General features: G+C 44.1%; 2 protein-coding genes across 3 annotated transcripts in view; both read left to right on the forward strand.

Moving 5' to 3' along the window:
• The first annotated feature begins 3,325 nt into the window (after positions 1 to 3,325).
• nup42 (nucleoporin 42) lies at positions 3,326 to 36,121 on the forward strand. 2 transcript variants are annotated; one of them, XM_080787332.1, is made up of 7 exons: positions 3,326 to 3,445; positions 30,645 to 30,930; positions 31,781 to 31,869; positions 32,694 to 32,773; positions 33,447 to 33,533; positions 33,717 to 33,819; positions 34,560 to 36,121. In XM_080787332.1, exons 1-7 carry the CDS (start codon positions 3,367 to 3,369, stop codon positions 35,102 to 35,104), a joined length of 1,269 nt encoding a protein of 422 aa, XP_080643458.1. In that variant the 5' UTR covers positions 3,326 to 3,366; the 3' UTR covers positions 35,105 to 36,121. The 2 variants fall into 2 exon arrangements, with proteins under 2 accessions (XP_080643458.1, XP_080643457.1); XM_080787331.1 differs by lacking the exon at positions 3,326 to 3,445 and adding an exon at positions 29,501 to 29,774.
• A 3,942-nt stretch (positions 36,122 to 40,063) lies between these two features.
• Positions 40,064 to 72,089, forward strand: part of rims3 (regulating synaptic membrane exocytosis 3) — a 49,149-nt gene continuing 17,123 nt past the window's right edge. The window contains exons 1-2 of the mRNA XM_080787333.1: positions 40,064 to 40,104; positions 60,102 to 60,403. Of these exons, the coding sequence (XP_080643459.1) occupies positions 60,142 to 60,403 (262 nt within the window). The 5' untranslated portion in view covers positions 40,064 to 40,104; positions 60,102 to 60,141. The remainder of the gene's footprint in view (positions 40,105 to 60,101; positions 60,404 to 72,089) is intronic.

Consider the following 72,089-nt stretch of genomic DNA (forward strand, 5'->3'; position numbering starts at 1 on the left):
AACAAACAAGAATAGAAGATATTTAATAAAGAATCAGGCAGGTCACCATTGGAGATTCAAGGTCAGGACTCGTTGGATGGGTGGGCTTGGTGGCTACTGTTTGTTGGCACTACAGGGGCCTCCCAGAGCCAGGCGGGTGCCCATATAAGGATCTTCAACTTGAACAGGGTCAGAATAAACAAGAAGCTTCACACGGCTGCAACAGGGCTGGAGGGCTCGTGGGTTGCAGATTCGTCACTCCAAGCCGAATAGAGCGTCGCAGTCCTGTCCCCTTTCAGAACGGCGAGTGGCCCAGGAAATGATTCTCCATTCATTTTCTCCATAGGCTTTTCAAAAAGTATTTATTTAAAGACGGTTACGCCGCAGACAAAGCCAATTCGGATCGTGACAAATCATGACAATGAACACAATGTTTTGGGCCGATCAAATAATTTATAAGAAGAAAAACAAAACAAATAGTGTCTCCTGCCTTTATTTTCTTCTTTCTAATGATCATTTCCTGGGCCACTCGCCATTCTGAAAGGGGGCAGGACTGCGACCCTCTATAGAGTGATCTTGAATAGTTGGAACTCATATTTATGGTCAGTTCATACAGTGACGGATGCAGACAGCTAGAGTGAGTTGAACCCAAGTGCAAAGTAACAACAAACAAGAATAGATGTTAGAAAGTATTAAATAAAGAATCAGGCAATCTTACACTGAGGATGCAGGTCGGAATCAGGCAATCAAGAATGACATAACAGTCAAAACAGGAATATACAAAAACCTCCAAAGCAGGACATCCATGACAACCGGGTTGAGTCCAGTTTTATAGGGAGCAGGTTGATTGGAGAAGTGCTGCTCGGCTGATGAGGGAGTTGAAGACAGGTGTGTAAATGGAACTGAGTGTGCTGGAATGGGATATGGGAGTGGCCAGGGTGGAGTCACAGACTGAGGGAGAGACAGACTGTGACACATGCTGAGAGAGAGCTGGCCGTCTGTATCAGTCTCTCACTTGTACACACAAGACTCCATTCACTCCACGCATGAAAAGTCTTGGAAATGAGTCCCACGCAAAGGGGGGCATCTGGTCATCCTGGTATGTACTGTGTGTGTGTGTGTGTGTGTGTGTGTGTGTGTGTGTGTGTGTGTGTGTGTGTGTGTGTGTGTGTGTGTGTGTGTGTGTGTGTGTGTGTGTGGTGTGTGGTGGTCAATAACTTTATGTGCCTGTCTGTGCCAATGTCATTATTTAATTTAGACTTTTTGTGTCATGAACTGTCGTGTTTTATACCTTTATACCTGTGTCCTGTTAGCCTCCCAGCCAATCCCTATGTTGATTGTCACCTGTGTATGGTTATCCCTGTCTACTTAAACCCTCAATTCCTTTTACTCTGCCAGATTATAAAGGTTGTTATGATGTGCTGTACCAGTCCATTTTGAGTCCTACATCTGAGTGCCACTGTGACATTTTGTTTTCAGTTTTAGGTTTAGTTTAGTTTTATTTCTTTGAAACAAGCTTTAGTTTCAGTGTTTTATTGGGTTATTTCTCAGGGGTGATATTAAAAATGGCCAGGAAAAGTATTGTGTAATAAAAACTTATCCTAAAATCATACCAAAAGATAGTTTTCATATTCACCTAAGATGTTAGGCTGTTACTGCTTTTGTAGCAAATGTATTGGCAAAGACAGCTAAGGACATTTTCTCAGAGTTTGTTTTTGTAAAGCCATAAATACCCCCCAGAATGCAGCTGGTAATTAATTGATTGAATCAATTCTTGTTAATATTAGATATTCATAATCTTGCTGTGTGCACATGTGTGAAGTGCTGTCATAATGTCGATGTGCAGGACTTTGACTGACAAAGAAAGGTCTCACTCATCCTTTCAACAGAGTGACCTCGTCAGCAGGGTCATAGAGAAACGGTGTCAATGATGTTACAATGAGCCTCCAAGGTCATTTGGGCCTTGCAGTGTGTATGTGTCAACATCAACAGTGTAGTCTGAGATAGAGAGATTGGATTTATGCCAAATTCACACCAACAGCAATGGTGGTTTCCTCAAAGTGTTCCACGTCACCTTCGCATATATATGCCTAGTAGCAGACTCACCGCAAACCTCAGCTAAATTATAAAAAGGTTTAAGTTTCCCCAATTTTTTCTCTCTGCTTTTAGCTGGATCCGGCGGCTCCTCGCCATACTAGAGAATGCATACTGTAGAATGACTCTGGCGGATGGTGTGAATAGTTTCAGTCTTGTTAAATATAGTCTATAGAGTCGTTCCCAAACGGTTTCATGTCAATGACCCCCAAATTGACACTAATTAGCCTGCGGACCCCCATTTGAGAATATATGCCAGGGACCCCCATAAGAGAATAATTTTCATGGCTCTTGCAGTTATTCTCAACCCATTTAATTTCAAGGACCCTCAGTTTGACCTGCATTAGTCTACGGACGCCCATTGAATGGCATTTCTATCAACCCCCAATTTATATTTATATTGTAATTTAACTCTGAGAGTGTACAAATGGAACCAAATGGACCTTACCATTTGGTTCCATTTGTACACTCTCAGAGTTACAGACCCGTAAGGGTCCATTTAGTTCCAAATTAACCACTAGTATATCTAGAATCTTGAAGGATCCAGAAAGTGGCTGCACTGCAAACTGATAGCCAAGTGCCACTGCCGCAGACGCAGAGAGACAGAGTACAACAAGAAACCAACATCTCTGCTTTTCATTTTATTTTTCTGTGTGCATCACATCAATGCCAAACAGGTGTGAGTCTAATTAGTTTAACTCAGGCCAGTGTGACTGCTTCAGTCAATTATAGCCATCACCCATTCCTCAAGGTGTGTTTTCACTTGAAAATAACACAGTCAATAATCATACAGACATGCAATCAGTGTTAAATAATACTGCCTAATATTCTTACTGTGCTATAAGTCTTGATGCCACTATAGAGGGTGTGCGCATAAAGTGAGTGACAAATCGAGTGGCAAATTGAGGTACATCGTTTAATGCAATCAGATTGGATTTGTCTGTTCATTGCATGTACAGTATGGGCTGTCAAGGCCAGAAAGTCGTTTTTTGCCACTCAGTAGGCGCTGCTGAGCGTTCGCGCATCATTTCCTGAAGTTCCTGGTATGATGATGTTGTCACACGCATACCTTCTATTTTTGTACTCGAGTAAAATTGTGAAAGCAGGACTTTTACTTACTTTTAAGTAAAGAATGTAGTAGTCATTTCAACATTACACCGGCAGTATTCCTTTTAGCGCTCTTGCTTCTAAACCCATACTACCATATGGCATACTGTAACTCTATGCTGACGCCTGTCTCTCTACAGTCTACACAGACTCAGAGTGGTGTAAGGAGGAACGCCTGCATGGTGGATGTGGCGGCCCCTGCACTGCACGCTGAGACACAGATTCTTCCACACCTCTCCTTGTTCTGCCTCAAGGCTTCTCACAGGTACGATTTCTTACCCCCGGATAGGGAGCCGAAAATGAGAATCTACAAATGAGGAGTCAGGGAGTCGTGTCAGAGCCTGACCCTGGCTTCTCACCTCCCATTCTGCTGGACCTGTGAACACTGGAGATAGGCTGTGGCTCTTGTCCCAGTCATTGAGCTCTGGTCTCATTTCGATCTCCTTTCTTTCTTCCTTGTTCCATAGTTTTCTTTCCAAAGAGATGGCTTCTTTATTGCCACTTTTATGTATGCTCCTATCTCTCTCTCTCTCTCTCTCTCTCTCTCTCTCTCTCTCTCTCTCTCATGATCATCCTTTAATGGAGTAATGTCAGTAATGTTGCGTCATGAGCAATCTTTTATATGTCAGGCAGCTGTTTCATCCACAATGTAATTTCCAGATCAGAGCATAAATGTGTTAGAATCAGTGTGTGCCAGTGTGACAGCCATCCACAGTGATGGCTACTAGCCATGGTGGCTATTATGGTGTGCGTGCGTGCGCGTGTGCGTGCGCGCACGCCAACTTTGTTTAATTTGGTTTAGAAGTTTATAGTTCAGCAAGTTCACACAAGTTTGTCAAAGTGTATCATTAGCATGAGTAAATTGGTGTGTACAATTTTAAACTTTTGGAACATGAACCAGTGTTTGTGCAGACTTTATTTTTCTTGCATTTTGACTTTGACTTGCCCTGCAACTGCCATTTAGTGGGTGTGCGTGCTTGTTCGCTTGTTTGTTAGTTAGCTACCTTTAATACAATTGGATTGGTTCTTTGGGGACAATGAATGAATGAACCTCTTGGCTCCTTTGTCCATGTCTCACTCTAATCTTCCATCATTTCACAGGAAACTTTTCCCCTTTTCTAAAAGCACAGAGAATACAGCCATTTAGTTTTTTTTGCTCACAGGGAGAGTTCAGGGAAATGTGAACGTGCCCTGCAGGGGTCCAGAGTGACAGGTCTGGGACATAGCAGCCGATTACCACACATGTAATGTCTGTCTGGTTAGGGGGTCGGGACTTGCAAAGCATCGCTGGAGGCCATCCATCTGCAGGCAGATGCACGGTTTTTGAGAGGCGTGATCCTGACTCCTGGTCTGAATGCATTTGGTACTGGTTTGAGAACGCCAGGCGGAATAGGATGCAGCCTTTGCTTGTACCCATGGACGACGTGCAGAGAGTTTAGAGAGGCAGGGGCTGAAATCTCGTAAGAGGGCACTTTTGAACAGAAATAGCAGATCTACAAGCTCACAAGCTTGTAGATCTGCTATTTTTGGGGCGCAGGCCAGCACTCTTCATCTACTGGAGATGCAGTGTACGACATGGATTTCGAAACAAATTTGTTCAACGCAAAATGGTGCGTTCCAAGTTCAGGAGACTTTGGAAAAAAGCTATTATCCTGAATGCTGCCTTCCGGTATGGCATGGAAAGGAGTGGCATTTGCATTTCTTTCACCATGTAGTAAATGCTGCATTCGTGGTCTGGAAAGGGCAGTTGTTTTACAGACGGGTAAAAGGGCAGGGGCTGAAGCCCCCCTTTGATGTCTTTGTGTGCACGTCCCTGATTGTACCATGAGTGAGGAGATAAGAGGCAGGCAGTTTTATACTAGCATAAAGTAACAACTAGCACGAATAAACACAGAGCTAACATAGCTCAAATGAATGTGATCAAATATCACTTTTTAGTTTTAGCTTTTTACATTCACAATTGTATACAAAGTGAAAGTACAGTCATCGGTTGAAATCATCACGTCAATAACTGTCACGGTGAAACTGCATTGTGACAAAACATTAAAGTTTTGTGGGGCGGGACTTTGAGTATACAGTAGGTTACGTTGTACAGTATACTACTAAACTAAACTTTGAGAAATAACTAAAATGAAATAAAATTGGAGGAAACCTATAGCAGGAATAAATAATGTTTTTAACACAAAATGCTGCTTCCCTGCTGGTGCAGGACATTAGCGAGGCTGGAGGTGTTGGTGACATGTGAGCACCCTGCAGATAGTGTGCTGCTTTCTATAACCACTTAAACCCTGTGCTGGAAAAAGTGCTCACATTTTGTACTTAGTAAAAGTATTAATACTGCAATATAGAAATACTAGTGTTCGAGTCCCGTTCATGCAATCCCTTTCTCTCTCTCCCTCTTTCCGGTCAATCTTCAATTGATACTATCAATAAAGGCAGAAAAGCCAAAAAAAACAGTAATCTTTTTTTTTTTAAAGTACAATATTTGGCAGATGTAGTGGAGTAGAAGTAAGTTGGGAGTGGCTTATTGTCGGTATCAGCTGGTATACACGCGGGAGTCTGTCCCCGTTACAATGCGCCGCCTAGACCCCTGGGAGATGGAGTCTGTCCCCGTTACAATGCGCCGCCTAGACCCCTGGGAGATGGAGTCTGTCCCCGTTACAATGCGCCGCCTAGACCCCTGGGAGATGGAGTCTGTCCCCATTACAATGCGCCGGCTAGACCCCTGGGAGATGGAGTCTGTCCCCGTTACAACGCCTACCATCAGCTCCCAGTACTTTCCACACGACTTGCCGCACCCAAGCCATGCCACTCATACGCTGGGTTGGTGGTGCCTGGGATCGGACCCATGAACTACCGACTGAGCTACCCAGACACAAATTCACTAGTGACTTCTGTTTTCACTCTATATTGATTATATTAGCTGACAATAGTCTACTCTAGTCTAATCTACAAGCTCACAACACACTGATGTTTCCCGAGAATACGGACGCTATGGGATTTAAGTGGTTAAAAACAAATTGGGGTAGTGTCGCCTGGGGCTGAACACAGCACCTTTGACTATGGCAGGGCGCCACTATGGCCATTCACTTCTGCTACATTAAACACCCCAACTGTGGCCTGCCTCTGTATTCACGCTGATGAGGGTGAAGGGATTATGACAGCAGGCTGAGGATTTGAAAGAGGATAAGGTGCAGAAATATATTACTGCCATGGCCACGTTTTTTTTTAAATGGTGGTGCCTTTACTGCGTCTCTCCCCATTTCCTGTCAGCCTATACTATCCCTCTATCAAAAATATAAAATAATGGTGAAAGCCACAAAAACATATATATATATTTTTTAATGGACTAATATAATAGCATAGGAAGTGAAGTTTAACCAATTAAACCCTATCGTCCATGTGGTGAAAGCCAAACTTGTGTTTGTACGACGGTGTCGTGTGCCGAAAATAGCGGTGCATGTTGTGTGCTTGTAGATTGGCTATTTTTGGCCCGCATTAAACAGGCAGAGTCATACGAGGTGACAAAGCTGCAGATAACTGCCAGAAAGAAAGCACTTGAAAAAAAGTGAATTGTAAAGTTTGGAAGGCAGAGAGGAGTGTGTCTTCCAATCTGCACAGGGAGCTCTCCTCCTCGTGGAAGAGTGATAAAAAACATATGTGTCATCGACACCTCCGTCAGAGTGAAACTGACTGCATCTTCTCCATTAATTAAAGCCTAACCGAAATTAACACCACTGTGGTTGATTTATCTTTCAAATCTCCAAATGTAACCCCCCACCCCCCCCCCCCCCCCCCCGCTCTTCAAACTCCTTTACTTTACTTTTGTCTTTATTATTCCACTTTCCATGGAGGTTGAATCTGCAATGTCTGACATACATATGTACAGTATGTATGTATGCATGCGCAGTGCGTACGTTTCAATGGCACAAGCACCTTGTATATATAAATGTCCTCATTTGAACTCATACTGTACAGTGCAAGCTTTATGTGATAATGGAGATGACCGTCATAGTCAGGTGGCTTAGCAAAATGACTGTTGCGAAAATGTTAGCAAAATTTGGCTCTATGTTTTAAAAAAAAATGGCAATAAGCCACTGGACTATCAGACACCTGTATGGTTTTAATAACAGACTGCATGTTGAATCTGGGCTATGTGTGCCGTGGGCCATCTCAAATGTCCAGAAAGTCCGGAGGAAGGTATCTCGGGCCATCCATCACACTATAGACCACAAATACAACAGCAAAGGAGCATGTATAAATATGTTCTTCTGTTTATAATCTAAACTCTGACACGTTTAAATAGTGTTACAAATAAGTGTTCAGAACCTAAACCCTTGGATTTAGCAGTTGAAGTCACTTGCATAGATGCGGGTGCAGTTACTGACGGGAGTGACGTCACGGACAGCTCCGATGGTGGGGGCTCGTATACGTTGACGACTGATGTTTCCTGGAATTTAGTAACCAGCCATTCCATGTTATAGAGCCTGGTTGGGATTGGCTACTGGCTGAGCAGCTTATTTCAGTCCAGATGAAAGTTGCCACACTGTGTTGCTTGCTGTGGATGGACCCAGTCCCAGCGAGATGGAACCAAGGGATCTTGAGGATCTTGTCGGATGTGCAGTGTGTCTCCTGCAGAAGCAGAGCCGCTGCAGGCCGTTAGAATTGGCCAGGTGATGTAGGACTTCGAGTTTGGTCGGTGGTTATAGCCCCTTGACATTGAGTTGAAGCGCTGACAGGCCTCGGTTTTCGACAGTCGGACTGACGTTCCTAAGCCTGCCGGCTCGACGTGTGGTTGGCAACATTAGTTTCACAAGTTGGTCTTAATTGCGCCATCTCTTGCTACTCGCATGGAAGGCCACGAGAAGGCTCTCATCTTCTTCCCGTCTTCCATCTAGACATAATTCTCTGCAAATGTCATCACAGTTGTTACACTTCAGCACAGAAGATGATCTCGCACTGATAAACACCTCAGTCTATTTCAGCCCCAGCTAGGCAGGACTGTGACATGACACACACGCACGCGCACACACACACACACACACACACACACACACACACACACACACACTGTTCTCCACATATATTTGACACAATTATGAATTATTTATTTAACACATATTATGCAACTTTTAGAAAGGCACTTTCTATTAATTCAATCAATGTTCAGGGATTAGCTGTTTTAACAAGGGTTTAAAAATGTTATGTTCTGTGACAGAAGAACCTTACTGTGGGTAGTTAAGTATAATTAAACCTCTAGTATCACATGCAGAACTAGTCTAAACACGTAAGTAGTGTACATTAATTAGTTATTAAATTGCAGCTGGCAGAGTGTAACATGTCCAACATGAATTGGTAATGTGGTGATGATTCTGAATGTATACCGTAATATAAATGTGAAGCTTAACCTTACCAAAATCATCCCTATTTTGAGCATGTCATCATTGGTGATTGTTTTTTTTTAATATTAAAATAATACCTGATGTACAAGCTCACAGTGCGCTTCACATTGAAAGGGGGCTTTTAAGTGGTTAATGATGAGTTTCGCTCAAATGGAGGAGCCACCGGCAGATTATCCTGTATCAGCCTTCAATTCATTGCCTTGAATGGACATTTAGCCGCCTCACTAGGTCCTTCGAGCTGTCCATTATGTTCAAAGCAAACGGCCATCTTCTCACATAAACACACACGATCGCAACCACAGAGACCTCATCATCACATATAAAAAAAATACCCAAAAAAACTAAAATAAAACGGGAATAGCCGACAGGAAAGTGAAGGGAACTGAAATCTCTTTCAGTGGACCATAAAGAAGCCATTGTGGAAGGGCCTGGCAGTAATTACGCCACTCTGACCCTGATTGAAGGAAGCTGTTCAACAGTTTGGCCCTGTCCTGGCCCTTCGCTGCTGATCTCATTTGCCTGCCTTAATTAGCCTGCTCGCAGAAGCCATGGTGCTGGTGGCTGTGTTAACGCAGCAGCCTGGCCGGGTGGCGGCGGGTTAGTTAGGATGACTCTGTTCGGGTGTGTGTGGTGAAGCCATGGGGCCTCTTAAACCTCATCAACGTCAAACCTTTCCTCCCACTTTCCCTTTCACATCCAGCCTCCATCCATCAGTCAAAGACAGCTGGGACTACACAGAGGGCACGGCGGCCCCTCCATTATTCACCATGTTCAACCAGGGCTGCACAATAGAGCTCCCTCCCCTTCTCGCCTTCTGTCATAATTGGGGTTCCCAAACCTGGCATATAGGTACAATTTCTGATTGTAGAGGTGTGGAGAAGTTTCAATTTGTTAATAAATAACATTTATACGTGTTGTAGAGAGATGAAGTATAATAAGTTCTAAAATCGGGTGCACACGCAGCAATATGTTGTTTTTATTTCATGGCTTATTAACTAATTAATGAATGTTAACACCGCCAAGCTGACGTTTCGACCTTTAGCCTTTCTCCAGGTAGCTAAGCTGGTGAAATATGAAAGTCAGTTAAAATATGTTTTGACAAGACAGCTATTGTATCTTGATGGGGGTGGGGGGGAACCCACACGTAAGATAAGGTCAGCATTTCCCCCGACTGGTTTAATTCAATAGTTTTCATACTCTGTTTCTATTCTACATATTTATTCCTATTGATCTTGAGAATGGTGTTTTCTCTGCAGGTTTTTAGCTGCAGCAACAGAGAATTAGCACCAGGTTGACGTAGAAATGCCTGTGAAAAACAATGCATGTGGAAACCCCCACTTCTGTGACACCTACATGTGTACATACACATCAGTCACTATCCACCATAAATGCATATGCCATTGACTCAGCTGCCGCAGAACCTCTCTTGTCTTGCTCTCCTGCTACGGTCTTGGCGAGTACGCTACAGAACGTGCAACTATGAGAAAGTGATTTCTCGCATATCTTATTGTGATGTCTTTGTCGGCCCCTTTGCTGGTTTAAGCTATGGAGGGGGGGAGTTATTAAGCATTTAATGTGAAGGCAGTTGAGTGAGTAGGGAAGTGACATGCAGCAAATGGTCCGGCCGACCCGGGAACCAGGAACTTTTTGCACCCATGTGGTTTGCACCCTAACCACTTGGCTTTGCCGTTCTTAACACTGTTTTGCATTAGTGAAAGCTCACATTTGTCAGCTAATAAACTAATAATCAACCCATCTGTTACATCGCTTTTCATCCCTGAAACCTTATAAAGACGCATAGAAAACAATCTACTCCACACGGCCTGACATGTGCTGTGTGGGTGAACGCTGATGAAGGTGAGCCATGTGTGTCGGCGAGGTCAGGAGGCAGCAGTGGGTCATTTCCATAAGGTGCTGATGGAGCGAGTGATAGGAGAGGTGCTGTGTGAGCGGGACAGAGGCAAGAGGGGCAGATGGACCCGTCTTGCGCTGACCGCGTATTCCTACACCATGCTGGGGTCCCCAGAAGGGGGGCCGAGCAGGCTCCCAGAAAGGAGAGGAACCCCACTGGGCCCTTGGCACGGAGCCGTGGCCAGCCTTGGCCTGCACCCATCACAGTGCTCCCCCCCCCCCCCCCCCCCTCCCCCGCTACAACACCCCGATGCTGACCAAGCCCCCCTCAGGGCTCAGGCCAGCCTCCTGGACTAACACAATGCTCCGAAGAACAAGCTGGTCTGTGGGACGGCCGTGCCAAGTGATGGCGCCAGGACTGGATCGATGCTTGGATGAAGAGTATAGTATAAGAGCTGTACCGATGCCGTTCCTGCAAGACTCATTTGCGAGTGTTTCCCGTGGCCCGCGTTGAGTTTCTCTGTGCATAAAATGTGCAACACGAATCAAGTTTGACTCAAACGTGTGCAGACTTTTGTGGTTTCTTCCCTCAAGAGAATGAGCAGAGAGAACACATGTGTTTTCATGTCAAAAACATAATCTGTTTGGGCAGATGTAACTTTTTTGTTTCACTGCAGGTCCAGTCGTTTTCAGATATGTGGCAAACACACGCAGCTTGAGCTGTGAATTTCCTTTGCAAGGTGACATTTCCTGGATATGTGCAAATAAGCCTCTCACAGAAACATTGCTGAGTGATCTGCACGAGCAGTGACTGACTATACAGCCTGATTTGCTATTCATCGTACGGCGGCATCGCACAACACAAACAATAGATCTGCAAGCTCACAACGCATTGCTCACAACGCATTGCATGCACCGCTTGTAATGGACAAGGAGGAGGAGCAAACCCAACCTGTAATGGCTGATCTCACACCTTTGTCCCCCGTACAGGAAGGTCCCCAGTGAACACTGCTCGAACGGTGACCTGGGGCGACCTTTTCTACAGTAGTGGTGATGAGAACACCACAGGCGTGTGTGTGTGTGTGTGTGTGTGTGTGTGTGTGTGTGTGTGTGTGTGTGTGTGTGTGTGTGTGTGTGTGTGTGTGTGTGTGTGTGTGTGTGTGTGTGTGTGTGTGTGTGTGTGTGTGTGTGTGTGTGTGTGAGGCGTGTGAGGCGTGTGATGCTGTGAGCCGGGTGGTGTAACACACAGAATGGGGAACGTAACTCCTTACATAAACCGCTGATGATCAGACTCAATTTGCGGCCATATTAGATTCCACATCGGTGTCACAAACTGCAGTTCCCCTGAATATGAAAAGAAGAATTTTGAAATACATTAAATCATGCAGATCTCGGGATCCATGTGGGAATGGCGTGGCTCCATATGTAAAAAGTAGTTGTAGATCGGCTATTTGTATTACTTTTGTGCGGCACTCTTGTTTGACGAAAAGGCCATTTACAAAAACAAGTGTTTGCCCAGTAACATGTCTTCCGTCTCTCCAGTTCATTAGTTCACGTCAGGATAACAGTAAAAAAAAATATTTGTGGCGTTCTCTCGCCTTATTCAATAAAAGTGGTACTCCAAACTTGAAAATGCATCCATCGCCTGTTTGCTAAAGGGCTGGAGAGAGATTTAATTTTTTCACTTATCACATATCATCCCGTTTAATATTATGATAATGATTAGCATAAACCCAATCTTCTATATAACTTATTCTGCTTCTCACCTAAAACCTCCACCTGTGGCTCATGGGTGCAATGATAATGATCTAACATTAGGATGAGTTAATTGACACTTATTGTAGGGTTTACACTTCAATGTGTGGTTAGGAACATCGGTTCAATGCCGCCTGCATGAGGCTCATGTTGAATCCACACAGGGAGGTGGGGGGGGGGGGGTGTGTGTGTGTGTGTGTGTGTGTGTGTGTGTGTGTGTGTGTGTGTGTGTGTGTGTGTGTGTGTGTGTGTGTGTGTGTGTGTGTGTGTGTGTGTGTGTGTGTGTGTGTGTGTGTGTGTGTGTGTGTGTGTGTGCAGCCATAATGGGCCTAAATGCTCAGGTTTAAGTTGAGCCTGTATGCCATCTTTTCACCATCTCTGTCTTCATACCAATTCTTCATACCAATTAAACCTTGTTAAAGCCTCCGTGATGAGAAAGCCGAGGTGTAAAGAACGTTGCATAGCTGATCAAATCAAGGTCATCCCCAGCCGCTTTTAATGAGCGCCCGTTTGATGTGGGCCCATGTAATTGCCCTTTTTGTTATAAGGTTGTGTTTGTGTTCATTAAACACATCTTTCCCGGGGTGTCCTGGAAAATACCAAAGCAGCATCAATGTTTAGTACTGAAAGATACTGCATGTGTGGGGTATTGTGGCCTTATTTCTATCCCTGGCATAGCCAAATTATTAATTGGACTATTTAACAATCTGGAAAACATAAAAAAAAAAAAAAAAAGATTGAGTGTATAGAGCTACACCAGCTGTTGCTTTTAAAACATGTTTGTAAATTAACAGGACATATACTTAAAGTAGAGTTATAGTTGCTTTTGTTGATTCTATGGCTCTGTCTCTCTCTCTCTCATTCTCTCCCTCTTTGTGTTGTGGGCCACATACATGCGCACCTGGGGCACACAATGTACAGTATCTGGAAATATTTGAGGGGTGACTTTCCTTGGCCCACTGGCAAAAGTGTGTGTGTGTGTGTGTGTGTGTGTGTGTGTGTGTGTGTGTGTGTGTGTGTGATGCAAAATACTTCATCATGAATCATTCATATCTGGTTTCTATACAGTAGATGTAATTTTGTGGTTGTTTATATATCGATACGTGCAAAATAAAACACCACTGTGGCCTACAGCCAACTCCAAACGACGACAATGAGTGTGTGGTTAAGGGACGGCGACAGACTGCCAGACAGACAGCCGGATAGAGAGGAAAGGTGAAGTAGATATGGAAGGGTCTCCAGAGATATTCAGACGCCGTCTTCCTGTGATGAGCTGCCCGTAATCCATGAGGATGAGTCGGTCTCATTTCAAAGTAAGATGAATTCCACTCGACTGGGGTGGGTGTTTGTGTGTGTGTGTGTGTGTGTGTGGGGGGGGGGGGTGGGGTTGATTTATCTCTTGAATATGAGAGGGTGTTCTATTCCCCCCCCCCCCCCCCCCCCCCCCAATCTCAGTTCAGATGAAATTGTCTTTGGTGCATTAGATATTCTTTCTCCCGCCCAGCGGACCGTGCACTGGGTAATGTTTTGTCGGATCGCGAGGAGAGTCATACAGGGTTGGTTGGTTACGTGCACCTGCACCGCACGTGGGGGTGGGGATGCGTGGATAAGCCCCCACACGGTGTCACAGGGGTCTTGGTCTGCGGACACTCCAAACACTGTGACCCTATCCAACAACACCAAGCAGCCATCAGTGAAAGAATGGCATAGCTGATCAAGGACTTGTATTTTACCCCTGTCGGCCTGGCCTACCTATTTTGGACATGTCATTATAGGTGAATAATTTCAAAAGTAAACAAAAGCAAAATAAATCTGAAATATCCGATCTACAACTGGGGTTGTCATGGAAAATGTAATGGAAAATGTCACCAGGAGGCCAGGACATTAATTCCTTAACAGCATGATTTATTGAATAAGAATGCATAAAATGTATGGAATCTTATCTTCAATATACACTGTTGACAGATTTGCTCTTTCATGGTTTGCTATTTAAGGGCAAAATGTTTTTTACATTCTCCACCCTCCAAGTGCCATCTGTTGAAACTTGTGCATCCTTAAAACCTTATTATGGTTAAACCTTCTATCTAACAGTATTGTAATTGAGTCCACCTAAAGCGGGTCCGAGTCATAAGTGATTCTGACTTTCAAATGTACATATTTGTAAAAGTCTTGATTGTATTGTGCTTTTTGCTTTGGCAGTGTAAACGTATGTTTTCTCATGCCAATAAAGCCCTTTGAATTGGACTTGAATTGAAGTGACAGACAGCTCTATTATAATGTTAATATGAATGAGCTCCTCGTAATAATTGGGTATAATACAATTATTTCCTTGCATTGTAGTGACTCGAGTGGACTCGGTGGGGGAAGAGTCTCGAGTCCCTTGGTCCGAGACATGAGACGGAGTCAAGACCGATTCAAATTAAGGCGCGAGACCGAGACAAGACTGAGTAAATGTCGAGACCGGACTCGAGTACTACAACACTACTATCTATCTACAGTAAGTAGAAGTAGAAGGTGTGTTTCTGTGATTGCAAGTGTGAGTTCACCTTGAGTTGACCATGTTGATGTGGGAACTTTCGGTTCCTAAATACACTGGCCCACTTTCACATCATTGATAAGTGTATTGAGAGAGTGAGTAGAAGTAAGAAATAAGAGAACGACATTTTTAAATGTTACAGTTGGCCTGGAAAAGGCAAGGATGCACTTTCATAATTAGTCATTCTTTCAACATGTGTATAATGAGTACAAAGAGGGAGAGAGGTGTTCAGATGGTTGCGTCTGCAGTCTCATAGTGTTAATTAGCACAAGCTGTAATTACATTCTGTACACATGTAGGAGAGCAGGGTAACAGCTGCTACAGCGGTAGAGATGGCATAGAACATTTTATCACATATACTCAGCCTCTATTAACCCTGGTTGAGGTGCTGATAAAAGGCCTGTGAGGATAATAGCTTTTTTTCAGAGCTGACCAATCAGTGAGACAGGGCCGATCAGCACAACTGAACGCCGGCCGAAAATATAGCCGATCTACAAGCTCACAATGCATTGCGATCTTATGACAAAGTCCTGTATGGCATGACTGGGAGCAACCTTTCTGTTGAGGAACTCGCTGTGTCAAACATGAATGAAACTCGGCTACTGAAAAGTGTTGCTCAAGGACACTTGGCAGGAGGTGCTGGAGATGGAACTGGAAACCTTCAGATTAAGACTGCCACACTTCCTGGGCCACCGCCTCCCACTGACTGTACTCGGACTCTCTTGGTGCGTATGTTCACGGCTGTTATCTTGACTTGCTTGTGTTTGCGTTTCTCCTCGAGTGTTCCATTCCAAGGAGATTCATCCAATTGTCTTCAACAACAAGGGAACATGAGGCTGGGATGAGAGTTGGGTTCCTTTGAAAGGAACGGGAGACCAACTGACATGTGGCGTTTCTTGAGGTGACTGCCCAACCTTCCGGACGGCGGATGCTGATTACCATTTGTTAATGAGCGCCCCGGCTTCTTGTCTCCCCTCCATATTTCGCCCTCTCCGTCTCCGTCTCCGCTCTCTCTCTCTCTCTCTCTCTCTCTCTCTCTCTCTCTCTCTCTCTCTCTCTCTCTCTCTCTCTCTCTCTCTCTCTCTCTCTCTCTCTAGACTGTTCTTTCACCTCTCCAGCTTAGTACAGGCCTGTGGTGGCTGGTGAACCATCGGTGTGCTGATAATGGGGAGATGTACACAGCAGTAATTAAAGCAGTAGGGGGCCTGCCGGCCTGGTACCAACCCCTGATGTACAACCCCCTCCCTCTCCCTTAAAACCCACTCTTCCTTCCCCTTTTTTTCCCAATCCCATCCAGTGAACAGATCATTGTGTGGGGCCAGTTTGGCCCCAGGCAGTTTTGTCACGTTGTAATGATGCCTTTGAGAGAGGCAAGTCCTGAGTCCTATAGCAGCTCTTGGACCAGTTGGGGCCAATCAGTATCTTCACACCAACCTTACTCTCTCTATTAATCAGCTTCGCATTAAACCACATGCACGCACGCACGCACGCACGCACGCACACACGCACGCACGCACGCACAAGACTACAGATGTAGACCTACGCAATGTTGAAAAGATATACGGTCATGGTCATGGCCACACACGAAAGCATGCATGCCCGCACACACACAAAGTACAAGCACCACATTTCCAACTGGATGGGGACCGTGAGAGCCATGGTCGTCCCCCCTGCTGTGATTCTGTCCCTTGTTTTCGGTGGCCCTCTTTTCTACTCTGTTCTCATCCACCCAAACACGAGCACTTAATCCTCCCGTTTGCTCCAGCTGCCTCGTTCTCTGTTATCCAGAATTGTAAACCCACACTCTGAGCTGTATAGAGTTTTGGCTTAGAACTCGAGTCCTGTGTCTCGAGCGGAGCAGAGAGGACGAATGGTGTGCGTAAACACGCGTGTGATGATCATACTTTGCTACTGGAGCTCGAGCAGGAACTGGGGAATGTCAGGGAGCAGCCATCTGCCGTTAGAAATTAATGGGAGTAGCATATGTCATAAAAGAACAGAAATCCATCTGAGATCCTTAACCACTTAAGCCCCATATTTATTTTACTAAAATTATTTCAAAACATTCATTAAAAAAAAGAGAGAAAAAAACACTGCCCAAAGTAAGACACTGGTTCATTAAAAGAGTGAGAAATGAAAGTCAGGACAGCAGCAGCTTATGCCATGTGATAAGTCATCTTCTTACAGCTCCTGATGGGCTGTTTCATAATCAGCTGTGACATATATTGTCATTGTCCCATATCTTGTCAATTATGAAAGTCCTGTCTATAACCAGAACCAATTCCTGTATCTCCTACAAACTGGCAATAAATTGCTTCTGAGTCTGACTTGTTCTCAGTCAGAGGAAATAGCACTCAAGGAAAGATCTGGTGTATTGATTAAATGTCTTTATCGGACCGGACCGGCATTGTGTGTGGAGCCACTCTGTGGCCCTTGAACCCTGGCTCTGTGCTCAGCGGGTTACGGTAGCAAAAACCCGTTGGGATTGTCTCTCACTTCTGTTGATAGCTTTTATTTAAGGTGTGGACTCTCAGGACAACAGAGAACCCTCGGAGGGTTCTGCCGTAGTAAAGCTACACAGTACACAGCCAAATCCTCAGTGTTAACTCTCGGTTAAATTAACGCTGCTGAGGATTTTACTGTGCTGGTGTGGTATTATTTAAATATGCTATGCCTTTTTTTTTTCTTTTCTTTTTTCTTTTTAACAGACTGCCCCAGAAAATGATTTCCCCAACTGGTTCACTGAAATACATTGATTGTGCACAGATCTGAGTGTGCGGAGCTTCCCTATATTTTTCCCAACTGGTTCACTGAAACAAAGAATAATTCTGTACTTGCATTTGGTAGCCTAATGAGCTATAGCAGCCTCTATTCTTAGCCCTATTTGCAGAAGTCTAATAGGTAAAGGGTTTACAGGAAATGGCAGGTGTACTGTACCTATAGCAACTACACCTCAGCGGGTATAGCCCCATTCCACCATGCCAGTCATGGCTAAAGTTACAGAGTATTATAGGCTACGTAATTAAAATAACCTCTGCGAGGTGTTTAAGCATGTAATTCTCTGCCTCTCTGGGCCTCAATTGTTCTGTTTCCTGCCCTGCTCGGCTCCCCCTTATCTCTCAGACCCCCATGAGGATGGTGTTTTACATTTCTGTTTGTAAAACTGTCAACACTTCCACTGGCTCTACTAACGTGTGATTTAGCGCCGACAGAGAGAGGGGATATAGAGTGAGCGAGAGTGAGACAGAGAGAGGAAGAGAGAGAGAGAGATGGAGACGACTGCATGCGATCTTGCACTTTCTCATATTCCAAGTGGAATATCTTTTTCCTCCCCACATGAGGATGCCTTGATGTTTGCGCTCATTTTTTCTCCCCTTCTAACTCACTCACAAACGCATTGTTGTTTTCATGTTGTTAATATTTCTTGCAACATAAGCCTTTACCTAATTGACATAACATTTTGGGATAGTGAAAGGGTATAGTGCGGAACTGTGCGAAACACAGCTTCTAGATATAAAATTGTGTTAATACAGTATGTGTTTGAGTTGAAATGTTAGGAAAAAAAATCCTAAAAGAAAACAGTGCTGCAGCTCAGAGAAACCCCAGCATCTTCCCCCAGCTGGCGGAGCAGGAAAAAAACAACAGGTTCAAAAATTAATTGGATTAGTGAGTTGAGCTGAATTGTGCGTGTGAAATTTACACCTGTCATTCTTTTCACAAATCAGACATGAGCCATCACCACTAATAAGTACCTGGGGGGAGCGGTGGCATCTTCAAACTGGGAGAAAAAACAACAACACTGTGCAAAACTCCAACCCTAATGGTCTCCGGTTTAGATTTGACTTATTCATGTCAAAACCCTCGCTTCACAATTATCCACTTAAAACCAATATGTTGGCAATTAAATGGCAAAATTAGCCAATCTGTAAGGTCACTATATGCCACTAAAATGTGGACACACCCTACCAACAGCCGTTAAGAAATGTGAATCCCTGGACTCGTTCAAAACTGATCTCAAAGAGCACTTACTTAGAGGTTGTCACTGTGACGCGCAGTGACATTTACAGACCCGCAGAACGCAGCCAATCAGGCTGGAACGCAGGCTATACGGGTGGCTGCCCCCCCCCTCTTTATTTCTATACTGTACAGTGTACAGTATAAAAGGAGATTTTCTTACCGTGTTTGCCTACTGTATATGATTTCCTTTTTGTGTATATTTGTCTTTAAATGTTTTGATGAATGGAAAATGCAGGACCCTTATATCAACATTAAGTCTTAAATATTTTTCTGGTTTTGTATGACCAGTATACCTTCCTTGAACTGTACCCATTCTGAAAAACTGTTAATAACATTTTCAATCAATCAATCATTCATTCAATCATGCAATGTAAACTTGTAGATTGGCTATATTTTCGCTGAATGTTCACATGTCCAGAAGGGCAAGGCCAATGTCACATGGAACTTGGAAGACACCAGTGCTGGTTTTGCTATGTGTTTACATTATGCATTACAATGAAAAGTATTAGTTGTTCATTTATCAGCTAAAAAAGTAATCGCAGGCCTGGGCCGTGGCTCAGCGGTCCAGGCACCTGCTAATCCAGTCTGGCAGTGTGCCGCGGGTTCAACTCCCGATCCCGACGGCCTTCACTGCATGTCACCTCCATCCCCCCCCCCCTCCCCCCTGTCTGTCCCTCTATAAAATTGAAGGCGAAAGCCACAAAAACAAACATAAAAATAAAGTGATCACAGCCACCATCAAAAGCCAAGCACTGTCTAACTTATGTATAATGTTTCACAAATGACATTTTTGTAAATATACAGTCCAGTTCCACACTACAGCACAGAAACGAACACATCGCAGCAACAACACCCACCCCCGGCACTTCTCAACCGCATGCACAGGGAGAATCCACATTATAATAATTGGAACAATGTTGCCCCCATTATGTTTTCATTTCTTATTTCCTTTTTTTTTTTTTGCCTTTTACCCTAGTTTTGCTTTAATTTACACCTCTGTTTTGCAGCTGCGAGGGGGGAATTCAGCATCCCTCCCCTTGGAGTGAGAAGCATCGGAGGCAGTATGCTAGCTCATTACGAAGGCCACTGTAATAATCTGTCTAGCAGAGGGCCTCGGTTGGAGGCTGGGCTCCACTGCAAAGCACCGCACACTGTCACACAGCCTCCCCTGTCAATAGCATAGACTGTCACTTCATTATAGCTTCACAAGTCACCCGTTTATTATATATTGGCCCCATCAGAGAATGACGGGAGGACAAGGGGTCACATGTTACAATATTATTATTCAAAGACGCACCGTTGTGTCAAAATGTAATTTTGTATTGTAGCGGGGACAAAAAAAAACAATCCTTGAAAAGAATATGGCGCATTACATGTAGACTACAGTAATTGTTTGATTCTATAACAGACATAAAAAACGTGCCTGTGGATGTGAGTTACACCTTCACACTTGCATAGCATACACACTTTGTGTATAAATAGCATAAATATGCGATCTCCTAGGTTATAGGGACCTCTGTTGCATCAGGAATAGCCTAGGTGTGATCATTTAAACAAGAGGGTTGTTTGGTGAAACAGGAACCTCAGCTGTCCTAAGTTAAACTTCTACCATTAATGTCAATTGCACTCACGGAAACTGTTTTTCATTTCATTCACCTGACGAACCATCCATTTAAAATTGGCAGTATTGTCTGGAATTGTATGCAGCTTTCATGGAGGATTAGTACTGCATATTATATTCAAAATGCTATGTAATAGGATTTTCTTTTTTTACATTTCTCTTAATATGATCAATTCAGTGACACGATGCTGAGATAATGAATCTTCATCATCACCATGGTTTCTTAAAATTAATCAGATAGTGAGGTATGTTTTATCAGTTAATTCAATTCCATGATTGACTTACTGTTGCATTTACTGGTTAATTTGATCAGTGTCTATACCAAATATACATTGAAACCAAAATGTAGAATCTCTAGTAATACTCAAACTCTTTGTCTGGTATTATTCAGTCAATTAAAAAAAAATACAATTAAATTAAATTAAATATAAGATAATAAAAATCATCATGAAATTACTTTAATTAGGCCTACAGTTTCCGTAATTACATTATTACAATTACAGTTAATTACCTTATTAATTAATAATGTCACACTTTAACCCCAACTGGCCCCCGGCCCCATGCCAATGTCCTGATGTGGCCCTCAGGTTAACTGGCCCCCGGCCCCATGCTAATGTCCTGATGTGGCCCTCAGGTTAACTGGCCCCCGGCCCCATGCTAATGTCCTGATGTGGCCCTCAGGTTAACTGGCCCCCGGCCCCATGCTAATGTCCTGATGTGGCCCTCAGGTTAAGGTCCTGATGTGGCCCTCAGGTTAAGGTCCTGATGTGGCCCTCAGGTTAAGGTCCTGATGTGGCCCTCAGGTTAAGGTCCTGATGTGGCCCTCAGGTTAAGGTCCTGATGTGGCCCTCAGGTTAAGGTGTTTCAATATCCCTGCCATTTAATCTGGTTCATGAAGGTTCATCGAGAAGCAGAGTTCTAAAACTAAACCCATGCCTCTTTTAGATGGCGACCATCTCCAGATAAAACTCTTTTAGACGGCGACCATCTCCAGATAAAACGTCAAAGTCCAGTTGCGTTCTCATTATGTTGGGACACCAACGATATACTTTATTTTGCCGTTTTCTATGAACACCATTCTCGTGTAAAGACCACCTAAGTCTGATTCACCACTGAATGAAGACGCTTAATGGCCTCGCTATAATCGTGCTGTGTGCGCATGTACTCATAGTCATAATATAAACAGCAGTTTAAATGAATGCAAATTAATTAACCGTACACTAAAACTCTCCTGGTATGCATACGGCTGGGCTTGTCTCATTATGGCACACCTGCCATATGAGAGTGCTCCTCACTCAGGCCCACACAATTAAAGCTAGATGGACCAACACCTTTCAAGGCCTCAGTCTGCATGATTCTATAGTGTTCATTACAATTACACTAAATGCTGAATATGACCTCACTGCAAAAAAGAGAGGAACAGCGATACCAAAGAAGCTGGACAGAGACAAATATTTAGCGTTTTGTTTTGAGTGTGTGTACACACACACACACACACACACACACACACACACACACACACACGAACATAACAACAAAAACACACAGAGGAAGCCGATGAGAGAAACACCAAAACCCCATTCACATGTAATGACTATTCCCCTTCATTAGAACTGCAAAGTAACCCTGTTAGGCTGGAGTAGACTCACTACGGGTAATCGTGAAAACACTTGCAATCAACCCACGACAACAGTAGGGACCTTGCTAGAATGCTTTCACTCCAAATGAAGCAGGGCCTCTTTATGAACAGCCACAGCAAAACAGCTAAGACCCCGATAGGACTGCTCACACTCCTCCTGCATGGTGAAACCTGCCTGTGAATTGAGCCCTGACAGCCCCTTGTTAGGGAGAATCACCTCCTAATGATTCAACCCGGCGTGGTGAAGCCCTCGCACGCACACACACACACACACACACACACACACACACACACACACACACACACACACACACACACACACACACACACACACACGGAGTGCAGACACCGGTGCATGCAGTCTAGTTGCCCTGCTTAGTATAAGTGAAGGCAGTTTAATCACTTGCACTTACCAGACTAGACACATTAGGGCTGGTAGGACTGGGGAAAGAATGTATTCATTATTAACCTTAATACTGTTTTTAATTATGTTTTTCTTTAAATGGCAAATATAGCAGGTTTGCAATATTGCATGCTGACACGTGAGCTTGTAGATCTCCTATTTTCTGTCATTTTCTTCTAATTTCTTCTTCTTTCGATTAAAGTTTGTGCCTACAATGACATGCCGAAAACTAGGCACTTGGTCATTACAATACAAATAAACTCAATTATTTCTCATCTTATCCAAAAAGATTTTTATATACATAAAAATATATATATTTTTGTCAATAATTAATTCATGTAATCATTGTAACCTATACTTTTTGCTATTTTTGAGTTGTTAAACAGAATACTGCTCACAGACAGGAAGTCCACTTAGGAGAGGATGATGGATATCACACACACACACACACACACACACACACACACACACACACACACACACACACACACACACACACACACACACACACACACACACACACACATCCGCAGGTGTAATATTATTTTGTCCTCATGTTAGAAAGACGATGACTATGTTGTCGAAACATTGGTTTCCTTAATTAAAAAGAAACAATTTTGCATGTTGGCTAAGAGTTGTGTGGCCTCCTCCTTCTCAACAAACTCATTGATTTTAGTAACACCGTCAACGTCAACACTGAATGTATATCCAAAAGTATTTGAATTTAATGAATAAAACATTTTAACCTAATCTTGCATGGTAGAGTAGAGTCTACAGTATTAGTAGTAACTAGTAGAGTCGTTGGAGGTGGTCTTCCAACCCTTCCATTGTGAATTGTCGACCCTGGTGTGAGGTAGGACAAGTAGTACTGCCTTAAGCTCATCACCGCAATATCAAGTGGTGACTGCCTTTGGTCTCTTTTTTTTAGTTTTGTGCTTTTATAGTCACAGTGAAGACGGGCAGGAAAGAGGGAGAAAAGGGGAGAGACATGCAGCAAAGGTCGTCATGAACGGGACTCGAACACGCAACGCGCTGTCAGGCCAGAGCCTACTGTATATGTGGCATGCGCCTGGACCACTAGGCCAGCGGGCGCCCATGCCTTTGGTCTCTTATGCGGGAGAGTGGGGTTTGACCATGGGTAGGAGGTGAAAGTTCCGGCATGCAGCTTTAATCCGTTCAGTAGTAGGCTAAATTAAGCCTTGCCTTGGTGACTAAGATATTTGCAGGTGTGATGATGTGACTCAGAGGTGTTTATTCTGCAAGACTGTAGGTCTGGATATATGGTGGAATATTACACCACGCAGTGAAAACACTGGTGCGTTACTTGGGCCACACTTGGGCCACAGTATCGCTTGTGTGGGACAAGTGCTTGCGACAGGACGGGGTTAGCAACTTATTACTGAAGTTGCAGTATAAATGCCTTTGAGGCTCAAGGCAACTTCAGTAATAAGTTGCTAACCCCGTACCTTGAGGTCATATTCGACCAGAGACCCATATTGCCTAGCCTGACACTCAGCCTGAATTTTCATTTCGTTTCACTCCATTATTCACCTGAACATAATTTTTTAATGTGGCTAGCGATTCAGGGGCTGGAGCCAGGCTACATATTGCCTATATCAATCTCGCACTGTGTAAAATTACTGTCGCTTGCCTAAAAGTGACCTAAAACAACTGATGAGAGAGAACTGCCTAAAATGTGTAAAAGGCATTGGAGATGATTGCGGAACCTCTGTGCAATGGATGGAGTATAATACATTACATGTGTGTGTTTGATTTGCTTCTGGGGTGCATGGGGTGGGGTAATGGGGGCCAAAACATCCATTTGCTTTTGATGTCCTGAATTGAATATAGGCTATAATTTGGAGAAATGCAGACTTTCTGATATTTACGTTTGACAATATTATAAAATAACAATTTACAATAGAAAAACAATTAGGCCGATGTTACCCACATTAACCCTCTATTATGGTAAAAGAAATATATATATATATACCGGTATATATATATATATACACATTTAATCATATATCTGATCTGCAACGTGTTATTTTAGCTTTTTGTTGTACAAAGACATATCTCTCTCTCTTTTTGTTTACAAATGGAACCCTGCATGTAGGCCATCATCTCCCCTCCTCTGCGTGCTGTTCAATTCAGGTATGCTGCCCAGATCCTGGCCGGTGTGCATTGTGTAAATCCTCAGCTCACACAGGCTGATCCCAGAAGCGCAGTCATTCCTCTGGCCTTGCCGTGGGGGGGGGGGGGGGTGAGAAATCCAGTCTGAGGTGCTACTGGACTCCATAATCAGGTCGCACTGCTGCGTGTCAGCCTGGTGGCGAGCGGTGACATGTTCGCTAACCGATGCAGGTTCACAAGGTTACCCCGTGGCCCCACCGTGCAGGCCTTGTGGCCCTGCCGTGGCTGTGGCCCTGTGGCCCCTCAGACGCAGGGCCAAAGGGTCGCCTCCTGATCCGTCAGGTGTCTCGGCAGCCTAATGTGGTGCGGTGACAAGAGAGAGGCCTGACACCTCCACACATGCTGGCTGGGGCACACACATACTTACATAAGCAAAAGGACACATCGCTCTGTCTCCCTCTCTCACACACGCACACAGGGACACATCACACATATGCATGCACGCGCGCGCACACACCACACACACACACAGGGACACAGACACACACACACACACACACACACACAGACACACAGACACACAGACACACACACACACACACACACACACACACACACACACACACACACACACACACACACACACACACACACACACACACACACACACTGAGCATCCACGACTAAGACCCCCATATTTTGAGTGTAAAGGAATTTTCCAAACTTCCCACGTTATGTTAGTACTAGTAGTCTGATTCAGTAATCTTTTTTGTCAGTTAATTTTGCGGAGGACCTCTCTTTCTCACGTCTGCTCGGATGCAGACTTACATCCTACTATAAATGCGCCACGTCTCTGTGTGTGTGTGTGTGTGTGTGTGTGTGTGTGTGTGTGTGTGTGTATGGTTGCACGTAACTCCAGAACCGTTTGCCCCACCAACTTCACAATTCAACACACACGTTCCACACCCCCACAGGGAGTGCAGTGCCCGGTATCGAGTCAGTCAGACCCACGGTTCTCCAGAACCACCACAGAAGGCTCTGATAAGGCTCTGCCAGTGGGCCTAATCAGCCTAAGTCCCCTCACCTGTGCAATTCCCATGCTCTGCCTCAGCCAATTGATTGCCATGGCAATCCCACACCTGCCAATTGATTACTTAACCAGTACACTTTTCAGAGGCAGACAGACAGATACAGAGATATCCATATACAGTATGGGCACAAAAGGGACCCCGACAGTACTATGACAAGTTGACAACGGGAATTATTAGGTTCCCAAGTTGCATCGTTCTCAAGTAGGCCGGTGGCCAACGGGCACGTACAGGTCTAGTGGGACCAATTAAAGCTTGCTGTATGCCATTAGAATGACATTATAGACTAGCCTTATGCTAGACTACTAACGTGGGAAGTTTGGAAAATTCCTTTACACCCAAAATGTGAGTGCAAACAGCTTAGTGAATCTGGCTCACCTGCATGGGTAATGTTCTTTATGGGGTTACTTTTAGCTTTAACAGCAATTGTGTTAACTGGCATGTCACCTGACATTATATACTGTCGACGGTTCCAAAACTTTTTCATATCAAGGAATTGACACTAGCCCTGCAGACCCCCATTTGAAAAGATATGCCAGGGTCCCCCATAGGAGATTTGTTTTAATTTCAAGGACCCTCAGTTTGATATGCAATAGGCTATGGACCCCCATTTAATGGCATTTCTATCTCTGAGAGACCCCAATTTGTATTGAAAATCAATGTTAATTTAACTCTCAGAATTACAGACCACATTTGGTTCCAAAATATAATTTAGCTGGGGACCCCCTGGGACTGCCTCAAGGACCCCCGGGGGTCCAGGGACCCCACTTTGGGAACCACTGCTGTATATAAAATAAACACAAAAGGTTCTATTAATCTGTAGGAAATCTTCACACTATCTTTTAGTGCAGGGTTTCTGTGTGGCCTGCAGACAGTTCAGAACAGAGGTTCTGAAGGTTAGGTTGGCACTCCCTCTACTGGAAGTATGTTGAATCACAACAAAGCCTTAAGGTCAATGTGAATCGTCATCTATTGAAAATCTAATGGATTGAGGCCTGTATTAAGTAGCCGTGTAATAAGCGGGATAATGTATGGCTAAGTGGTCATTGTTTCTTTAGATAAATCACCCCATCTGTGATTTTTATCTATCAATAATGACCACCTAGCCATACATTATCCTTACATATCGTTCACCCTAAAAATGGAATGTATCCTACCAGAGACTGCGCTGTTCATCAAATGATTGGCTTAGGAATGTGACAAAACGAAATCTCCACTAATTCAAAGTTTTCATGGGGTGTGAACATCTGTGTATTTGAAAGAAAATAAGTATTTTTTTGGGTGAACTACACCTTTAAAGCTGCACTCTGTAACTTTCCTCTTGCCTCTTCTTTTACCATTGAGCTAATAGAGCCTGCCTGCTCAGGGGATCATTTAAATCTTGACCATCAGGTCAAACTTCACACACTGATGATAGAGCGTAACCAGGGCTGTTACTGTATAAAACAAGAATGAAACACAGCAGTGAAGTCTAGGAAAAGCAGCATTTCTCAGAAGAGGAGGAATTACTTTTACATTAATGAAAATCACATCCCTGAAGACTGACATTATTATTATTTTTTTTAAATCTCCATAATATCATTACCTTAAAGACTCAACTGCATCACAGGGATTGACCTTTGGAGACTTCGGGCCCCAAGGTGATGGTGGACGAAGATGCATCATCAGGGAGGCCATTTCTGGGCCGTATACAGCAAGATGTTGGCTGATCTGGGGGAATCGCAATTTTGAAAAGCAGAATTATACAAAAATAATAATAATAAATATATACATGGCATGCAAATATATATATTATATTCACCAATTGTTTTTCTTTTAAATATGCGTGTACAATACCATCCTCATAAAACAAGACCCTCCCTTAACAGAATATTCACAGGGAGGGTATGTCTTATTTGTGCTATAAGTCTTAAAGCACCCCCTGGTGGCAGCTCTGCCTCTGTTCTAGAACACTCATGGCCCTTGTAATAAGGTGTCGGCCATTCACTGTGCTAATTGGAGGCCATTTTCAACATGGGATCAGTGAATAACAGTCTGCCAGGCACAGTTGGAGAGCATTAGCTGTTCCCTCTTTTTTTTAACACACTGCTAAGTGCCTGCGAGGGTAAACTGACCTCTTGGCGTGTTGATACTGTATAGCAGCAGATAATTGGCTGTTGAAACAATACTGCCACACAAAGCCCTAGACTTGAAGACACTCAAGCAGGCTGACAGTGTTCTTTGGTATGGAATACATCTGTAGTATTGGTAACTGTCAAACTGAGTGAGACTGCTTCAGTTAACTGTATTTTGTCTGTCTCCTCAGTCAGACCACGTCGTGGACATTGGGGAAGGAAACTGGACACCCAACACTGACTAGAGAGTAGAGACACCTCCCAGAAATATCCTTCACCACCCTCCCTTCCCTGATGCTCCATCCCTCTCGCATTCACTATAGTCAGGCTATTCTATCACTAATCCTTGCACTCTGGCAACCCCACTGGCCACATCCAGAAAACGTGCCTGTACAGGCTGGTGGAGCTGATCTAACTGTGTGTCCCTGCTGGCTAGAACAGGGGACACCTGACAGTGCAGTGGCCGTGCACCCGTGCAGTGGCTATAATCCAGGCAGCAACAGGGGCCGATTCCCTGCTCAACACAACATGTGTCTGTCTGTCTGTCTGTCTGTCTGTCTGTCTGTCTGTCTTTGCCGGTCTATCGGTCCGTCTGTCCCTCCATCCATCCGCCCAGCCAGCCAGCCAGCCAGCCATCTTGCCGTGGTTCTCAACGTGGGGTCCAACGTGGACTTGTCTGCTGACATTGTGCCAAATTGCCAAGGTGGGGCCCACATAGGACCCATAGGTAGAACCCACTTAAAGCCCACACGGGCAACCCAGGTGAGAACCATCTGGTGCCCACTGACATTTCCATATGGGTCCCATAAAGTTATCCCAGCTGGCTCCCACATAGGCAGCCCACCTCTAAACCATATGGGACCCACGTCGGCGTGCTGGCTGGGATTGTTCCTAATGTACACATGTACGGTGTACCTCTGTGATTATTACTTTGGAATGAACTGTCCCCCTCTATCTCTAAATCCCGTCTTAAAACACTTATTTATTCCCAAGCTTTTACCCTAGAGTGAGATTTTTTATTTATTTTTTTGTTTTACTGTTTGTTTTGTTTTTCTTCACCCTGTTGTAGGCCTATATCTGTATCTCTATAATATGTTTTTTGACGATTTTGTGCACTTTTATTTGTGTTTTTTGTTATGTTATGTACTGTAAAGCACTTAACTCTGTTGTTTTTTAATGTGCTCTATAAATAAAGTTGGATTGGATTGGATTGGATTATTCCCAATTTAGTTTAACTGTAGGCCTACCAATAATGAATAATAAAATATGGAAATATTTGATTATCCATATTGACTCCAATACAAACGTAAAAAATTGCCTACTCAAAAAATCTAAACAAATTTGTTATCACATACCACCGAAATGTTATTGTTCCTATTGTGCACAAGCAGTTACTTTAAATGTACCAATAATGTATAATAAAATACTGAAATAGTCCCCATCCGCTCCAATGCAAATATAAAATAATAATAAAAATAACTAAACTAATTGTTATCACATACTAACTAAATGTTATTGTTCCTAATGTACACATGTACCTACGTGATTATTCCCAAGCAGTTTAACTGTACCAATAATTTATAATAAAATGCATACGTGCGTGTTTGAGGTCTGCCGCCATATTGGAGTGATGGCTACAGCGCTACCGCAGCGCCATCTAGTGATGATTCTAAATACTTGAGGAGTTTCGCCTCTTGTACTAGCGTGGTGATGACGTAGAAACCTTGCGACGACAGTCAGTCAGAGTCAGTCCAACATGGAGGGCTTTTGGAGAAGAACGACAACACTTCAGTAAAATAAAGACTACACGAGTCGCCACCACGAGTCTAAATTCACACCATGCCGGTGTGCAACTTCTTCGTTCAAGGCCGCTGTCGTTACGGCGACAAATGTTGGAATGAACACCCCGCGGGAGGAGGAGGAGGAGGAGGTGGTGGAGGAGGAGGAGGAGGATATAGAGGAGGTGGAGGAGGAGAAGGAGGATATAGAGGAGGTGGAGGTGGATATAGAGGTGGTGGAGGAGGAGGAGGAGGAGGTGGTGGTGGTGGTGGTGGTGGTGGTGGTGGAGGAGGAGGTGGAGGATATAATGGATATAATGACAATACCCGTTCGTATCAGCAGCAGCAGCAACAGCAAAGAGGAGGTGGTGGTGGTAAGTTCAGGGATAATAGTTTTTTCTACTTTTTGAATTTACAGTCATCCAAAGCAACGCGTGCAAGTTTTCATTTATTCATTGATTGATTGAAGTATTTATTAACAGTTTGCAGAATTACAGTACATTTTCAAGTACAACTCAATAGCCTACAAAAACTGTCTACTGTGAGTGGACGACTCCCGACACCATAAATGCATTAAACTTGTTTACAAGAGGGTCCACCATTTTCATTAAATTCATCATAACATTTAGAGACGTACAAATATACACTTCTATATAGCAGAGGTAAAAAGGGGAAAAAACATATACAGTGAGGGGGGAAAAGGGGTGGGTGGCATATGTTCAGTGTAAGTTTAGGATTTATTTATTTTGCACAGTATAAAAACAAAACGACACAATAAACATGCAAATATAGGAAGAAAAGGGAAGTGGTAAGATGAGGCAAAAAGCCCAAGGGGGTTATTCGAGGCACCTATGTAAGACACAATAAAACATCCAGAACATGTAGAATTTCCAAGTGTACTTTGTGTACAGCTCATGTAAAAAATGCAGTTCTGGCTGAACAATGCAGTCGTTTTTTGCGATATGCTATAGGGGGCCATGCCAAACGGTGAGGACGTAAAGACCACGGGCCACGACCATTGACCAATTGGCTGGCTGGCTGCAGTTATAGTTTGTGAATGGCCCTTTCAGGCTACTCAACAGTTGCTTTCCTTGCTATTAATTGATCTCTCTCTCTCTCCGTCTCAGGTTTTGGGAACCGAGTATGGGTGAACCCTTCTCAAAGGGGTGGAGGGAATTACATACAGCCATCGGCCTTCTCGTCTCAGGGTGGTGATGACTGGGGTCGAGGAGGAGGAGGAGGAGGAGGGGGAGGAGGAGGAGGAGGAGCAGCAAGACGAGAAAACATCAAGAGCAACGACTTCAGTTTCTCCTCCCAGAGTCAGAATAGATTTTCGGCACTGACCAGCACTCCCAACACTTTTGACAAGGGTGGGAGAGGAAAAGTAGGAGGGGAGGAGAATGAGAAAACCTTGTAAGTCTGTGTGTTTTGGCAGTGCAGTATAGTAGGGATATGGGTTTCAAATGATAATCTCAACAGGGGTTGACACTAAGGTCTCAGAGGCACTTGCCCGTCGGACCTGTACTGCTTGTCGGGCAAGTACAGGTCATGTTCTATTTGCCCAAAGGTCATGCCCACTTGCCCGAAAAGTAAATTGTCCATTATAAAAGTGTGGGTAAAATTTGAATTACCGTTCAATTTAACACATTATTTTGTATTTATTTTTTTACTTTCGGGGGCTGTGTGATAAAACATGTCATACCAATTTATTTTAATGACAAATTCCTCCTGTGAATGTGACTAAGCATTCACACTTGTTATTTTATATTCTTAAATGTAGCAACAGCGAAAACAGCACATTCAGGTAAACAGTGCTCTTATTTTACATCCCACTCTGGTGTTGTGTTTATAGATGGTTGCGTCCACTCTCAAACGATTACTTGCCCGGTCAGGCAACCTGAAAGCACACTCCTGCCCAAATCTTTTATTCACCTGCCAGAGGCAACCCTTAGTGTCAACCTCTGCTCATCAGTCATACGAGAGGCGGTGGTATATATATATATTGTGACTATACCACAGGCTGGTTGCCAGTGATTATTCTCAACACAATACACAATTTCTCAAGCATATCCTAGAAGTGTGTTATCATGACAGAGAAATGTTTAATGTTGTATAAGGTTAGAACCAATTTGATACATAACATTCTGAGTCTTAATTTGACTTGGGGTGTACAAATAGAATAGAATAAACCACAATTGTCCATTTGTAAATGGTTTTGCTGTTAACAGTGTTTATGTGTACGTGACGTGTTGATCTCACCCAGGCAGGTCATTCAAAGTGACATGGAGAGTTGGGAGACTTCAGGCCAGTGGGGTTTCTCGTGTTATGCCGCCCACAAGCCGAACATATCAGGTTGGTTATCAAGTCATCTGTTTTCTACTGCTAGTTATATGTGTCTGTGGGGTTTATAAATATTGAACCAATGAAAAGTAGATTAACGAGCATGTTGTGAATCCGACAATGGATCCATTACACATTTTGATTTGATCATTTCTTGAAAAGTAACAGTTTTTGGTCATACAAGGTTTCGATCCGACAGCAATGTGAACAATATTAAGGTCTTTACACGAGAGATTGTGATGATTAAACGGTCAAAGAATATTTAGCATTAAGGGCATCAAACGGGAAGCGAGGAACGCAGGTGTTGTTGCCTGGGTCAACGACAGGTCTCCTCCAGGTCTGCTCAAGAGGGCCACTTTACACTAACTTGAAAAAAAGGCATGTGTTTACGGTACCCTTTCAAATCAGGAAAGCATCTGTATCATTTTTGATTTCTTTGGCTATATATATATATATATATATATATATATATATATATATATATATATATAGCAGATATATCTAGCAGATATATCATAGCGTGTCACTTTGTGCTTTACATATTTTACTCAAACTTTGTTTCTGGAGGTCCTTGAAACAAAATATTTTGAGATGGGGGTGTCTGTGGCCAAATACATACCATTTTGGGGGTCCTTGACATGAAAATGTTTTGAGCACTACTCAACATACATTTTTCAGAAATGGATAGGATTTAGAAGACAGTTTTAGTTAGCCTCGGGTCTTATTTAATGGGTTAAATATGTGAATCTTTTATTTATAATTGTAGTCACAAAATACAGAATTCACAGTCACTAAGACTTGACGATGAACTGCGATCGTTTGTGTTCCATTTACAGGTTTTTCAGATCTGTCTCCAGAAGAACTGAGACTGGAGTATTACAACATTACAAGAGCTTCAGGAGACCTGCAGAGCTACGTGAGTTTTAAACCCATTCTGGGCGGGAACCCCTTCTGATGTTTTAAGCATCATCTTATACTTAGTTTAGTTATTGAAAAATGCAGCGCTACGAGCTTGTAGATCTGCTATTTTAAAAAAATCGTGAAAATGGGGTGCAAATCTTTGAATATATATTCTTTCAGAGCGAAAGTTTTTAACTCAAATCTTTGCTTCTGGGGGAGGTCCCTGGAACAAGATATTTTCAGATTGGGGCCCGCGGTTAATTACATATATTTCTGGGGGTCCTTGACATGAAATGTTTGAGCACCACTGACATAGAAACATGGGTTTTTCAGAAAACTGTCTAAGGGCTGCACAGGTTACTACTGCTAGTAGAAGGAATGCTGATGCCAAGCCCAAAGTTGAACATGGTCGTCAGGGAATTTACCCGATACCAAAATCTGAATTCAAATAGTTCAGTGGGGTTGAAAAAGCCATTTCTGCCTTTTGCATGAGTAGTGGTGTGCTGGAGAAAAGATTGACTCCAATACTTTTGGTGAACGAGTGTTGACTGATAATGATGCATACTTAGCTAGCACTGCCTGTCACGTCTCTCAGATGTATTAACTCCTTGTGATATAAGACCTATTAGTAGCGACAGACAGCTGATCGATAATTGAATATTAATGATATATTTCCCCTCTGACATTAGGCTAATGGTATTAATCAACTAGTCAACCAATGGAGAAGCAGGGTCCAGGAGTTGAGAGCTATGAATGCAACTACTCAGGGTGCTATGGTGAGACACACGGACACACACACACACACACACACACACACACACACACACACACACAAACACACTCTGAGCTTGTACTGTACATCTGCTCAGTGTGTCTTAACTACTGATTTAGAAGGCATTTGCAGAATAGGCCTCTTATTAAGAAGCAAGCAGTAATACTTGTTCCTTTGTGTATGTCAGCTTGCAGAGTTAGACAACCCAGTCCCTCAGGAATCCTCCGGTGGGTTTGCAACAACAACAGCAGCTGCTTTCGGATCCTCTACATCCAGCTTTGGGAGTGGAGGTACGTGTTAATTATAATCATGTTAAATGGGTTAGCCACTTAAAGCCTATATTCTTAATTGACCGGTGGAGTCCCCCCCAGGGCTCTATGTTAGGCCCCCTCCTGTTTTCTCTCTACACATTCTCTTTGCCAAGAACAGCCAGTCCAATCCACTTTATTGATAGAGCACGTTCACCAAAGCACTCAGTAGACTCCGTAAGCAAATATAAAATACCATGTCAAACAACAGCACAGTAGCTTGTAGCCGCATTGATTGATTGCACATTGTATTCATAGTATTTAGAACGGGTACATTTCAAAAGAAAGCTCAAGCCAATACAAAAACTGCTACGAGGATGAAACCATAAAAAGCACTAAGACTTGTTTACACCAGGGTCGTCCTGTACAACGTAGTGTTAATAGCCACAATGTTTTCAGAGCTATGTCTCAAGTGCCAGAAATTGAGTGAGTGCTTTTATCGCTAAAGGAAGTGTCCGTGCGTGCGTGTGTCATTTTGGGCTTGTTTATGGTGCAAATCCTCTGAGCGAACTCCTGGTAAGTACTGGTTGATGTTGAAAAAGGTGTGTATTATTCGTTCCAACAGTAAGAATAAAACAAAATCATCCTATTTGGGTGATAGTGATGGTTTATTTAATTTTGATAGCGTTTCCCATATTTCTACCCCCAGTTTTTCTGTTCTATCTAAACATTTTTCAAAAAACAAAACAAAACGATACATTAAAACCTTTGTGTCAATGTAGGCTTTGGGTCGTCAGCGCCTGCAGCACAGGCTAGTAGTTTCAGCTTTGCTGCTCCTAGTGGAGGGTTTGGCGCCCCAGCGGCCTCGGCGGCTTCAACAGGATTTGGCAGCGCCATAGCGGCACCCACACAGCCTCCCACTGGGTTCGGCTCCGCCCCGATGGCCTCGTCCTCCTCCACTCCCTCTGCTTCTGGGTTCTCCTTCGCCACGCCGTCCGCAGACAAAGCACCGCCGGTCACTTCAGCGTTTGGGACCGCTTCTGGGTTCAGCTTCTCCTCGACCAACGTCCCAGGTGGAGGGTTTGGGAGCGGCTTCAGCGCTGGCGCGTCGCAAACGGGGGGAAGTGCTCCTAGTGTATTTGGACAGACGAGCGGAGGGTTCGGGGGGACTGCTGTGGTGGCAGGTTCTACGGGAGGGGCGGCAGACTGCCTCTTCACCGCTCGGAGCGAGTTGACGCCGGAGGAACTGATTCAGTTTGGGGCCAAGAGGTTCACTCTGGGCCAGATCCCTCTGAAGCCTCCCCCGACTGACTTACTGGTGGTGTGAAAGCAAGACGGATTCATTGAAATACAAAAAACAGGTTTCTGTCTGGGTACTGCTTTGTGAACACTAAAACCACAGACATATTATCATGTCAATGTGAATATTACATGTATTTGTTTCATAATAACATAGAATTCTTCATGTGAATAATTTTGTATACTCACATGGATCATTTTTTAATTCATGTGAACTTTTCTTTATCACATGGTTCAATTAAAAAAATAGTGAATTTGTATAATAATCACAACTCAATTTAATTACAAACGTCTCTTTTATAAAGATTGAACTGGGCCGTACAGTACAACATATACATTTTTTTTTCACATCATATTCCCATTTGTGTATTAACCATTACATTACATATTCATAGATTATCTCATTTAAAATAAGAAGGTGAATTTAGCTATGCAAAAAATATGCATAAGAGGGCTTGAAGTTTTAAATAGTTTTCTTCTGACGTCCTTGTGTCCTCTCATGTTAGATTGGCTTTTGCACACTTTGTAAGAGAGTGACCATGAGAGAAAATATTATCAAAGTAAGGAATAAAGATAAGCTTTTTATAAATGAAAGCCACTTATGTTGAATTTAATCATCTGTGCTGGGTGACTAGCTAAATTAAAATTATCAACATGTCTTAAATAAACCTGGATTCATAGTTCATAATGTCTGTGCAGATAATAGCTCAACGCTTCACATAAAAGTGTCTTCACACACGTGAAACAACACACCTATCACCAATGGAGCTGTATTTTCACTTGATGTATTGATCAAGTATGTTATCTTTGTTCTCAGTAATTTGGTGAATACAGCAGCATGCAGTTGTAGTTCCACAGATTAGACAGAAGAGGGCAGCAGAATACAAGTTGTAGTTAGAATGCAGCACTATGGAAAGAGAATGCCAATTCAGTGGCTATAATGTTTTGTATTCTAGCCACTATTGTCAGATCATCTCACGTTAGATGGTTAGATCTTTCTCACCAGTTTTTAACCTACAGTAATAAACTTTGTCCTATTTTTTTACTCTGATCCATGTGTGACTGATGTTAAATCAAAGCAACTGACCCACATAATCAATTTACACCACCATGATGGCCTCGAGATACTCATCGACGCAGGCTAGTCGTAGTCTTTCAATTGATGGGCAGCAATGAGTAAGTGGGATTTGAAACGGATCGTCGTTTTAGGTCTTGGGCAGCTAGTGGGACCAAGATGAAAGCAAAGAGAAAGCAATAAGCCATTCTGCTGCTATAGGAGCTTTAGCGCTGCTGAGTGGGGCATATTTTTAGCTGACGGGGACCGTTATCGGCAAGCGGTGAAACTGAGCTCGAGCCGTCTCCAGTGAGAAAGAGGGAGAGAGATGAAGTCATCAATAGTCAATTATCTAACACTGCTCAGGTCTGAGGCATTCTCTAGCCAATGCAGTTCTGTGCTATACATGGTAACACTACATTGATATGAGTCCGCCTGGCACCACATAGTACATTTCTCTCCTTCTGCTCACTCTTTGCCAGCAATCCCCCTGTCTGCAAGCAGATAGTGAATAAATAATTCACCAGATTAATGTGTGATGAGGCGATGGGGGGGGGGGGATCTTGTGAAAAGTCTTGCACCCTCATTCAGGCTTACCTAAAAATGAACGTACAAAATTCCCGTTCAAAGACTTTATTTGAACGCTAAGAAAGATGAGTGATTGCAATTTTCTTGTGTTTGTTTCTTCAACAGCAAATAAGCAGCAGGCCTTGCAGTTACTGCTGCAGTTGCTGTTTTTCAATAATGTATGCATGAGCTGCACAGCGCGGATCAGAGCATATTAAAGATGATGGGTGAGTCTGAGGCCTGTGTGCACTGTGCATCCATTGTAGCCTAACATCCATGCATACATACAGTACATACATGTTCATCCTCGCATACATACAGTATACATCAAGCATGCTTGAATACACACACACACACACGCAAAACATTCTGTACACAGTGTACACACTACACATAATGACCAATATACTTTATTATATAATGTATCGTCTTGTATTTTCAATTCAATTTTGAACGGTTAATCACTTAAGCCTGGGATATTGCCTTGTAATTGTGGTATATTAAACACTTTCTATAATTACTCTTCAAATGTCACTTTTAAGACCACATGCTGTCGATAGTGATGAGTACAGGGCATTTACTTCCACTGTAATTTTCTCCCCCCCCCCCCCCCCCCCCCCCCCCCCCCTCGGGAATTCTGGAATATTCTCAGAGGGATAGAATGGACACTTTGCTTGTTTGCAACCCTCCACGTGTGAGATTGGATTCTTGAGAAATTACATTTTGAAATGGCAGTGGCCATTTATTTCCGGTGACACCCATACACAAATAAACACACCCGCGGCTGACCCACCATGCACGGAATCCATTTCCTCTTTCATACTTACTTGTCTCATCCCGTCACCCCATCCCAGCCTACCATGAGATCATGGATAACAGGGATCAACCGCACACACACACACACACACACACACACACACACACACACACACACACACACTGTGTACAGGGGGGCTAACTGAATTACCTGGGATTTGACCCCAGCAACATGGCCAAATACATCTCCATGGATGGCTCTAATACATAGCACGCTGCTCTATAGAAGCACTGGGGAGTCGGGGGCCCCGCTGCCCAACTAATGGCCCTATTTAGACACTTTTAGCCGGCAGGGTGGAATGGACCTATCCAGAAAACCATAAGCATAACTGACACGGGTACAACGGGTATTGCATAGCCGGGTGGGGCATGGATCTCCAACTTCTGCTCTACAGCCGGGCACCGGTCTAGTTTAAATAAATAGCAGATCTATAAGCTTGTAGATCTGCTATACTGTTGAAGATGTTTCTAAGTTTTTTCAATTTATTTTTGGATTCTCCAAAATGGGGATTGGCAACGGTTGGCCTCTAATTGTTCCACAGGCATGGTTAGAGAGCAGAACCTTAACCTTAGGGCCTCGTCGTTACAGAACACCAGCTTTGGATCATCTAGCACTGGCGTTTAATGTTTAATGAGCAGTGATTTTGGCCCATTCCCTGTTGCTGTGGCAGAGGAAAACATGGCCTGGTAATTGGAACAAAGACTCTTAGCACCGTGGAATTGATTGTGTTGTGCCACAGTGGCATGCCTCTGGGAAACGGGACATTGATCCTCCAGGCCACTGATTTATGCCTGTTTGAGTGGCTATTGTTGCATGGTCCGCTGAACAGCACGACGGGCCTATGGCTGCCGGCAGGATTTCTGAGATGAAGACGCCCGCGTTGTTATTTTCTTTGCACTCTGTGGTCACTCGTCACTGTTCGTCACAAGTCACTCTGGATAAGAGCTAAATGCCCAAATCTAATAGTCTGTATAAGTCTCACATGATTGTCAATGAATCTAGATTAGTTAATATAAGTAATTCATAGGGTAATGCTGTTGGAGAAGCAATAAGACCCATTTTACATTGTAAGTGAGACTCTACTCTAGACCCATGAAAGTGCTAGGAGGTGTTATTCAGCTTTTCAGTTGCACAATATTATCGAATAGACTATAGGCAACACACCGTTATTACAGCCTGCTAGTGCAAGTGTGTATGTCTTTGTGAGTCTGTCTGTCTGTCTGGTTTGAATTGCATAACGCTGCTTTCATCGGCTAGTATACTGTATTGTAAAACAGTCCAAGGTGTCAAATTCAGAACATTCAGGGCTAGACTATGACTGTTTCTCTTTGGATGAAACCCAGACTTTGATGAGCTGTTTGGGTCAGACCCAGCATGTTACACTGTTACACACAGATACACAGTAGAGTAGCCCAGAGCAGTGGTTCTCAAAGTGGGGTCCTTGAGGGGGTTGCAGGGGGTCTCTAGCAAAATATAGCATCAACAGTTTGACAAGTTTCATTCTATACATTAGGTATTTGAAAATAACCGATGTAAAAGCTCACAACACGTCACGTTGAGATCTTGTAGATGCATATTTAAATTAAAAAAAAAGCTTTTTGAAAAGGTTTGAGAACCACTGGCCTTGAGGGTGTTTTTTTGCCCACAGCATCACTTTAGAAACAACACCCTGTTCTCAAACACTGGAGCTTAGAACTTAAATATCACCGACTGGTCCACTCCATATGTGATGACGTATATGCAGCCATGCCAAGATTCAATGCATGATTCATGTATCCATATGAAAACCATAAGCACGCTTACTCAAATATGCATTCTCTCTCTTGCGCACACGCGCACACACACACACACACACACACACACACACACACACAAACCCACATGTGCACAAGCAGGCACAACACATTAAGTGATTTTCTTTTGTTAAAATAAGTGTTAAATAGCTCTATATTATTTCAGCAATCAGCAATGTATCCAATCAAGAGAGACAACCCATGGGTAGGATAAACACTGGTAATTAAATTGATTAGCAGGTTAATGGGTATATACTCTCTTAATTGGATGAAATTGGCAACCCAAATTTATTTTCAGTTTATTGGAGAGATGAGCAAACACTCCATAGCAACGAGTCAACGACTATAGAGCTTCAACCTTTCACAACACACATCTACCTCTAAAACAGCCTACTGTGTTTGTTGATTGTGTGAACAGATTCTAGTCTAGGGCTAGGCCAATACCCTACATTATTGTAGAAGGAACTTTTCTTCGTTATTTGGCTACACAGTCACACGTATGGTGTGCTGTGGTGGAGCCCCCCTACCCCCATCATCCAGCCCCTCCCCTCCCCTCCTCTGTAGCCTACCGCGTCTCACACCGCGCCTTGGATGCAGTGTGACAAGCTGAAGAGAGCAGTAGCAGGCAGGCAAGCGCAGAGCCGTTCGTTGAGAAACCCAACATCCAATCGCACCAGGCAGCACTGCGAAAATTAAACTCAAACGATGACATTCATACAGATACGACAGAGCCAATCCGTTATTTGACAACTTGTTTCGACACGTTCCTCGCCTTCGCTGCTCCTTGCTGTAAAGCGGTGAGTGTTTATGTTATGGTTATGTTTTGAATTGGCGGCGATGCTCTCGCAGTGCCCAACTGTTGGTGCGGCATATCGTGGAATGGATGATAATGGCACTTTGCAGTGTCTTTAATATTCTGTGTGCATATGCTTATTGTGCTATTATGTAGCGAGTAGCATATTATTAATCACTTACTGTCATTCAATGGGCATGGCTCAAAGTGGCGACAGTTATTTGTGTTTTTACGCATTCTCACAACGTGTAGGCCTATTTTGTGGGATTAAGAATGTTCACCAAATAGCCAATATTAGTGTGAACTGGGATTAATTGCTCGAGTCTGTTCTTATAGTTCGCCAACATTGGCCAATAAATGACTGGTAAAAAGCTACTCTGGCATGGGACTGCGTATTTCTGTCTTCATGTGGCAGACTGATAATACCCAGCTGGCACATTAGATGGAATCTATTCTAAACAGTCCAGGTGCATGGAGTCACTGTGTAAAATGTTTTTTTTTAAAATCTCCTTTTACATTAATCATATCCCATGGAGTGAAAATGAAAATCGTTTTCATCTGATTTCTTTCTATCTATCTATCTATCTATCTATCTATCTATCTATCTATCTATCTATCTATCTATCTATCTATCTATCTATCTATCTATCTATCTATCTATAAATTATACAGATATAGGTTAATACCGTAGTTTCTGGACATTGTAAGTGAGACTACTCTAGACCCATGTGAAAGTGTTTTCAGTAGTCTATAGGCAACAAACCGTTGTTATTACAGCCTGAGACTAGTGCAAGTGTCTACCGTATGTTTCTGTCTGTCTGTCTGTCTGTCTGTCTGTCTGTCTGTCTGTCTGTCTGTCTGTCTGTCTGTGGTGAATGGATGCATTTATTATAGAGCACCTTTATCCAAAGCGCTTTATCATAATTCCATTCACACATTTACACACCGATGGTAGAGGAAACTATGCAAGGCACCATCGGGAGAAGTTAGGGGTTCAGTCAGTACCTTGCTCAAGGGGGAGCCGGGGGATCAAACCGAGAACCTTCCGTTCCCCAACTGGCCGCTCTACCGCCTGTGTGTGTGTGTGTGTGTGTGTGTGTGTGTGTGTGTGTGTGTGTGTGTGTGTGTGTGTGTGTGTGTGTGTGTGTGTGAGAGGTACTGTACAGTGTACACTACAGTAGCCATATTATGAGCTATGCCAACTGCATGCATGGTGAGGTGAGAGATTATGTCAGGTTGGCATGCAGCAAGTGTGTGAATGAACACACACACACATACACACATATGCATTTTGGTATTGTACTATATGCTTGTGAGAACAACAGGTTAGGATTGCAAATTTGTGGTAATTTTTTTTTTTGTCTTGCCATTGTGAACACTAACCAGTGGGTCGCAGCCACTTCACGTCCTATAACTATGCTTCACGTTTGTGTGTGTGTGTGTGTGTGTGTGTGTGTGTGTGGCACATAATGGCTATGAAACTATTAATGTGTCACCTTACAATTTGAAATTATACTCTTGTTTTATCCTATAAATCCTGCACACCTCTGTAGTTCACAGCGATGTGCTTTCACTCAGGCGTGTCACCACCATTCACTGTGAGTACGTTGCGACACCCCCACTCTCACAGATAGGTGATTTCAATAGACCAACTTGTAAAGGGTGGCATTTCTTCCTCTGCCTACTACAGGGACGTGCAGAGAGTGTCAGAGAGGCAGGGGCTGAAATCCCGTAAGAGGGCACTTTTGGGAAAAAATAGCGAAATACTGAGGGGGAAAAAAACTATAAGGTCACATGCGTTTATCAAGTATTCATGGCTTCCTGTGCGACACAGTTTATTCCATGGTTGGATGGGTATGTGTAGTGTAGTGTACCAGCTTTCTGTCTTTATCCCCCCTCTGAATGCATCTGTGAGCTGTCTCTTACAGAAACTTGTAGGAGGCCTTAGAAGGAAGCCAACTCAATTCGGGTGAAGTGTGTGTGGGAGGGAGAGAGATTATAAAAGTATGTTTTTCTAAGAGGGACAGAGTGTGTGTGTTTGTGTGTGTGTGTGTGTGTGTGTGTGTGTGTGTGTGTGTGTGTGTGTGTGTGTGTGTGTGTGTGTGTGTGTGTGTGCGCGCGCGCACGATTGCACAGCCTGCCCTATAGCTTAGATGGAGTCGTGGGGAGAGATATGTCGGATAGAATCAAGGTATCTGTCAAGTCAAAAGGCCACACCGATCAGTTTGCGCTGGATCATCAAACAGCCATGCATCACACACACACACACACACACACACACACACACACACACATTGCACACAGTGGGACGCTGACTGTTCTTAGAACTGATAGACATTGAAATGGCAATGTAAAGGCCAGTTAGTCATATGCACAGCATGCACACACACACACACACACACACACACACACACACACACACACACACACACACACACACACACACATCAGAGCTATAGTTGAAAGTCAAACTAGAAAGATGCTCCTCGGAGCGCAGGTCTTCGCCAGGCCAGTGTAACCACGTGTAACCTGTGAATTAGGTCAACGATGAAAGGGAGATGAAAGCGATTACGTGGAAGAAAGAGATGGAGATCTTAAAAGCATTGTGGGAGAGAAGCCTATATTCTGTAGCTCTTATCTTGTCCTCCCTCTGGATCTGACCGCGTTCCAACGCACATTCCTTCCAGAGGTCCAGCGGTAAATAAGACACAGGGAGGAGAGCACGGGTTGACCCCAGCAGCATGAATCCTGATTCCTGACCTGCAGTGACATCGTGGGTGTCTGGTCTGGGACAGGGAGAAGATGGGGACAGAGCAGGTCAGACCTGTCTCTGACCTAGCTTATAAGTTAAAGTAACTTTACTAGGGTGCTGTATGGGAACAGTTGTAGTTGTAGTACTTAGTGCCAGTACCTTATCATAGTACTTGGTCATGAAATCATATTGATGATATCAGACAGAGACAGAGAGACACAGAGATCTTCATTTATGGGCGTGAAAGGGACACAGAGATAGAGACAGACACACACACACACACACACACACACAAAAATGGCAAAAGGTTTGCTTTAGTAGGAGTTTTGTCCATCCAGCCATTGCTGCACTAAACAGATGTGTTTGTGTATCCTGGTGGACTTGATGTATTGTCTTGGTGTTATGTTGTTTTGTTTGTGCTATACTGTTATGGCTTTTCTGTGGTACATAATATTTAATTAAAGCTGAATATCCCTGTGAGCCAGTAAAGACAATTATTAACTATAGCCTTAGCTTGTTTCATTTGTTGGCTTTCCTTGTTTTGATCTTACCCAGGATCAGCTGTATATTAAAAAATATTATTGTTTTACCAAATATTTGGGGGCCCAATAAATTGCAATATCCTCACCCGACCCACCATGCACTGGGGTAGTGGAAGTGGAGGAGGTCAGAGACAGAGGGTTTGGTATGGCCAGAGCCATAGAGCATAGACAGATACTCCGTTCACTTCATGGGGCCAGTCTCCTACATAGACTTCTATTGAGAATGGGGACAACACATAGGTCCTGGACCGGAAGTAAAATCCCTTTATTTAAGATTGTTTTGTAGTAATCGTACAACATAAACTCACTGTACAATACTTTAAACAGTTGTCGTGTTGCACACATGCCTAAAATTGCTGCTCTTATTGCGCCGCCCTCGTTGAAAACAATGTATTTCAAACTCCAGCTTGTCCCTCTCCAGGCTGCATGTCAGAGCAGCACTCGAGCGCTCGGTTTCTGCCCCGTCAATATCGTAACATTTCTATTAGATGGCTCTAGGTATGGCGAGAAAGAAGGAGCAACCCGGATTTAGCTGGCAGCATTGGAGTTGAGAAGGAGCGATAGAGGAGTTAGTAATGAAGGAGAGATAGAGGAGTTAGTAATGAAGGAGCGATAGAGGAGTTAGTAATGAAGGAGCGATAGAGGAGTTAGTAATGAAGGAGAGATAGAGGAGTTAGTAATGAAGGAGAGATAGAGGAGTTAGTAATGAAGGAGCGATAGAGGAGTTAGTAATGAAGGGATCGATGGACAGAAAAGTAGAAGAACTGAGAGAAAGTGACGGGAGGAGGATGGAGGAACAGAGCCATGCAGAACTTAAGGGACTTATTGAGGCGGGATAGAGGGATAGCAGTAGGATTGGAGAGAGAGAGAGAGAGATGTCACTGGCCCCATTAGACTCACTAGAGCAAGCAGGAAAGCTCCCTGTCTCATCCATCATATCGCTGTTTAACCCACTTTTCCCTCTCTCGCCTTTCATCTCTCTTTTCTCTCTTTCATCCCCCCCCCCCCCCCCCCCCCCCATCCTCCCATACAGTACATACTGCTGCTATACTGTTGGTGTAGTGACGAGGAATTTCCATCATCAAAGCTCATTTGAAGCTCATTGAATACACTAGGTTCGTCTAGACAACCTAAACATCCTGTGAGAGCATTGGAACACTGAACCATGCTGTGAACATTTGGCATCCTCTCCACACCTCCACCTCACAACCCCCGTCTCTTCCTGTCCATGTTGGGAGAGCAAGTCCCCCCCCCTTCCCGTCTCACCTGTTCCGTCCCACCCCCCCCCCCCCTTCCTCTTCCTTTGTGTGTAAACAAATGGTCTTTTGCTTATTCACCTCCCCATCCTGTCTGCTCTCATTCTGGTCCGCCTTGTGGGTGGGACTAAGACTGTATATAAGGTATAACTCTGTGATTGTTATGTTATGCTTCTTGGGAGGACCGGCCTGCGAGCCAGTGGCATCCGTGTATGCTGGAGTTGCACGTGAAATAAAGGTCTACAAAGGGAACTTGATCTCATGCGTTTAGTGTCCGAAATTCAGCCATAACATTTGGTGTCGAGAAGTGGGATCCTGTTGTCGTCTAAAAACTCCGGAAGATCAAAACTGACTGATTTCAACAAACGGACAGATCTACAGAAGAGTCAAATGCTGAATCTACGGAGTTCAAAACGCCAGGATTTAAAAAAAACCTGTGGCTACACTGAAACGGTGAGAACCTTCCAGATTAAGTGCTAATTCTCATATTTTGAAAAAAAAAAAAAAAAAAAAAAAAAAAGAGAAAAGAGAGACCTTGTTTTGCATTAAAGAGAAGTCGCAGCCAAAGAACCGTGCTTGCCAGAGCAGCCAAAGAACCGTGCTTGCCAGAGCAGCCAAAGAACCGTGCTTGCCAGAGCAGCCAAAGAACCGTGCTTGCCAGAGACGTCGCAGCCAAAGAACCGTGCTTGCCAGAGACGTCGCAGCCAAAGAACCGTGCTTGCCAGAGACAGTATTTCAATATGGGAAACAAAAAAAGTGCGCCGGCGGCCACAGAAAAAGAGATGGTTGCAAAATATGAGAAGAAAATTAGTAAGAAAAAGTCATTTAAGACAAATATGACCGCCACAAAAAAGTATTTTCAAGGTGGATGGAGGAAGAGACAACTGGAGGATCGTATGGAGGAACTTCCAAGGACACAGAGCAGACCGCTGGCTCCTGGGAGGTCTCCTTTGTCTTCGCAGCGGGCACTGACTCTCGACCTGGGCTGCATGGAGGCCAGTCGATGCCCAGACGGAGAGGAGACGGTGCCTGCGGGAGCCCGTGCGGATGGTCCACAGCCTCTGACTCTCGACCTGGGCTGCATGGAGGCCAGTCGATGCCCAGACGGAGAGGAGACGGTGCCTGCGGGAGCCCGTGCGGACGGTCCACAGCCTTCAACCAAGAGGAAATCGTCTGACATCGAGGTGGGGAGAACAGAACCAAAACCAGCAGGAGCAGAGCAGCCAGCGACAGACGTCAACGACAAGGGGACATCTCCTGTGCACAGCGCAGGAAGGCTCCTGACTACAAAGACGGAGGCTCCTGCTGAGCAGTTCGGGACCGGAGACAAGCCAGCGACAGACGTTGAGAACAAGGGGACATCTCCTTCGGAGGCCCTGGAGCCTACCTACACAACCCTAATCGTCAAAGCAGCGACGGACGTCGAGGGTGTCAAGAATCTGCTCGTTCGACAGGCGGTGGGAGAGGAGTGCACACTCATGCGCCCAGAGGGGGTTCCGGCGGGCCGGCCAGTGAAGGAGGAGATCACCAAAGTACCGGCAGTTGCGTTCTGTAAGTTTTTGCACGCACTGTCAGAGTTGGCAGGAAGGGAGAGGTTCACGCCTCCATTCCTTAAATCTAAGGCCAGAAAGATGCCTTTATTTTCCGATCCCGATGGAAAGGAAAACAAGGTGAAATGGAAATGGAAAGACACTTTTCGGAAGTCTGCTAAAAGTAGCAGCATGTGACTTGCCCACCGCCTCAACAACACACACACACACACACACACACACACACCCCTATCAGAAGATGGCCGCCGATGCCAGGGGAAAAGGTGCCCCATTGCAGCTGTCAAGGAGGCAGTGGGATTGATCTGTGTTGTTAAAACAATTGTATTGTGTAAATTGTGAATGTCTATACCATGTTAACTTCTTTCCTTCAGTTAAGGGAGGTAGGTGTAAGGTGTGAAAATCGACACCTGCAGCATGCCAGTTTGTTGCTAAAAAAAGCTAATGCAATACCTGGAAAGAAAATATTGTTTGGAATATATGATGTTCTCTGGGCTATCAACAGGGTACTGTATTAGTATCAATTTTAGGGATTTCTTGGATCCTTTGTAAATTAGATAAGATTTGGATTGTTAAGCCTACAGGATTTTCTTATTAGTCAAATATATAGTCTCCATGTAAGTGAGTTGACCTTAGGGACGAAACGACTGGCACTGTTGCCTTAGATGTAAATGAGCTAGTGATTGAGTGCACATACTGGTGTCAGGTCCCTAAGTCAGTCTAAAAAAAAAAAAAAAAAAGAAAAAATAGAGGAGTATGTGTAGTTTGTCTATATCTCATCACTTTTCTGTGTGAATGGGTATGAGAAAGTAATGTAAATCAAATTTACAAGTAAATGTTTTCCTTGAGTGAGTTTGTTGACTCTACTCATTCTGTGGGGATGGTATGCAAATGAAATGCATGTCTGTGACTGTGTGAGGTGTGTCACCCAGAATGAGTGCTGACACTGAAAAGGACAGTTCAATACTCAAGCCCGCATGAAGAGAGACTTACAGCATTTTAGACGACTCTATGAGAAATGTGGGGCCAAAGACACTGCACAGAACTTTATGAAAAGTATTGCTACAATTGCTAGGAAAGAAGCACAAAGTTCAACAAAAAAAAATCGCATTGACGCAGCTGCTTAAACCATGCTTACAATGTATTTTGTTCAAATGTATTATGATGTATTATTTTGATATTGATGGAAAATTCAAATTATTGTTTAATTAAGCTGTTGTTTTAATTAACAAGAGGAAGGATTTGACGAGGAATTTCCATCATCAAAGCTCATTTGAAGCTCATTGAATACACTAGGTTCGTCTAGACAACCTAAACATCCTGTGAGAGCATTGGAACACTGAACCATGCTGTGAACATTTGGCATCCTCTCCACACCTCCACCTCACAACCCCCGTCTCTTCCTGTCCATGTTGGGAGAGCAAGTCCCCCCCCCTTCCCGTCTCACCTGTTCCGTCCCACCCCCCCCCCCCCTTCCTCTTCCTTTGTGTGTAAACAAATGGTCTTTTGCTTATTCACCTCCCCATCCTGTCTGCTCTCATTCTGGTCCGCCTTGTGGGTGGGACTAAGACTGTATATAAGGTATAACTCTGTGATTGTTATGTTATGCTTCTTGGGAGGACCGGCCTGCGAGCCAGTGGCATCCGTGTATACTGAGTGCACGTCAAATAAAGATCTACAAAGGGAACTGGTGTCTCATGCGTTTAGTGTCAGATTTCCTGCCATATCAGTAGCGACTCGAGAGGCCGGGCAGACAGTTCAGTGTGCTGTCGTTGGGTTAGGCTATACTTTGTGGGTGGCGAGAGAGAGAGAGAGAGAGAGAGAGAGAGAGAGAGATAATTTGGGATGGTAGGGGCAAGGTTAGGGGCAAGGTTATAGTTAACGGAAACAAAATAACGAAAACTAAAAATGTAAAAACATTTCTGTTAACTTAACTAAATAAAAACTATAAATAAAAAAAAGATAACTAACTGAAACTGTACCTTTAGTTTTTTAATCCTGCACCGAGAGAGAGAGAGTGCATTTTCCGCGGCAGTTGGTAGTGTTTCTCGGCGGCATCATATCAGTCCGACACTCTACCCCAAACCCTTACCCTAACCATAACACTCTACCCCAAACCCTTACCCTAACCATAACACTCTACCCCAAACCCTTACCCTAACCATAACACTGTACCCCAAACCCTTACCCTAACCATAACACTACCCCAAACCCTTACCCTAACCATAACACTCTACCCCAAACCCTTACCCTAACCATAACACTCTACCCCAAACCCTTACCCTAACCATAACAGTCTACCCCAAACCCTTACCCTAACCATAACACTCTACCCCAAACCCTTACCCTAACCATAACACTCTACCCCAAACCCTTACCCTAACCATAACAGTCTACCCCAAACCCTTACCCTAACCATAACACTGTACCCCAAACCCTTACCCTAACCATAACACTCTACCCCAAACCCTTACCCTAACCATAACAGTCTACCCCAAACCCTTACCCTAACCATAACACTGTACCCCAAACCCTTACCCTAACCATAACACTCTACCCCAAACCCTTACCCTAACCATAACCGCTAGCATGACGCAACGCATGTCGGACCACACGCACTGCCGCAGAAGCGAGCGGCAGTCGAGTGTCATAATCCCCCCAGTTTCCCCCGGCAGCTGCCGCCCCTTCTCCTGGCAGCGCCGCGGCTGTTACCGGCAGTTTACCGGCAGTTGCTACGTGAAGCGGCGGCCACGAGATGGAGCGGCAGTGGAGTGACATAATCCCCCGGCACATGCCGCCCCTTCCTCCGGCAGCGCCGCGGCTGTTACCGGCAGTTGGGGGTGGCTGGAGCGCGGCTGCCGAACGGACCAACAGAGCAGCGGAACGGAGCTGTCATAATCCATCCACCTACTCTGCCAGCTGCCGGTCCTCCCCCTGGCAGTGTCTCATGCCGTTGCCGGATTATGCACTCGCTGCTTCTGCCTGCACCTGACAAATAATCCAAAACGAACACTAAAACTAAGTGCTATAACAAAAATCACATATAATGAGAAATCCAAAGCTATTATAACCTTGGTAGGGGGGTTGGGGGTGTTACTCGTCTCTTTAATGCACTAGTAGAGAAAGGGGCGGGTTATAGGACATTTCAAACTGACAAATGTCTTAAAAATTGTTTAGAAAAAAAGGTTTAGTGAAAGACAAGTGCATGGCTTTTATTCAAATCACATGCATAGTATTTGTTGTTATTAGAGGGAAGAGATGATTCACTAGTAAGAGACCTGACGGTCATCTTTGCTCTGCTCGGAATGAGCGGTTGGTCGTCTCTGCTCCGTCACTGCCCCCCTGTTGGTCGTCTCTGCTCCGTCACTGCCCCCCTGTTGGTCGTCTCTGCTCCGTCACTGCCCCCCCTGGATTCCTAGAGAAAATAAAATAACAGAGTCCTCACGGTGATGTGCAGAAGAGAAGCAATGAGAGCCGTTTAGACCCCTTTGGCACGGTAGCGATGATCCAAAAGTGGTTTCCCAATTCTCGAAGGGCCGCCTATTGAATTCAGTCGAGGTATTGGAGGCACAGGTGCTGAAAACACTCAGTTATGGACAAGAGTACAAAGAATACGGAAAACTAAAACGATACAGCCATTGAGCCATTTGTCAGTGTGGTGCCTTACGCCATTGCTGTAATTTGGTTTAGTGTATACGCATTTATTTGTTTGTGTGAAATCCCATTTTAGCATCGGATGTAGCAGACTATAGTGTGCCGTATTCCCCAAAACATCTTTAGCACATGACACTCTTAACTCTATCATCATTGCACATAACTCCCACACCAAGGGGTCTAATGAAGTACTGTCACCTCATAAACAGATGAAAAACTGGAATAAATACAAAAATCTCGGCTTTGTGTCCTCGCCTGGCCGACAGCACATTTCAGGCAATTTGTCTGAAAACATGTTGTGACCGATCGAGTTAATGTCTGCTGTCGTCGGGTGATGTGGATGGGGTGACTCAGTTACTCACCTCATTAAATATCTGATTGGCAACAAATTTGATTGATCCAGCGGGAGAGTGTGTAGGGCAAAGGTCCCCGTAGATTGTGTAGAATGTCACTCCAGTTCATTTCATCATGGTGGTTGTTTTTTTCCTTCTTCTTCTGATTAGCCTATGTACGTGTGTGTGTGTGTGTGTGTGTGTGTGTGTGTGTGTGTGTGTGTGCGTGCGTGCGTGCGTGGATGGTGTGTGCGTGCGTGCGTGCGTGTGTTCGTGTGTGCGTGCGTAAATGGGTGGTGTGGGCCTGTTTAGGCGTAGCATTGCACTGAAGATTATATCAACTGTGAAATGGCACATGAAAGCATCCACCTGGTTACTTTAATTAAGAAAGAAAGATTAGGAAATCTAATCTGTATCAGATGGCCTGGCAGGCTCATGTTGTTGTGGTGTGTGTGTGTGAGTGTGTGCGTGCATATGTTTTGCATCATATAAGGTGATAGGAAGCAGTGGTGGAAAAAGTACTCACATTTGTTAATCAAGTAAAAGTATCAATACTGCATTGTAGTACTTTTACTACTTTAGTGCTAAAAGTACTACAGTATTGGTATCAAAATGTACTTAAAGTACAAAAAGTAAACGTTCTCGACTTCTGATAGGAAGTCTGGTCAATTTAACAAATCTAACACAGTCACAGACAGGCCAGTTGGACCCACCTGTAGTAGCCAGCCTTCTGCTCTTCATGATAAGATCGGTACTAAATATTACGTAATCGGTTACTAATCGCCTAATGCAGTGTTCCACGACAAAAATACAATACAATCGTTAATTGCTATTATTTGTGTGACAAATAATATAATGTCATAATTGCCCTAGATACAGTATAAACACATTAACACATACATGCATTTTATGCACATCACAAACACAAGACACTAGGCCAAAGCAGGCGTACTGAGACAGACACACACATGCGTGCGCGTTAGACACCATGCAGTTCACATGCCCCATATTGCAACCTAGGACATTGCCATGGTAACCTCAACAGGAAGTGTGTTACAGCTGCTGTCTGTCCTTCTGCACTGCCGGTATCTTTATTAATTCAAAGATTTCCTTGTTTTTGTTTGTTTGACCAAATAGATATTCTCACGATACACATTGCTCACAATACAAGACTTACTGTATATTGTTGTACCTAGTTCAAAAACAAACTCAATTATTTATAGACCTATGTCTATCTATTTATCTATAAATGCACCACGTCTCTGTATATGTGTGTGTGTGTGTGTGTGTGTGTGTGTGTGTGTGTGTGTGTGTGTGTGTGTGTGTGTGTGTGTGTGTGTGTGTGTGTGTGTGTGTGTGTGTGTGTGTGTGTGTGTGTGTGTGTGTGTGTGTACGTCTGTAATCCACGTAACTCGAGAACCGTTCGCCCGTTCACAACTTCAAATTTGACACACACGTTCCACACAGGGAGTGCAGTGCATGCCCATGAATTAGAAATGTTTGTGATGTAGTGATCTACAAGCTCACAATACACCGAGGACCCTGCTTTTACAAGACAGCTTACCATGGAAGAGCTGGAAGAGGGAATCTCTATCCTCAAACCAGGAAAGGCAATTGGACTGGATAACATCGCAACAGAACAGATCAAGCACTTCGGTCTCAAGGCAAAGACGTGGCTTCTACAGCTCTACAATGAGTGCTTATCAACACACAAGCTCCCTAACATCTGGAAAAAAGCCCACATTATAGCACTGCTGAAACCGGGGAAAGATCCATCCGCTCCCAAGAACTTCAGACCAATCTCACTTTTGAGTCACACCTACAAGCTCTTTGAACGTCTGATCCTCAACAGAATTGGCTCCTTTGTTGACAAACACCTCATCCCTGAACAAGCAGGTTTCCGCCCTGGCAAGTCGACAACTAGCCAAGTACTCAACCTTACTCAGCACATCGAAGACGGTTATGAGGAAGGGATGGTAACCGGTGTGGTGTTTGTCGACCTCTCAGCTGCCTATGACACAGTCAACCACAGACGCCTCCTCAGCAAGATCCTGGAGACCACAAGAGACATCTGTCTGACAGAGCTGATTGAAAGCATGCTTGAAAACAGGCACTTCTATGTTGAACTAGGAGGAAAGAAAAGCAGGTGGCGAAGACTCAAGAATGGCCTTCCACAGGGAAGTGTGCTTGCACCACTTCTCTTTAACATCTACACCAACGACCAACCAAAAAGTGCAGACACTCAGCGCTACATCTATGCAGATGATCTCGGCATAGCTGCACAAGCCACTAACTTCAAAGTTGTGGAAGACAGACTCTCTAATGCTCTGGCAGAGCTAACAACCTACTATGAAGAGAACCACCTACGTGCAAACCCATCTAAGACTCAGGTGTGTGCCTTCCACCTGCGAAATTGTGAAGCCAAGCGCCAACTGAAGGTCAGCTGGTCAGGAACCCCCCTTGAACACTGTGAGCACCCTGTCTACCTAGGGGTAACCCTGGATAGATGTCTCTCTTTTAAGACCCACACAGAGAAGACCAAGTGTAAAGTGAGTGCGAGGAACAACATAATCCGCAAGCTCACTGGCACAACCTGGGGTGCTAACCCACAGACTATTAAGTCAACCGCACTAGCGCTCTGCTACTCAGCTGCTGAGTATGCCTGCCCAGTGTGGGAGCGATCTGCCCATGCCAAGAAGGTGGACCCCGCCCTTAATGCTAGCTGCCGCCTTATCACAGGCTGTCTGAAACCTACACCCACAGACCGTTTGTACATCCTGGCAGGCATAGCCCCACCAGAGATACGACGGAATGCAGCAAGCAGAAAAGAGCGGCTACAACAGTCTACCGACGAAAGACACCCTCTCTTCGGCCATGTGCCAGCCAAAAGCCGTCTTAAATCCAGGAAAAACTTCCTGAATAGCACCCCTCTGCTCGGAACACCGAGCATAAGTAGTGAGAGAGTCACTCAGTGGGAAGAAAGGACTGGCAATCTCCCACCAGCTACAACGATGGAGCTAAAGGCTAGCGAGGCACTACCCCCTGGAGCAGACTCAACATACGCAGTGTGGAAATGCCTTAATAGACTAAGATCTGGTGTTGGGCGAGCAAAAGCCACTCTCGTAAAATGGGGTTTTTCTGATGACGAGGACATTGTGTGTGACTGTGGCACTGAGCCGCAGACCATGCAACACCTCCTCACATGCCCCCTGCTGGAACATCCCTGCACAGCAACGGACTTGGCAGAGTTCAACGAAAAGGGACAGCAATGTGTTCAGCTGTGGCTGAACCACATCTAGCGTGTATTGTAACTAACTGTATTGTGGACACGATAAGAAGACAAGCTCACAACACGTCGCTTCACGCCGTAGAAGCTTGTAGATCGGCTATTTTCACTAGCTTGGGTCCCGGGCAAATGTCTAATTTCTCTTTTGGGATCCACTGTTCTAGACCAGAGGTTCCCAAACCTTTTCATGTCAAGGACCCCCAAATTGACACTGATGAGCCTGTGGACCCCATTTGAAAAATATATGCCAGGGACCCCCATAAGAGAAGATTTTGCCGGCTCTAGCAGTGATTCTCAACCCGTGTAATTTCAAGGACCCCCGGTTTGACATGCATATTAGTCTACAGACCCCCATTTAATGTCAGTTCTATCTCTGGGACCTCCAATTTATATTATACAATCAATGTTAATGTAACTCTGAGAGTGTACAAACGGGTCCATTTGGTTCCATTAGTACAGAATCTGGCTGTGTGAACACAAACATTAGCTGATGATTGGCTGATCACCCCATATAGCGAAGATTTGATTGGCTGAGCAAAATAGGCTACATATTGAAGATAAAAGTGAGGGCAGAAAAGTGAAGACGCTAAAAGTTATTGGCCGGAAATTACTTTTGTGATGATTTGATTGGCTGAGCACGGAATGTGATGTATGATGATGTATAATGATTGATGTGAGGGGTGAATTATTGAGGACGCCACAAGTGATTAGCCTTGAGGACAGAAAAGTGAAGACGTAAATTGAAGAATGAGATGATGTATGATGATATGAGCGCCCCTCACTTCGCACGGGTGTGATTTTTCTCTCTTACCGACCGTCTTTCCCATTCTCATTCTCTCTCTCACATCTGGCACCATAACTCATTTAATGTCACTACAGTAGCTCTGTGTAAACTCTGTTATTATTACATAATGCAGTACATAATGTTATCACTCGATATAGCATTATGCTTAATTCATACAAACTCACACTGCATCGCGACTGCTATTGCTTCAAAAGGGCCTGCAAGATGCTAAGTGGCCGCCAGCTACACTGTAGCTTCACAGCAGAACCGGGAGTGTTCATTTATCTCTGAAAGTATAAAGATTGACGCTTGTGTATTCATTTCAAATTAACACATTTCATTGAGGCAATGAGGCAATGCAATGATGATGATGATGATTTGTGGTGACAGGTGAAACATTGTTCATCCATATGGTTCTATTAATCATCTGCAGAATTGGCACAGTGTCATAATGTACAAAATAATAATAATAATGTACAAACGCGTCTAAATTGAGTTGTCCAAAAACAAGATGGTTCTACTATCTTGCCATATAAATGGCTAAATAAAACCAAGCACTGTGTCGCTGTTCTAATCATTATGTTTAGATTAGAGTACAGAATAATAAACACCAATAAATACCAATACATTAAGATGATCACCTCGTCAAGCCCCCGAGCTTATCCAACCGAGGACAATGTTAAGTGGTAATTCGTTTATCCCCATAACAGTATTTATTAAGTACAGTAGATGGACTGCATCGAGGCCACCCTTTAAAAGGCACTGTATTTCAACAGTTAAGAGTAGTTATATACACTTTTTGAGAAATGCGCTGACGACATCATCTGTCCAAAGACTGCACACTAATGTAGAGCTCAGTCTGAGCTGGCGTGGTCAAAGTCAGCAATTCAAAATTTACTTCAGTAAAAGTATTGGGCATCAAAATGTACTTAAAGTACCAAAAGTAAAAGTACTCATTATGCAGAATGTCCCATTTCAAGTTTTCAAACGTAAATTAGATCTTTCGAAAATTGCAGATCCACAAGCTCACAATGCGTCGCCAAAATGTATATAGGTCTGAAGTTTTGTAATAATAATAAAAATCTACAAAGATTATGATTAGGAGTAGAAGTAAAAGTATTGTACTTAAGTACTTACTTGAGTACATTTCTTTCCACCTCTGCACCAGCGGCCCTCTTCCTCTTCTGGCTAACAAATACAGCGTGTTAAACCTATTATTACCTGATATAATTACACTGTATACTATTCACTATATGGAATTGAAGTCTGTAGGCAGACCTCAGTGTTGATTTTGTCGACTAATATGGACTTGGACATATCCACATGGAGCAAGCACAGGAGCTCTTGAGCAGAGTGGAGTCTGAGTGTGCCAAGGTTGGCCTTCGGCTGAATGCCAAGAAAACTGAGGTGATCACCTATAACATCCAAACGGAACATCCACCTCTCACAACAACAGGAGGCACTGCTCTGAAGGAAGTCCATGACTTCAAGTACTTGGGCTCATGGGTCAACTCAACAGAGCAAGATCTAAAAGTGAGGAAGGCACTTACGTACATGGAGGGCCCTCCCCTGACAAATCAAATTCAGATTCTTCTACGCAACGGTAGAATCTGTTCTCCTATATGGCAGTGAATGCTGGATCCTGAAGCCAACTCTGCAGAAGGCTCTAGACGGGTGCTACACCAGAATGTTACGTGTAGTGCTCAACATCAGCAAGAGTACACATGTTACCAACGAGAATCTGTATGCCGGAATATTCAGGGTGAGAGACAAAATAGCAGCCAGGAGAATGAGACTCGCAGGACACTGCCAAAGACACCAAGAGCTCCCAGCCAGAAAACTGGTGCTGTGGGAACCAACACATGGGCACCGGTCACGAGGACGTCCCACACTAACATATGTGGATGCACTCCAACGAGCTGGCCGCATGTACAGTATGAAGAACCGGGATGACTGGAGGCGACGATGGAAGGCTCGTCTGAGGACGACCTAGAGAATATCACTGATGAAAACTAAGTGGAGACTAAATTAAAACTATTAAGCTACATGTATGATGACTAATACTAAATATATTGACAATATCGTCAACAAATAAAAATTAGACTATTGTAAGGGATTAGTGGACAAGAGATCCAGTATAAGTCATTTTTCACATGGTTGCATGCTGAAAATAGCAGATCTACAAGCTCACAACGTGTCACAACGCGACGCTTGTAGATCGGCTATTTTCAGCAAGTGTAAAATCAGCCCGCCGAAGAAAAAAACAATAGTCGACTAAATGAACTGTAGATTTAGTCATAAGATTTTAATCTTATGACATTTAGTCGACTAACTAGACTAACACTAAAACATTCCACGTGACTAAAATATGACTCAAACTAAATTAAGTTTCATTCCAAACACTGACTAAACTAAAATAGAAATTTGCTGCCAAAAGCAACACTGGCAGACCTACATTATTATAGCTGATTCAACATAAAGTGTTGTGGTCTAGCTCCCCTGCTCCAGACAGAGCAATAAGCCAGCAGCCATGTCAGCCCAGAGAGAGGTGACAGCCGGGGAGGGAAATCACAGACAGTCTGTCTCCCTCTGACAGCCTGTCTATACAAGATCGATCCATTTTGGCGATAGATATGCCCTGCAGTTACTCAATCTTCATTAATTTCACATCTACGGCTACAAGCTTAAAACGTTGTTATCGATATTCAGTGCTTTACGTAGAGTTATATTGAAGTCGGTTTCTGTCGATCACTCATTGCCCCACTCCTATTTTCATTTTCTGCCGAAAAGGCATAATTTGTTCACAACAGGCTGGAGAGTATGACTGTGAGCCCAATGTAAATGGACTCTGCAACAGCAGAATAAGAATGTATACTGTATGAGTTGAACGAGATATCGATAGAGAGATAAAGCAAAGATTTCAGGCGAGAGAGAAAAGACAAAAAGAGGAAACATGGCACGAAACCATGGAAGAAAGAGGAGAGATCTCTGACCTGAAGTATAAAAAGAATCACACCCATGTGAAGTGAGTGGTGCAACTCCATGTGGGGGTCCCTGGAACTTCCAGGCCCACAGGAACGTGGCCAGGGTGCCGGCCCGGTTCAGGCGAGCCGCCCCGCGTCTGAAGCGGTCGAGAAATTACAGATTTACCGTGTAGGGGTCCCCAGGGGGTCCCTATACTGTACTGTCACTGTACTGTACTGTAACACTGTGTGTTTCAACTGCCATGTTCATGCACAATAATGAAAAAGCTATCACAGCTAATACACCAGATATTGTTGTTGTTGATGAGGACAGTCGAGAAGTGATAATTTTGGAAGTGGCATGTACATTTGACCACAGTCTGGAAGAGGCATTCCTTACCAAGGTGCTTAAGTACCAGCGTCTTAATGATGCTATTATACAACTTGGCTACAAATGTAAACTACTTGTGTTCATATTTGGAAGCCTCGGTAATGTCTATAAATCAGTCGTGAGGGGCCTGCAGATTGCAGGCATGCCCAAGCCGAGAGCTATAAGGCATCTGCGAAATTCTGTTCAGTGTCTGCAATAATTGGCAGTCGCCATATATAGAGAAGGCAATGCTTTCTGTTCCCGTGATCTGTATCCTGAAGCACTTGTAGAGTTTTCCAAGTTTGCGCATCCACTATTGTTTGTGTTCAAGAATTTCTTGTAAAATGTGAATGCAAATAAAGATGTGTGTGTGTGTGTGTGTGTGTGTGTGTGTGTGTGTGTGTGTGTGTGTGTGTGTGTGTGTGTGTGTGTGTGTGTGTGTGTGTGTGTGTGTGTGTGTGTGTGTGTGTGTGTGTGTGTGTGTGTGTGTGTGTGTGTGTGTGAGACGCTGCTCAACAGTGCCATCTAGTGGTATTAGCGCAGTGTTTCAGCTTTTCGTGCTCGGACGGAAAGACACAGGGACACCTTTAGGGACACACATAGCTACGCAATGGAGTGGCTGCACCACTCAAAAATGCTACATCGAGGATAAGAGAATGATTAAAAAAAGGAACAGAGGAATAGCATGTGTGAATGGAGTGGTCGGCCCCAGTGCATCAGCATCTACATATTTATTGTGCCCTTGGGTTGCCAGTTTAGTCTGAGCACAATCCCTCACTCTGCTATTACTGTAGGAACGAGGGAGAAGAGGAAAGGAGATGGGAGAAGACTGGGTGCTGAAAAGAAAAGAGATGCTGCCGTTATTGGCTGAGGAATCAAAGGGTGTTGAGGAGAGAGACTGGACAGTACTGTACAACATGTGTGAAAGTTGTTGTGTGTGTGCGTGCGTGCGTGTGCATGAGGCTGTAGTAACCAATTAGGCCTCTGCCAAATTTGTGATGTGATGCAGAGAGAGAGTTTAAGGTCATAGACAGCATAACTCTCCCAAATAACACACAAGACAAATACCAGCTGACACTGAGGCTCACCCATCAACAGCAGTCCAGGCCTGACGTGTCTGTGTGCGTGCGTGCATGCGTGCGTGCATGCATACATGCATACAGTACGTGCCTGTGTGTGTGAGAATTGGCAGGTTGGCAGGTTGGTACCATCCACATTCCACACTGTCCTCTCAGGCTGACTTTTTCCGTGAGGGTTTTCTTTTTGTCTTTACTCAAAACTATCACACTTCAAGACAGGACTTTTTGGGAGCTGGTCACTTTTTATCTTTCTTTTTTATGGGGAGGTATGCAGAGAGGTATTTCTGCTGACTCCGCAATAAGAGGCAGATAGAATTTAAAACCAAACAGTGGGCTGAAATTTAAACTCCTTGTCCTTCAGCCTCAGGGTGCTGCAGCTGTAAGACAAGACCTTTATTATGCTACTGCGTTTCACGTGCACTTTGTCGCCGCATGCCAAGCCCACATTAATGTGTTGTGCTAGTTCAAACTTTTTTGGGGTAGGAGTACTCACATTGAATTAGTTTGACGTTAGTTAGTATAAAGAATTAAAGAACACAAGAAAACTGTCCCTCTCTTTAAAAAAAAAAAAACGTTATTGTTATGGCATGGTCATATTAACCACTTAAAACCTATACTTCGTTAACTGTAGTCCACCAAAAATATCTCCTGCAAAAGTAGCTAATCTACTTCCAATGTGTTATGAACTTGTACATCTTATATTTCAGCTAAATGTTCGCAGAATGTTGCCTTTTGCGACATGCCCAGAACAGAATAGGGACACTATGGCAGTTGTTCCCAAACAGTATGTAACTACACCCTCTGTAAGGCACAACGCCACCATGTGGTACAGTATGTAACTACACCCTCTGTAAGGCACAACGCCACCATTTGGTACAGTATGTAACTACACCCTCTGTAGGGCACAACGCCACCATGTGGTACAGTATGTAACTACACCCTCTGTAGGGTACAACGCCACCATGTGGTACAGTATGTAACTACACCCTCTGTAAGGCACAACGCCACCATGTGGTACAGTATGTAACTACACCCTCTGTAGGGCACAACGCCACCATGTGGTACAGTATGTAACTACACCCGCTGTAGGGCACAACGCCACCATTTGGTACAGTATGTAACTACACCCTCTGTAGGGCACAACGCCACCATGTGGTACAGTATGTAACTACACCCTCTGTAAGGCACAACGCCACCATGTGGTACAGTATGTAACTACACCCTCTGTAGGGCACAACGCCACCATGTGGTACAGTATGTAACTACACCCTCTGTAGGGCACAACGCCACCATGTGCAAGTGGAACATTTGTCTAGTGGAATATATACCACCAGAAAAGGGCCAGGGTGTTTCCTGAGATTGATTTAAGCCGAAACGGACCAGAGTTTGTGTAAAACATTAACCCATTATGTTCTGTTGTGCTCCTTCCCATGCAGTCCCCTCTGCCCTCGCCTCCTCCAGCGCCCCGTTGAGAGCATGATGCTCAGCAGCTCCGTGGAGGTCCCCACCCCTGGGGGCGGGGGGCTGAGCGGGCTGAGCGCGGCGGCCAGGAACGTGGTGCGCTCCTCCAGCATCTCGGGCGCCATGTACAACCTGGAGAAGAGCCCGACGAGCGGCGGCCCGGACTCCGCCTCGCTGGCCGGCTTCAAGAAGAGGCGCTCCAGCCTCGGGGCCAAGATGGTCGCCATCGTGGGCCTGTCGCAGTGGAGCAAGAGCACCCAGCAGCTCAACCAGCAAGGTCAGTCAGTCGGTGCGGTTGAGTTGAGTTTCATGATGGTTTCATGTTGACTATTGTTATACAAGTTTCCCCCCCCTCTCTCTCTCTCTCCCTCTCTCTCTCTCTCTCCCTCTCTCTCTCTCTCTCTCTCTCTCTCTCTCTCTAGGCGTTTTAACATTGTTAAGGTTATTGCACAATGTCCTGAGGCTGGACTTGTACGTGCTCTTGTTTACACACAGCTCTACTTTCTCTCCCTGAGTGCCCCATGTTTACAACATTACAACACCCTCTGTGAAGGTCAACTAGGCGACCTGTGCATTTAATGATGCCTCTTCCTTTGAATGCTTTCCCCCTTCTTTCCAATTCCAAGTGTACACTGTATTCTTACAGGTTCAGGTTTTCACGTTCACCTTTTGGCCGACCCCTGTGTCATTTTTCTCTTCATTCTTCCTCTTAACCCATTTGGACCTGACGACGATTCAAAGAATTCTATGAAAACACAAGTTTTATGAATTTCTATGTCAGTGGTGCTCAACTTTTTTCATGTCAAGAACCCCAAAAAATATATGTAATTGGCCGCCGACCCCATCTGAGAATATGTTGTTCCAGGTTGTCCCCAGAAGCAAAGATTTGAGTTAAAAATGTTCGCTGTGACTGAATATATATGCAATGATTTGCAACACATTTTCAAGATTTTTCAATCTTGAAAATGACAGACGTATGTACGTCTGTCATTAGCAGACATAGCAGCTCTACAAGCTCATAGCACGGCATAGCTAAAGTATAACATAAAGGGGTTCCTGTGACCAAGAGGGGGACCCTGAGAGCTTTATGATAATTAACAAACACAATTGGCCGTGTTTGCTGGTGGGCGGGTGGTTGGGGTGCAGGGTGATCTCTGTAACTCCTGCAGGTTGGTAGTTAGGGGGTACATACGTTGGTTAGAGACATGCTAACAGTCCGACAACACCGTCGCAGAATTTCCGTAGACCTGCGCGCCAAAACGCGTTTGTCTGGTTTGACTACTGCTGCGGATCCTCAACATTATTAAACATGACTCTTACTACGACTGAGAGTGCGGATTTTATTCTCCTTCTATATGTTCTCTTTGAATCTGCACCCAGCACACGCCTGAACCTTTAAAAGACTGCCTGAGTTGAGCGAGCCTTTTCCCTTGAAGTGAACTGTCTATACACACCCTCCCCATGACCAAACAGTGGGTGACAGCAGTGGCTGGGACTATACTATTACTCTTGATGGAGGGGGAATAGAAAGAAAAAATAGAAATGCAATAGAGGGAACCCACTCTCACTTTTAAAAATCTGCAGATAGAACCTGTAATTCTTTCTCTACCTCTTTTTCATGGCAGAAGCGTGGAGTGCTTTCTAGCACATTTACTGAGGTAATTGATATTACTAACCTTGTATGGAACATCAGTCGCTCCGTGCTATGACGTGTGTTGATATTACCATAAGCCATTCTGAAGTGTATTCATCAATGTGGCCTCGTCAGTCTCCATTATATAACTGCCATGACATCTCTTTTTGAACAAAGCTCTGCCCTTTTTGTTGGAATATTACGTGTATTACAGTCCCCATGTCCCGTCCAAGAGGCTAAAAAAAGCTATTGTGAGGTTACATTGAACTCAATGGCCTGTGTGGCTAACAACATACAGTAGCAGCTCCTAGCGAGGTTTGGTGGCTGTATTGTTGATAATAGTGGCAGTGTGTGCTCTAATATGTCTCCTGTGGGGTGTAATTACAGAGGCTGTGCAGCTGCAAAGAAAAGTATTTCTCACTTGGCTTCCTCGACGGCAAACACAAGCCCACTCTCTCTCAGTGGGGATATTGGAAAACATGCCATATACACCCAGGCTTAGTAGAGAGGGAGAGAGGGGGGGCAGGTTTGGGAGGGGGGAGAAAGCGAGCATGAGATGTACAGTAAGCTCATGGTGACGGCATGGTTCTCTGTTTCAGCTGCAAACACTTGCAACTCCGTCTCCACGAATCCGCTGAGGGTTTCTTATTCAGCACATTTCAGTCAGTGTGACTGTTACCAAGTGGGATTGTAGATGTAGCTGTTTATCAGTAATAAAACCTTTAAAATGACATACTGGACATGAGGCAGACTTGCAGGTGAGAAATAAAGTTTAATGTGTTCTAGGCCTGGACAACATAGGTGAAGCAACTGAAGAAAAGGAAGAACTCAAACAACAGAACTCAACATAACTTAAACAGAGAGGTACTGGTGTCAACCTCTCCCCATGGCAGCCCAGTCTCTACTGAACCATTTCCCCTTTATATAGACTCCTGACTCCACACCTGGCTAAGCAGTCAGCAAATCACAAAGCATTTAGCAACACCCAAGATGCTCCCCCTAAAGCAATCAATCAGAGCTCTCTTCAGGCAATCAAGGCAGCTTCCCAATTACAGCATCTGCATAGATAAACATAAGTATATTAGATTCTCATGCCACAGCAGAATGTGCACCTTCTGTGGGACTGAGAATCAACCTGTTACAAATACAATACAGTCAGCAACAATACAATGAATGAGTATTGTTGAACAGCTTACATTACTCTGACAGAGGCTGCTCTTTCACAGTGACTGTGACCTTCCTTAGGGCCTACAGTTTACGAGCGCACGTGTGTGTGTGTGTGTGTTTGTGTGTTTATAAAAAAAATTCCCCTTGTTTGTGAATGTGTATAAATGCATGATGAGCATGTGTGTGTGTCTGTGTGTGTGTGTGTGTGTGTGTGTGTGTGTGCGCGCGCTCCTGTGTGTGTGTGTACTGTATGTTTGTGTCGTCTCTCTCTGGTGAGTGAATCACTGGGACGTAGTGTTCTTTTCTGAGCGCTGTAGTCGGAGTGCCGTGAGTCAGACTGAAGGGCTGCTTGTGGCCTTGTGTGGCCGTGTCAGGTCGTTCTGTCAGGACGTTCTCCTGTCTGTCTACAGCCCGTCCTCAGCCGTCTGTGTGCTTTGTAGTGCGCGCCTATATGTTGTGTTGTTGTGTTTATGTGAGGGTTTTTACCTCTGCGTGAATGGGGTGCATGTGTTTGGTCCGAAGTATAATTACTAACAGTCCGACAGGCATTAGTCCGACACCCTACCCTAAACCCTAAACCTAACCTCAAAGGAAGTTTTCACCTTCCACGCATGTCGGGAGCCACGGGGCAGAGTTTTAACCCACCCACGAGTTAGTTGTAACCTGCCATCTCGCATGTCTGGAGCGGCTTAGATCCTTAGGGTCGTTCTGAACCGTGCTGGTGTCATACTGAACCTATCCTTCCATTGTGTGACATTACAAAGCCGGCACAGCATTTTTTGTTTTTAAATATAAATGTTGACTTTGTGTTTGATTTTTACTATTTGAACATTTTGAAGATCCGGATCAGCCATTTAGGCCTGACATCGAAATAAAAAAAAGTATTCTGAAAGAATATATATTCAAAGATTTGTGCCGCATTTCTACGATTTTTCAAAAATAGCAGACCTAAAAGCTCGTAGCGCGCCGCGCTTGTAGCTTGTATGAGCTATGAGCTTGTAGATCTGCTTAGTTAAAACACCAAAAGGGGTTCCCGTCCAGAATGGGTTTTAATGATGGGAGTCTTATGTCTTTTTAAACTGAAATGTATTATATTGCTCTCTCAGTAAGGATGCTTCAGGAACGAGTTACACATGTGTAAGGGTATGGAGAAGATGCTATTCTATGTGCCTCAGTCCGGACCCATTGAAAAGTCACAAGACTCTTTTGTTTTTGCCATGGCGACGTTACTTCCATTATTTTTCTTGTTCTCATGTTGTTTTCTCAGAGTCTCCAAATCAACCAAATTTGTGCCTTGTGCCAAAGACAAATTTCCATTTTATATACATTTAATGGACAATAAAGTTTTCTTTACTTTATTCTACAACAGACGTCTACGGGTCGGATTCTACAAATGTCTTCTAAATCATGACAGTTTTCTGAAAAAACAGTGGTGCTCAAACTATTTCATGTCAAGGAGCCCCAGAATGATATGTAATTTGGCTGCCAACCCCCATCTGAAAATATGTTGTTCCAGAGACCAAAAAAGGGAGTCCTACAACGTCACTCCATTACACAGACTTGCACTTGTAAGTCACTCTCTGGACAAGATACAAAACGCCTAAATTGTAAAATCTGTAATTAGACCACTGTTGCTCTACGTCGGGTCCGGGGACGACCAGGGGTTCAAAATATATCTGAGAGTGTACAAATGAAACCAATTGGACATGTACGGATCCACTTGGTTCCATCAGTTTCAAAGTTAATATAGGTAATTAGGTATACAGGATTTTACGGTGTAGACTGGGGTCCCTGAGAGAACACTTTTGTTCTCTCTGGCCCTAATGCATGTCAATCTTGGGGTCCTTGAAATCAAAAAGGTTGAGACAGAAGCTGATGGCAGACTGGTTAGATATCGGGGAAGAAGAGTGTGGCTTTTTTTGCAGGAGAGGATGATGAAAAAGTGGGAAGTGAGCAGTTAAAAAAAGAATGGACATGCTTGCCACGTCTTCCCATGCCAGCTCTGACATAGTGGCCATATGGCCTATGAATTGTGCAACACATGTACTCAGATATGTACTGTACACAACAAGCATGCAAACACGCACACAAACATACTGTGCATTATTTGCAACATCCGTTTTGTGATGACTCACGCACACACAAGCACGCACATCTACACACAAGCAGAAATTCACACGCAGAGAGTTTGGCGCAGCTGACACTTTTCTAACGCAGGGAGAGATGTGGATATGTTCACCATGAGGGCTTCTAATGTCTCTCTGCTCCTCACGATGAAGGGAGCACGTACAATGGAGGAGAAAGGGGAAGGGGAAGAGGGGAAGAATGGGTTGAGGGAGGAGGCTTTCTAAATTTAGATGTTCTCAGCTGGCAAAACACCACAGAGCTGCCTGGCACAAAATAACAGTCTCCTCTCCTCTCCTCTCCTCTCCTCTCCTCTCCTCTCCTCTCCTGTTGTTCTCCCCACCCACTTCTTTTCCTTCTCTTTTCCTTTCAGCAGCCGTTCTTGCTCTCATCTCTCATTTCATCTCCTCTCCCCTCGTCTTCACCTTCATCTTTAACTTTCCTTGAACTTGCTCTTTTTTTAACTACTTGTATAGTTTTGTTCGTCAAATTTATATTATCGAGCTCCTCTGGGATTTGTCCCAGCTGGAGAGGTGGGACGGGAGCTAAATGAACCCATTGAGACCTGAGGCCGATTTACAAATGTCTTCTAAATCAGCAATAGCAGATGTACAAGCTTGCTTGACGCAACGCAAAAATCAAAAATGACAGGATTTCCGTATTCTTTTTGTGGGTTAACTTCTTCTGTGTTCGTCAAATGCATTGTCTTTATATTATCGGCATCCTAATTTCCACAGCAGTTTGTGATTTGACTCCGCTTGAGAGGTGGGATGGGGAACAGAATTTAGTCTGAGGATTGTCTGGGGCGAGCTCAAATGAATTTGCCCCGGGTCAGTGTCGATTTCGTCGACTAAAACTAAGACGAAAAATGAAACGAAAAACGAAAAAAAGGTAGTCGACTAAGTCCCGTCGACTACCTTTTTTCACTGACGAAAACTAAATAAAAACTAAACTATGATGACTGAAACTAAGACGAAATATACTGACAATTTTGTCAACAAATAAAAACTAGATTAAAATGTTAGGAAGGGACTAGTGGACAAGAGATCCAGTATAAGTCATTTTACAATATTTGTTACATGCTGAAAATAGCCGATCTACAAGCATCATCGCATCGCACTAGAATCTTTACATCGATATTTAGTCGACTAAAACTAGACTAAAACTAAAACATTCCAGGTGACTAAAATGTGACTAAAACTAAATGAAAACGATTCAAAAGACTATGACTAAAACTAAAATAAAAATCTGCTGTCAAAAACAACACTGCCCCGGGTAGTGCGATCAAATCCAATCTCGCTATTCTAGGTGTGATGTCCCGACTCTCCCGAGCACTTGTGCAAAGTTGCTAACGAGATTGCATTACGCTTACCAAGAATAGGGCGTTTTTGCCGATCTCCTCCTGGGTTAATCCTCTCTAAGCTACAGTATTCCGGGAGACAAACAAAGCTGTTTACCGAGTGTGGTCCAGTGATGTTTGGACAGAGAGAAAGTGATCTTTCCTAATCTGTTCTTTTCTCAACGGATTGTGCCATACGCCAGCAAGAGGCAAAAAGGAATGTCCCATGCAACAGTAGGACTGCCCGAGACAGACAAGCAGACTTGAACTATTCAGAGACAAGTCCTGGAGACAGATGGACATGACGACTGACAGACGAGCAGCCCGCTACAGCTAGACGAGACAAGAAGGATATAGACAATAAGACTAAAGCCTCATTTATATACTTTGTCATACGACCATGTCAATACCAAGCTTAAAGAATGCCTCGTTTTTTATGACAAAAGAAGGAAGTGGTGCATTGTTGCAGTCGCTCGGTCAACAGATAATAGGTAGGTACAAATACAATGTACAGTATATGAAGAAGTCTAAATCTGGGATCTGATTGAGACCTGACATTCTCTTTTTATTATTTTTATTGGTCATTTTGTTTGCCTCGCTAAGAGTAGTTTTTTTAATGAAAACTAAGCTACGATGACTAAAACTAAGATTAAATATATTGACAATTTCGTCAACAAATAAAAACTATACTAACATTTTAGGAAGGGACTAGTGGACAAGAGATTCAGTATATGCACCACATACACATTGTAATTGCACGTAACTCCAGAACCGTTCGCCTCACCGACTTCAAATTCGATACACACGTTCCACACCCCCACAGGGAGTGCATTGCCCGGTGTTGGTCGGACCCAAAGTTGTCCAGAACTGCCACAAAAGGCCTCTGCCCGGGATCTGGACAGGGCCCCTGCCTGTGGTCCATATATGGAGCTGTCCTGTTCCCACAGCTGCGGCATGCTTCGTTCCAAAAACGAACAAAATTATGTAACGTCAGAGAAAGCGGAACAATTAATGCATTCCCTTGCCAAAGGGAATGCACTTCTTGCACCTCCAAGACTTTCTAAATTCAGTAGCTATTCGTCACCATAGAAGTCACCGATACAAACTGTGTTTGTGATTGGTCATAAATACATGGTGCTTGTGATTCATTTTGTTTTATTTTCAGCATACCATCATCACGGGTAGTTTTGAAGAAAGGTTTTGTTTGCTTTAGGAAGGTCACCTCTATAATCCCTCTCTGAGAGACTACAAACACAACCAGAAGCCGCTTGTGTTAACTCATGGTGAGAGATAGCACACACTTTGTCCTCATGCGTCTGTCGCCAGAAATGGCAAAATATCGTCGGAGGAACCATGAGTGGAGATCCAGATGGCAAAATCACTCTTCCAGCACTTGTATACAGAGGGCGGGTATAAAACTAGTTAATACACAGAGACCTTTTAGGGCAAGACGAAATAAATGAGACTTATTTATTTATTTATTATATATATTTTTGGGGCCTTTATTTGATAGTGTACACTGTGCAGTAAGCTGACAGGAAAAGGGGGGAGAGATGGGGAGTGGCGTGCAGCAAAGGTTGTCAGGGACCGGGAGTCGAACCCGCGGCACTCTGTCAGTGCTAGATTAGCAGACTATAGGTTCTCGGACCGCTAGGCCGACCCGGGCCTGTAACATCTTTTTGAGCGGCGCTATCCCCTCCTATATGCCCAGCTTTGTGGGTCTGTGTGAACACAAACATTGGCTGATGATTGGCTGATCATCCCATATATTTTTTTGTGATGATTGTGATTTTTTTAAAACTTTTGTGATGATTTGATTGGCTGAGCACGGAATGTGATGTATGATGATGTATATGTACAGTATAAGAGTGCCCCGTGAGGGGTGAATTGAGGACGCCACGATAGCGTGATAATGATATCAACCTTGAGGCAGGACTGCACCCCGATAGTTAATGAATAGTCTACACAAGAGAGAGAGAGAGAGAGAGACGGAATGTGTATGTGTGTAGGGGGGTGGAACTGATAGACACAAACAAACAAACAGAAAAAGCCAAGGCGACACAGAGAGTCTGCCAGAGCATTAAAGCATTAAGGACCAGTGTTGTTGTTGTGGCAGTGTATCTGCGGGGCGTGTTCTGCTACATGTGTGTATTAGTTACAGTGTATCTGTGGGGCGTGTTCTGCTACATGTGTGTATTAGTTACAGTGTATCTGTGGGGCGTGTTCTGCTACATGTGTGTATTAGTTACAGTGTATCTGTGGGGCGTGTTCTGCTACGTGTGTATTAGTTACAGTGTATCTGCGGGGCGTGTTCTGCTACATGTGTGTATTAGTTACAGTGTATCTGTGGGGCGTGTTCTGCTACATGTGTGTATTAGTTACAGTGTATCTGCGGGGTGTGTTCTGCTACATGTGTGTATTAGTTACAGTGTATCTGCGGGGCGTGTTCTGTTACATGTGTGTATTAGTTACAGTGTATCTGCGGGGTGTGTTCTGCTACATGTGTGTATTAGTTACAGTGTATCTGCGGGGTGTGTTCTGCTACATGTGTGTATTGGTTACAGTGTGTCTGCGGGGCGTGTTCTGCTACATGTGTGTATTGGTTACAGTGTGTCTGCTACTGTACATGTGTGTATTGGTTCCAGACTGCGGGGCGTGTTCTGCTACATGTGTGCATTGGTTACAGTCAATTTGTTGCTACTGGCAACAGCTTGACTGAGATTCTTTTCCAGGGCATTTCGTACAGTCGCACAAGGCAACAACGTATATTTCACTTATTTTTAATCGGTTAGAGACGTTGTTGATGATTGGTTGTTTTTTATGCTTTGTTTCCAATATTTTTTTCTTGAAAGATTATGCAGACATCTTTCTCTATCTATTTAATTCTACTAGTCTATAACGGTCAACCTGAAGAGGCTTGTTTCTCTGCATGATTGTGTGTCTGCTGAAAATGTGTCTTCTAAATCAAAGTGCCAAAATATGTAATTTGGTCACTTCTCTTTTGTAAAAACATAAGCAAATTCAAAACATTGGTCGTCCTCTCATCTGCCAATGGTAGCCTAATGAGATCCTCCCTGGCTTTGATTCTTGTAGGGAAGAGACAGGGACAGGAAATCATGCTCATTCACTGTATGGTTTCACTTTTAAATGATGAGTGATGTATATCACTCACGTTTCCACCGCTGTGCTGTACACACACACACACACACACACACACACACGCACGGGCACATTCAGAGTCTTGTTTCTTCTCTCTGCTCCTTTTAGCACTGGTTCCATTCACCACTCATCCTCCACTCACCTCCCCTTTTGTGTGATAAAATCTTCCTTTTATCACACTAGTCTCACGTGTGACCTCTGCCTTTCTGGGGGGGGGGGGGATGGAACAGTGGTGGAAAAAGCACATCGTCCGTCCCTTTATTCTTTTGGAAAATAACTGAGACTGAAAAATCTAAAAGAATTATTAAAAAAAAAGAAAACAGTAAATGAAAAACCACAGTATTAGATGGACACTATCAGTCACCAGAAAGAAGAACAGGTGTTTTCGATGAATCTACAGTTACAATAGGTTTGTATAGGAAGGGGGGCAGGGCAGCTAAAATGAATATCAAATATTTAAACAACTACGTAGTAGTACAAAGTAGTAGTAAGGTTGAAATCTCTTTTTTGCAAGTAGAAATATATCCGGGTGTTACAGGGTTAAAAAACCATCCGGGGTGTTCACAAAGCCTGAGTAAACGATAAAATAAGCAAAGTTAGATATATATATATTTTTTTTTAAGTGAAATATCCCTTTAAATTCATGAATGAATTTCGTGACGTACGGTAGAGGTACTGCAGGAGCCAACCAATAATATCGATGCTCGAGGGGTACTATCATAGGAGCCAACCAATCATATCGATGCTCGAGGGGTACTGTCATAGGAGCCAACCAATCATATCGATGCTCGAGGGGTACTATCATAGGAGCCAACCAATCATATCGATGCTCGAGGGGTACTGTCATAGGAGCCAACCAATCATATCGATGCTCGAGGGGTACTGTCATAGGAGCCAACCAATCATATCGATGCTCGAGGGGTACTGTCATAGCAGCCAACCAATCATATCGATGCTCGAGGGGTACTGTCATAGGAGCCAACCAATCATATCGATGCTCGAGGGGTACTGTCATAGGAGCCAACCAATCATATCGATGCTCGAGGGGTACTGTCATAGCAGCCAACCAATCATATCGATGCTCGAGGGGTACTGTCATAGCAGCCAACCAATCATATCGATGCTCGAGGGGTACTACGTCAGTCTTCGGGTCCTTCAAAACGCCACTGAGCAACTTCTATTGAAATGAATAGCGGGGGGCGGGGCTGTCGCTCCTCATATATTACATGTATTATTGTGACTGTAGGTCACATTTACAATGAAAACCTTCATTTCTCGTCCGGCCGTCACCCACACATGCCTCCATATAATGGTCATGCCTCGTGTCATCACGTCTCCATATATGGTCACATATGGTTACGCCTCGTGACATCATGAAGACCCTTAGATCTCTATATACTGTATGGTGCCTCGTGACACGTCATGCCATCATATATGGCCATCTCCATATATGAAGATCACGACAATGACCTCATCTAACCCTGGATAACCATACATACATGGAGAAGACTGGATCATCACCTAAATCTGTATACTGTATATGGAGCTGGCCAGCAACTCTACATCTGACCTTAAACCCTTAGATCTTCATATATGGAGCTGACCTGTTTTGACATTCCATGCACGCGACCTCTCCCTTTTAGGGCGAGGTAGCTTCTCGCCCCATCTGGCCTTAGAGCTGAGCTGAAGTAGAAAAAGAGGAAGGCCAAAACTGATTTCAGTTCAGTGTGTGTGTGTGTGTGTGTGTGTGTGTGTGTGTGTGTGCGTGTGTGTGCGTGTGTGCAACTGTGCGTGCGTGTCCTTGAATTACTATACTTGTATGGAGTGGACCCCACAAGTATTGCAGAATTTGAGATATACCGGTAGACATTGTTAGGACCATTTTCCTGTTCCTCAGAAGATAAACTGTTGGTTAAAGAGTGTGAATATGTAGTTCTGCTAGGTTTGCATTTGTGTATGTGTGTTACTGTTTGTGTGCACGTCACGTGTACTGTGCGTGTATTTCTTGAATGAAACGGCAGGACGCAGGGTGACTCAGGTCAGGAGAGGGCATGTTGAATTACAAGTTCATGTGACTAACACACACACACACACACACATACACACACACACACACGCATGCACGCACGCAGGCACATGCAGGCACACACACACACACACACACACACACACACACACACACACACACAGTATACAGTACTATGCTGCTGATGCTGTTTGCCCCTTTATCCTCCATCCCTCCCTTCCTCCTCTCTCTCTCTCTCTCTCTCTCTCTCTCTCTGTGTCTATGTCTCTCTCTCACAACCTCTATCTCTCTCGGGTTTAAAGCCATACAGCTTAACATCTCCTCAAGGACACACTTCAGGCCTACAAACATGCATGCATGTGCACGAGCACACACACGCGCACGCACACACACACACACACACACACACACACACACACACACACACACACACACACGTTAACGTGAATATTAGAAATTCAGTGTCGGTGGTAATATGGAGGAGCTGGCTCTAAACCATAACCACATTATTCACA

This window comes from Protomyctophum bolini (assembly GCF_963924005.1).
Source record: "Protomyctophum bolini genome assembly, chromosome: 17".
Classification (NCBI taxonomy): Eukaryota; Metazoa; Chordata; class Actinopteri; order Myctophiformes; family Myctophidae; genus Protomyctophum; species Protomyctophum bolini.

What these genes read in the sequence shown, in the direction of transcription:
- nup42 (XM_080787331.1), top strand. Translation starts at nt 29,579, where the DNA reads ATGCCGGTGTGCAACTTCTTCGTTCAAGGCCGCTGTCGTTACGGCGAC. An exon ending in CCACAAGCCGAACATATCAG is followed by an intron (nt 31,870 to 32,693) that starts GTTGGTTATCAA and finishes TTCCATTTACAG; the next exon opens with GTTTTTCAGATCTGTCTCCA. An exon ending in ATCCAGCTTTGGGAGTGGAG is followed by an intron (nt 33,820 to 34,559) that starts GTACGTGTTAAT and finishes GTGTCAATGTAG; the next exon opens with GCTTTGGGTCGTCAGCGCCT.